The sequence below is a fragment of the Rhinolophus sinicus genome, linkage group LG05 (assembly GCF_036562045.2).
Source record: "Rhinolophus sinicus isolate RSC01 linkage group LG05, ASM3656204v1, whole genome shotgun sequence".
Classification (NCBI taxonomy): Eukaryota; Metazoa; Chordata; class Mammalia; order Chiroptera; family Rhinolophidae; genus Rhinolophus; species Rhinolophus sinicus.
Window position 1 is genome coordinate 32,747,865 of NC_133755.1, and position 71,753 is coordinate 32,819,617.

A 71,753-nucleotide genomic window follows, 5' to 3' on the forward strand; every position below is an offset into this window, starting at 1 on the left:
CTGCATGTCACTACAGTTGAATGAAACTTGGGTGATTCTTGCAAATTGAGGTGGGTCGGGTGAGGACTTGAGGGATCTGCCAATTACGTCTCATCGTTAGGGCAACGTGAAGGTAAAGGACGTGCTGGGGCGGGGGCTGTGAAGGGGAGAGAGTCTCCGTAGGATTTGCCCTGTTACGATGGTGTCAGAAAGGAAAGCTTCGCAAAAGCATCATGGGCAGAAGCAGTCACCTGGATGAAGCCGTCTTCCCCAGCTGGCAACACAGAAATGGACCCCTGCAGCAGCAACAGGGGCTGCCTGGGGCCTTATTATCACGAAATGCCTCTTATAATGGCGACACTTTGCATTTATGGAGTACTTTATACTTTTCAGAGTTCCCAGCCTCTCATTTACTTTTCATAAGACTCCTGGAAGGTGGAGGGGACCATATCATTATTCCACTGTAGAGATGGGGAAACTGAGGATCTGAGCAAGCAGAGTGACTGCCAGGTGCAGGACTTGGAGATGCAGACCTCTGAGCTTCTAAGCGGGTGCTCTTTCCACACCGCAATGTGAATGCGTTGTGTTTAGGGTGTAGGTTCAAAACCCTGGTTGCCCATTAGAATCACCTCAGCAGCTTCCTCAAAATTCCCGTGCTTGGGGCCGGCCCGGTGGCTCAGGCGGTTAGAGCTCCGTGCTCCTAACTCTGAAGGCTGCCGGTTCGATGCCCACATGGGCCAGTGGGCTCTCAACCACAAGGTTGCCAGTTCAATTCCTCGACTCCTGCAAGGGATGGTGGGCAGCGCCCCCTGCAACTAGCAATGGCAACTGGACCTGGAGCTGAGCTGCGCCCTCCACAACTAAGACTGAAAGAACAACAACTTGACTTGGAAAAAAGGCCTAGAAGCACACACTGTTCCCCATTAAAGTCCTGTTCCCCTTCCCCAATAAAATCTTAAAAAAAAAAAAAATCCCATGCTTGCCTACACTCTTCCTCAGACCATTGAAATCACAATCTCAGGGGTGGGATGGTGGGGGAGAAGGGAGGTGGAACCCAGGCATCAGTATCTTGAAGCTTCCTTTGGAGAGCCCAGTGCACAATGTTGGAAATCACAGCCATAGTTGCCACCCATCTCCCGACTCCCCCGGTGCCAGTTGCCACCGTGCCTTCTTTCTGGCCCTGGCTGTCAGACACTGGCCTTGGCCCAGTCTGGCCACGCTGCCTGGGAGGTTCATTGTACTCCTGGCTCGGAGGGATGTCACTATTGTTTTGCAGAGTAACGCCTTTGGGGAGCTGCCACCCAGGTCCAATTCTTGAAGCTGAGGTGTCCAGGGAACCCCTGGGAAGAGGTGTGAGCAGGGAGATGGGGAGGCAGGCGGCTCTGACAGACAGAAAGCAAACAGCTCAGGGGGTGGCAGGCTGCATTTTATTCATCATTGATTTAAACACCCTTCAAGCCCTCTCTTAGTGCTTCTCAGAAAAATAAATGTATTATTTAAGACACCCTGCTGGCCTGCCCCACATGCTCTACCCACCCCTCCTGAGAGAACACGTAGCATAGAAAATGATTTGTAAAGCCGGGGGAGGAAAAGAGGCTAGAAGAAAGGGGATGAGGGGCTTGGGCCAGGTTAGTGCAGAAATCTCATTGCTTCTCGATGCATAATGAGACTGGCTGGGTGAGGGGCTGCATGTGCCTGAAGGTGCCAGAGCTGCTCCAGGGCCAAGAGTCCAGGCCGTGAGTCCGTGCTGAGCCGTCCTGTGGTCTGGGATGGCTTCAGCAGCCCTTCTATGCCTTCCCACCCACAGAATGGAGCAAGCATGTTATACAACAACCATTGAAACAAAGAAGCCCTAGTGCCTCTTCTGGACTCAGAAGTGCCCTAAGCAATCTGTCTGGATGAGCTTTCCAGACAGTGTGCGTGTGGAATTGTGCTTTTTATTAAGAATGTAAAAAGTTACAGTAAGATGGAACCACCTGGCCCACAGCTCCTGCGGTCTCCACTTCTGTGGGCTGCCATCTGCCTTGGTTCCCCAGAAGCTTCTCCTTTGGCCATGAGGTCTCAGTCACCCCTCACGACAAAGCACTCAGGAAGAGGACATCTGCTAGGAGGCCTGACTGAGGGATGCAGGAGCCTGGGTAAATTTAGCAGCTATTTGCCAGGGCTTGGCTTGGGTTAGGATGCTGGCTTCTGTGTAAAACACAAATTCATGCAAAGTGTACATGAAACTCTCCCAAGGCAGAGAGGAATTTTCCAGGCTCTAGTAGATCTCCAGGGAGTTAAAAACAGGAAATCTTTCTTCTTACAGTGGCCCAGACAAGGATTTTTCCTTGGAGAAAGGGGTTGGTCGCTCTTTGTAAGGCTGGTGTGTGGTGTGTGTGTGTGTGTGTGTGAGAGAGAGAGAGATACTGTAATACATAACGCTCATGCGAAATGCCCAGGACTGTCAGGCATTTTCCACAGGCTAAGGGCCCAACACTGAGTCTTCTGACTCCTTCATCAGACGTTCAGGCTCTGGCTACAGTCAGAGGACACAGAGGCCTGACCACCTGGCCTCACTAACTAGCAAGGACACTACGAGTGGCTTCTTTACCTGCCTGCTCAGCTGAGAAGGCCTGGCTGTTCACCAAGACCCTGGCCTCTGCATGGCCACAGCCGGGTGGCAAGCGCTTCTGAAGAGCCCATGCCTTCTTTGCCCCACAGCCCCAGCGTCGGAGGGGTGAGTGTGGGCCTGAAGTTAGGAAGCGACTCCTGGAGCATGGGGGAGTGGTAGAATGCAGTGAGCAGACAGCTGTGGGTCAAACTGGAGACCCCTACATGATGGGAGAGGCCACAGCATCGAAGAGAATGGAGCCCTTAGCATGAGGTTTTGAAGAACCTGCACCAAAGAAAGGGGTCCCTATCGATGTCACTGTTTCTGAAATGATGGGAGGACCCCATCCCTGCTTGTCAAGGAGCTCTGGTTCTCAATGCCTGCTCTCAAGCAGCATGTCAAACAAGCCTTTAGAGTGGGTCTAGCCTCCATTAATCCCCCGACCTTGGGAGCCCAGCTTTTCCCAGGGAGCATCCTGGCATCTAGGGCACCGAGTCTTTGTCCTGAGGTGAAGGATGATGATGTTGTGAGATGGGGGGAGGGAACCAGGGGAACACGGGCAAAAATACACACGCGCCACTGGATCCTGAGCTACCATTGTACGTTGGAGGACTGGTGTTTCTCTGGGAGGTTGGTGAGAGGAAAGGGTCCTTCCCTGTTCCCTCAAACTATGCCTAGGATTTCTTCAAAAGCTGCCCACCATCACCTTCTTCCAAAGGCAAACCATAGGAAAAGAAGTCACAATAGCTAAGGCTGCAGCCTGAGTGATTTAGGACAGACTTTAGGAAGCACTGCTGACAGAAGACTGCCAAAGAAGGTACTGACTTTTTCTTCTCTGGAGGCAGGTCCTGTTCCCTCCTCTGGGGATGGAATTCTGTGCAGTTCTGTGTGCTGGTCAGCAGGGTCCTCTAGACACCTCTTTGGCCTGTCTAGCTCAAGGAGCCTCAATGGCTGGGTCTGAAGCCTCCTGTGCTGTTTCTGGGGTGCCCTTCCTTTAGGCTGCTGCTATTTTCCCTGCTATTAAGTCCTTACAGTCTAGATGCCTCTGTTATGGGGATCTCTACTTCCCACTCTGGATGGTTCAGATCCCTAAGTTATTTCTCGTTGTCTAGGTGACACTTCTAATTGGATGCCTTTTCATCTTTCCTTCTTTGAAAGGGATAAATCTGACACTGTGAGAGGGCCCTGCCCTAGAGAACATGTGCCTCTCTGAGCGTGCAGTCCCTTCAGTGTGACGGCAGTCTTCACTCAGGCACCGGCGGGGGTGCTCACGAGCTGGCCTGACTGACAGTCACGGTGGATCCCGGGAGCAGGGCTCATCTGGAAGCCTACCCTCAGGACGCAGCAACACTCACCTCTCTCCTGGCCGCTCTGCCTCACTAGCTTTATCCCCAGATTAGGGCCTGTGTTTAATAACCAATCCCAAGTCAAATTAGAAATCACACAAAGTAGCTGGAGAGTCACTCAGATCCCAACGCATTGTTTCCTTCCTGCCATGAACTAGAAGGGGAAAGAGGAGGTGACAATCAAGCGTGACTCTTAATGCTGTGTGTGTGTGTGTGTGTGTGTGTGTGTGTGTGTGTGTGTGTGTGTTTTCCAGGCACATATGCTTCCCTCACTACCAGGGAGGGAGATTTCCCTGCTTTCAATGCCTCTCCAGCAGACGGTATGAGGCGTCCGGTGCTTTTCTAAGACTCCCCGTCAGAAGCTGTATATACTGGTGGGTCACAGTGTGTCTGATTAGACTCTGGCATTGATCCTTAGGATAGTCATCTTCTCGGATGAGAAACTAGGCTGAAAGGGTGGGCATCTGGTCTTCCTCCAGGTCAGTGACTCCTCAGTGGCAGAGGGTAAGTCTGGGAGAAACTGTCCCTCAGCTAGAGGATCATCCAGAGCAAAACCTGAATCCTAACTGCTTCCATCCACCTGTTCTATCAGCTAGCTCCCTCCCTCCTGCCTTTCTCCACCTCTAGTACACACTGTGCGTGGAGGAAACAAATTCACTTGATTATGAGTGGGGGCCAAACAGGGTTTAGAATGAGATGTGTCCCAAAAACATCTGGAGCCAAATTCTCTGACATTTGTAGGATGGCTGCTTTGGGTTTCTGGTGCTGCAGGCCCTGGTGCTCCAAGGGTGCAGCTGGCACAGCTCTGATTCAAGGGGGCTGGGGGCTGCTCTCTGTACCCTCAGGCTCTCTAAAATGGGAAAGCATTGAACTGATAATCAGGAGTTAAGAAAGAAAAATCCACACCCACAAAGCAAAATCTTGTCTGAGAAGACTCAGATGTTCCTGGTTAATGAGGAAAAGCATTCTGGTGGATGATGCTGGTGAAAGAAAGGAGAACTAGGGGATTCAGAGATGCATCTGGAGCCTCCGAGATCGGGCAGGGGAAGCTGAGCAGAGCTCCTCCTGCCATGTTCCCCTCCCTGCAGGCCACCCTGGGCTTCCCTCATTAGAAGTGGCTGCCCTGTGTGCTGTGCTGAGGGGACTAACTCCAGGCTGAGAAAGGCCAGCTAAGCCCCTTACCAAGGCAATTTCCCAATCTCAGGGAAATGCCACAGTCCGCAAGTTGGTGCCGTTTCATCTCATTGCATAATACTACAGCATTCTGTGTGTGTAGCGGCTGTTCTATACATACACAGCAGGAGGTAACAGATGGCTCTCCCCACCCCCACCTGTCAAAACTGTGACTATATCACTTCTGACGACCAGAAGGAATCTGCTAGGCTGGGCCAGGATTCTAAATGCTGCGGAGGTAATTCAGAGCCATGAAAAGTTGCACCATATGTTTTGGGGTTGCCGGCTGCTTATGTGCATGGGGGCCGGGTTTAATGCCAGTCTGCAAAACCCAGGGCTGGCACTCTTCTCCCTGCAGTATGCACCGGGTGAGGGTCTGGGGTGCCACTTTTTCTCTCCCTGGAGATTCTGCCGGGGGTCACGGTTCTCCAAGAGGGGACCCACAAGGAAAACAGGCTCCCCCTAAACCTGTTCTTGATAACATCAGGCCTGGCCAAATAGTATTTCTTTTTAAAAAAAAAGTTATTTTTTTTGGTTTCATTTTATTGGATAAAGTTTAAGAAAGCGCCAGCGTCTGAGAGAAAGAAAGCGAGCCACGCCCGGTGGCACGCCAGCCTGGCGAGGGTCCCTGGCGCGGCGGGGCGGGCAGGTGGGCGGGTGGTCTACCTGGAGGCGCTGGTCTCGGCCAGGCGGTTGTTCATAATGCCCAGCGCGCCCACGCCGCCCGAGAAGCCGTTCTGGCGCGTGTTGATGCACACGCTGCGCGGGTAGCCATTGGCCGTCTCGGACAGCTGCTTTTGCAGCAGTGCCAGCGACACCTTGTTGGAGGCCGTGAGGTCGCGCATGGAGATGAGCTCGCCCGACAGGCGGCGGCCCTCGGCGTCGCTGTCGCCAGCTGTGGGGTCAGCGCCGAGCGTGGCCAGGCGGCGACGCAGCCGGGAGCCCGGAGTGATGGCGTTGCGCCGCGCCAGGGGCGCGCCGGGCGCGGGGCAGCAGCGCGCGCAGCAGCGGCAGCTCAGCTTGCGCAGCATCCAGTTGAGCACCTGCTTGATGAGGATGGAGATGACATTGAAGAGGGAGTAGATGCAGCACACGCCGAGCAGGATGAAGAGGAAGTTGCCCAGGCGGTAGAGCCCCTGGTTCCGGTAGGCGGCGTGCTGGCTGCTCACCAGGTCCCCAAAGCCGATGGTGCTGAAGGTGACAAAGCAGAAGTAGAGCGAGTCCACGTAGTCCCAGCCCTCCACGCTGGTGTACATGGCCGAGGCGCAGCACGAGAGCAACACGGCGAACAGGCCCAGGATCAGCAGCACGTGGTACACCGAGGGCTTCCAGCCCGCCAGGCAGTCGGCCTCGGAGAGCGCGGAGCCGCGGCGGAAGGTGGCGGGCAGCAGGCCACTGCGGCGCAGCTGGCGCTCCCGGCACGTGCGCATGATGAAAGCCAGCAGCGAGATGATGCGCTCCAGGAAGAGGTTGAAGAACAGGATGGTCCCCGCGCAGCCGAACAGCCCGTAGGCGATGAGGAAGGCCTTCCCGCCCACAGTGGCGGGGGTGGTCATTCCAAAACCTGTGGAGACAGGGCAAGGGTCAGCGAGGTCCCTTCTGGGCCGGTCGCTGTGCGTATGCAGGCGATGACACGGCTCCTATCTTGAGTGGCATCACTCAAGTGTAGGGGCAACAGTACCTAGACATTTCTCTCCCTGGTGGCATTTGACATTGTTTCTGATCTTGGCAACTGGTAAACCGATGGGGAACTCATGGCCCCTCCTGTGGGGATCTATAAATCAAAATGGGTGGGGCAAAATAGTCACTAGGAAGGATCCATCAGGGTCCACAAAACAGAAACCGCTGCAGTACCTACAAAGCAAGTGTCACCTGCTCTCCCACCCCTCAGTCAGTTCTGTAAGGTAACCATTGGCATATCTGGGCCTTGTTAGGGTAAAATTCCATAAAGTCTTCATCATATGGAATTTCTGAGGACCAGGGAGAGTATGTTCAGTCCAGGTAGCTCTATTTGATGGTCTCTGAAAAGGGGTTTATGAAACTGACAAAAGGGTTGTTTGAGAATGAGTCCACAACCTTCCGAGTGAATGTGGCTGGGCCACTGGGTGTCCCTCCTTCTTACCCAAAGACCGCCGTCACCCTTGCTCGCACTTGTGGCCCAGGGAAAGGCTTTGGCCCAGTGGGGTCCTGTGCTGCATGTGATGGGGTCGCTTTTGTCCTGGGAGGTCGGCTCTGTGCTTGGGCAGCTGCTTATTGCTTTGAATTCTTAAAAATAAGTCTTAACTTACCCAGTTGCTCAGTGCACAGTCTTTAAGGGAGATTCTTTATTAATTGACTTTTGCATAATGCTTGGCTTCCCACTAGTGTGCTCAGTCCCTCCAAACTGTGAGCTCAACCTGCTGCCGGCTTTAGTCTCTTTGTTGGACCCATGGTTGCCTGACTCTGGTTATGGGAGGGGGTTTAACATCTTGGTAGGAAGATTCCCTTCTGTTTCCAGTCGGAACTGAAAATGGATCACCTGTCTGAGCAGCTTTCAACACCTCTGCAGCGAAAGGTCAGGGGCATCCCAGTTTAATTCATAACCAATGTCAAGAAGGCTGCCTCTGGCCAGCCCTGGGAAGTGGGGGAGTAGAGTTTTGTCTCCTTTGGCTTACTATCTCCTTAAAAGGGTCAGAGAAAATATTTTTTCAGAGTAATTCCTTAAACCTGTGTGCTAATCCCGTTTCCCTGAAAATAAGACCTAGCCGGACAATCAGCTCTAATGCTTCTTTTGAAGCAAAAATTAATATAAGACCTGGTATTACATTATTATATTACATAATAGAATATAATATTACATTACATTACATTACATTACATTACATTATATTATATTATATTATATTATAGATCTGGTCTTATAGTAAAATAATACCGGGTCTTCCATTAATTTTTGCTCCAAAAGATGCGTTAGAGCTGATTGTCTGGCTAGGTCTTATTTTCGGGGAAACACGGTCATTCTCTAGATTCCCTGGAGGAAATGCCCACTTGCTTGACCAAGGTCTTGATCTTATGCCTAATGATTCAAGTTAGGAGGAAACATTATGACGACACCCATGTTGAGGAAGATGGAATATATCCCTACATTCAGAATTTGTCCACAAGAGAGTGAAAAACCAAACTAGCAGTGTAACCAGGAATTTGATAGAGGGATTTTGCTACACTTAAAGCCAAATTCAAATTCTTGAGTTTGTTTAAAAAAAAAAATCAGCTCCAAATCTATAGTATTTCTCCCTTATCTGTGGGTTCACTTTCCGCAGTTTCAGTTACCCATGGTCAACCATGATCTAAAGATATTAAATGGAAAATTCCAGAAATAAAAAAATTCGTAAGTTTTAAATTGTGTGCCGTTCTGAGTAGCGCGATGAAATCTCGTGCCTTCCCGCGTGGGCCATGAAGCATCCGTTTGTCCAGTGTATCCACACTGTATACCTGCTACCTGCTTCTTAGTCACTTAGCAGCCGTCTTGGTTATCAGGTTGATGGTCCTGGTATCGCAGTTCTTGTGTTCAAGTCACCTTATTTTATGTAACAGTGCCATATTTACATAACTTATTAAGTGTATTCTAACTGTTCCATTTTATTAGTTATCATTAATCTCTATTGTGCCTAATTTATAAATTAAACTTTATCATAGGTATGTAATAAGTATAAGAAAGAAACAGTATATATAGGGTTTGATACTATCTGCATTTCAGGCATCCACTGGGGGTCTTGGAACAAACATATGTATATGGCTCTATGGGGAGTGCGAGTGTTTGTATTTGTGTGTGTGTGTGTGTGTGTGTGTGTGTGTATGTGTGTGTGTATGTGCATTTATAAAAAGTCCTAGATCAATAACCCAAATGTCCAGCAACATAACTTACTCATGGTCTGTTCATAAAAGGGAATACTATACAGCAACGAAAAAGCATGAACCATAGCTAGTTGCAAGAACATGGATAAATCCCGTAAAAAGAATGTTAAACAAAAGAAGCTGGACACAAAAGAATACACTCTGGATCCCATTTATATAAAATTAAAAACCAGGCAAAACCAAACCATGGTAATTTTTTTAGGGATGCACACTTGGTTGGTAAAATTATTAAGAAAAATCAAGGAAGATTTTTTTAATAGAAGTCAGAATTGGGGTTTCCTCTAGGGGTGGCAGGGGGCAGTGACTGGTAAGGGATACAGGGGGCCTCTGGATGCTGGAAATGGTGTGTTGACCTGGGTGGTGGTTACATGGATGTTATTTGCATAGTAATTTGTGCAACTCTGTGTTTGATGAGGGTTTTTTGAGGGGGTAATCGCATGATAAGGAAAACTTTTTAAAATTCCTAGACTGTTCTAACTGTAAAAGAGACCTTAATTCTGATCTACCCCTCATTATATAGGTGAGGGAGCAGGGGCATAGGGGACATGACCTATAGTTTTTGGGAGACAGGTGCCATACATGTGTCCAGGCTTCTAGCCTGGTGCTTAGACCATTATGTACAGCACTGCTCTACTCACGTAGGGTAAACAGCGCCTCTGGTAGAGGGATCACTTGGCTAAATTCCCCCCAAAATGGACAATCCTGAGCCTGGAAAATTAATACTTTGCCTAACTAACAGAATGCTGACTGGGATTTTCCTATTATTTAGGATTTTCAGCTCAAAGCTAAGAGTAACATGTGGTACGCTAACCCCCATTATAATGAGAAGTTCTAGATATCTCCACATTGAATTACTAAAACAGCAAAATGGGTCTGGTAACTAGCAACCCCCACCACCCACCTCCAGGCTGTACTGAAAGGATAGAAATTATCCAGGGATAATGCGAGATGGTCATGGAGTAGGAGAGTTATTGTTGTGGGGGGTGCTGTGGCATCCTTCTCCTATACTGAGGCCAAGTGATGGAATGTGGTCAAGAGAACCTCAGGCTGCAGCAAGAGGAGAGATGACAGCTCCCCTCCCAATGGATGCTCCCTGAGCTGCAGACATTCTCAAACCCACCCAGGGGCACTGGAGTGGAGCATGGTGAGCATTCTGGGAGAGCCAGGGGTGGCTCCTGTGCTGGAGAGTTGGAGTGGGAGGCTGACTGGAGCAGCCCACAGAGGCAGGAAGAGGGCAGCAGTGGGAGCAGCTGTACTTTTAGGACTCGTTGCATCACGGACGTGTGAGAGTTACATGGGCCAAGTGGACATAGCGGAAGGCAGCCAGATCTGAAGAGATTCTGCTCCAGAGGGCTGCCTGCTGGATCCAGAGGCCCTAGCAGTGAGAGGCTGATGGGCAAAGGGCTGGGGACAGAATGCAAGATAGTCACAGGAAGTACACTGGAGAGGACGCCACCCACAAGGGAATGGTGCAGGGCAGTGGTCCTTGGGGGCGGGGGGGGGTCTTCAAAGACTCATACATGGGCCCCATGAAAGGACATGTCTATCCTAACAGTGGGCATTGCTGTACCACCAGCAAAAGCCAAGAAATGATGATAATGGCACCAGTGACATAAGGCCAAGAGCAAACAGATTACCCCTCCAGCACTGCAGGTCCCTGCAGGTCCCTCAGCCATGGGTCAGGCCAGAGCTGGCGGGAGAGGTTGAGCTTTGATTAGAAGTGAATTCAAAGATTTGATTTAGATTGAACATTTGAGAAAGAGTCTTGATTTTAAAACTGCCAGTACTTTTATAAAAACACTATTTGGAAAAGTCTAGCTTCTACCCAAGACGTTGTTAAGAGATCCAAAGCGGGAGGTTTTTAAGACAATAGATAAAGCCACTTCCTATGTTGGCCCATTTAATAAACTGGTTCCACCTAGATTCGCTCTGGCTATGGCGAAGGCCTACCTACCACCCAGCAGTGTCGGCTCCCAGGTACCATCTCACCTTTCTCCACAACAACCTGTGAGGGAAGCACACCCCCAGTCAACAGGAAACCACAGGTCAAGGGGTTACTTAGTTGTCAAGGCCCACAGCCCAGAAATGTTGGGGCTGATGTCTAACATTCACGTTCTTTCCACCACCCCAGACTGTCTTCTGACAGTACCGCAGGGCCTCCATTCCTCTGAGAAAACCAAATTGCAGTTCTTCAGGGCTGGCAGCCAGGAGAGCACTTTCATGTAGGGAGGGTAGCTGAGCCTCAGTCACAACTTCTGTCCCCAAGAGTCCTCTGTCCTCTTGTGGCTATCTTCCCAGTGATTGTTGCTGGGCAGAGGGGCCACTGCTCCTTCCTGGATGTTTCCACGAAGGGGGATGCATCACGCTAAGACAGGTGGGACTATTCAAACGAGACTTGACCCAGGGCTTGGGGACAACAGGAGGAATGCGACGCAGAGGGCACCACTGCTTTTGGCTAACAGTCAGGCTGGTTGCTCACAGGCAGGGTACTCTTCTGCCCCTTGGAGTCCCCACAGGACTGCTTCTGCCTGACCTACCCCCTCTGAGTCAAAGGTCATCTCCTCCATCTCCGGGAGCATCGTCAGATTCCTTCAAACTCCGCCATGTCTAGACTCCTGGCTTCCGCCTCAGGGAGCCCTTTGAAGTCTGGTTTCTTACTGAGGATCTGTCCTCCTGGATATCCCTGAATGACAGCACTAGACCTGAGACCTGTTTTTCCACCCACCGTTCTCCTTTCCCACAGGGCATGGCCTTATGCTAGGGCCGCTGTATGGCAGCACCACCAGATACGCAGCTGGGAGACCAACATGCACCCACTCATTCCTCAGCAAACATTAACTGAGGACCTACTTGGCAAGCCTCTCGCTAGGCTCAGGGATATGGTAGAAAACTAGGCAGATGTAGTTCCTGCCTTCATAGAGTCTCTGGACTGCCTTGGAGATTTTGTACAGACCCTCACCCCTCTTTTGTCAGCACCTCACCCCTGGGCCAGGGCACAGCTTTTCCCTGCTTCCCCCACATGGAGGCTGGGCCAGAACTTGGCCTCGGGTCTCCTCCATGACCACAGGCCCAAAATAATGCCAAATGCTTGACGGGCTGTGGCACTGTCTGCCCAGAATGAGTGGCCAGGCAGGTCACGAGGTTCTCTGACAACACAGAAGTCACCCAATGCCAGTGTCCGTCTCACTGCCCCAATTCCTGAGGTCGGACTCCTGTGCCTGCTTCACGTCCTTTTGCTTCCCTACAGACCACACTGTCAGCTCAGCTCTAGAGACTAAGTGGAGAGGGCACAGTCTACCCTCCGTCCCCATCAACAGATTCAGAGCTCTGGAGGGGGTGGGGTGCTGAGGTCCTGGGGTCAGGCTTCTTGCTGAGGGCAGTGGGGTCCCTGCCTGGGCTGCTGCCTAGCTAGATGCTCCCCAGAGTGGAGCAGCCATCCCCAAAGCTCTGGCAATCTGCAGGCGTCCAGGCTGGCTCTGGAGAGGGGCCTTGAAGCTTCAGGCAGAGAAAAGGCAAACCCAGACAGCCTGAGAATCCCCTCCTTCCCCAGTCACATCCTGCAGAGGCGTAATCTGTCCCCGGGTTCACACCAAGCCTGCTATTTTGTTTATGCCACAATTGATCTGTCATCCCAGTTTGCAAAGAGCAGACACTTGGGGGCTTTATTATGCCACTTTGACAAAAGCTGTGAAGCTCGTTCCCACAGCCTGCCTGGTGCTGCCTTCGCAAATAGGGCCCAAGTGACAGGGCCTCCGGAATTCAGTTCAAAGAGCCTGAAAGGGAGATGGGGAGCCCAGCACTGCTCTCTATCAGGTGGCTCCACTGGAGCCATATCCAGGGGACACATCCAATCCCTCCAGCCACCCTGTGAGGGAGGCCTCATCAACCCCAACAATGCAGGCCAGGACATGGGCCAAGGTAGGTACGGTACTTGCCCGAGGTTATAGTTAGTAACTGGCGAGGCAGACCCTGAAGCCCTTCCCACTGTGCTAGACGGGAAGTTTTGGCCCATCACACTGGGGGCCTTTTCCTGTTGGCTCTGCAGTGTCAGTGTCAACTCTGAGGAGGAGAAATATAACTGAGCGTCCAATCCAGGATACTTTTGTGAGTAAAAGGGCATTACTAAGAATTACCCAAGGACAGCATGTGTAACCAGAGCTGTTCCAAGCAACTGGGATGTATGAATGACGTGCAGGTTCCAAGGTAGGCCCCATTCCAGAGGTTTATTTAGTGGGCCAGGGGAGGGGCCCAGGAATCTGCATTTTAACAAATGTCCCCTGATGATTCTGATGCAAATGGGCTAAAGCCCTTCTTTTAAGAAACAATGTTATAAGTTATCCCTGATGACCTTGCTGGTTGGAATCTACCCAATTTCAAATATTTTGATTCGCATTTCTTTTTTTAAATTTCAGTTTCATTGAGGTATAGCTGACGTGAAATTGTAAGATATTTAAAGTGTACATCACGATGCTATGTTGATTTATATTTCAAGTGACCTAAAATCCTTGTGGTGGACATTGTACCTGTCTCTTTAATAACCATCACCCCCACCATTAATCTTATAGCAGCCTGTCCTCTTAGAGAATTGACTCAATTCCAAGGGCGGCTCCCATTAGTCTAGGCCTATCAGGATTATCCAGTCCCTTACCATGATTGGCTCGAGGATGGGTAGGCCTAAGCCAATCAATGCAGGGCATTTCTGTGGCTACAGAGATTGGCTCAGGAATGGGCATGTGACTCCATTCAGGCCAATCAGATGAGAGAAGAACTTCTCTGATACTTTCCGGGTTAAAAACTTCTCACTTTAAAGGAGAGCTGCCTTACGGACTGAGCAGGAGATAGCAGCAGGGGTGGTTGGCAGCCATCTGTGGTCATGAGGAGAAGCCAGCCTTAGGATGAAGCTGATACTACGTATAGGAGGCTGAAAGAAATGAGGCCTCAATGACCCTTATGAGCTGTCAAATCAAACTAGCCATGCTGCCCAACCTACCTCTGAACTTCTAGTTGCATGAACCCATAAATCCCTTTTCCTGCTTAAGCTTTCTGTGACATGCAACCAAACACACTCCAACTGGTGCCAATGGTTAATGGCCTGGTTAAGCAGCCCAGTGTCAAGGAAATAGCACAGACTTGAACTCCAAGGTTTGACTTCTACTGTGGCCTTCATCAGCCAAGTGATGGAAGCAAGCCCCTATCACTGAGTCCTCTGAGCCTTGATTTCTTCGTTTGCAAAATGTAAACCTCCCAATGTGAACCCTTTCTGTGAATTGTCATACACTCTGCCAAAGTGTGTTCCTCATGAAGAGATAATAGACTTAATGGGGAGGTGGGGAGAATTCCCATGATTTTTTTTAAAAATGGGTTAAACAAAGTGAAACAAGTTTATTTACTGCAGGACTTTTCAGGGCGTTTACTGTGTTGTGACTTATGAATCCAAGGGGGCTATGCTAACACTTACCTCATGTGACTTGAGTGTTTCCAAGAGTAATCTTTGGGAAATGTTGCACTCTACCCTCATGAAGAATTAAGGATGAGACACTTAACAACATACACGAGGATTTCCCACATTTTAGAAAAGTCACCGTGACACTGCAATGCCTAGAACAGTGCCTGGGATGTGGAATGTGCTTTGGCCAAGCTTGTTGAGTGAATGGATACTCCTAGACTCTCACTTTGCTTGTTTGGAGTAGTGATTCTCAGACTAGGATGCCTAGAACCTACCTGGGGATCTTGTTAACTTTTGGGGTGAGGCTCACGATTCTGCATTTCTAACATGGTCCCAGGCGATGCCACTGCAGCTGGTCAGTGAACTTTATTTTGAGTAGCAAGCACAGATGACTTAGTATTAATTACATGCTGGGGCCTGTCTTCACCATGATATTGGAAACCCTGTGCTAGTAAGGGCCACATCATATTGGCTGTCTTGAATTAGGCTGCCCAGGTTTGAATTTTAGCTCCACCACTCCCTAGCTGTATGTCTTTGAGCAAATTAATGAATCTGTCTATGCCTCAATTTCCTCCTCTGTAAAATGGAAATAATAATATACCTACCTCAATATTTTTTTTGTAATAAATTGAGTTAATATATGTAAAACACTTAGAACAGTACCTCACACATTCATAAGCCCTTAATAAAGGTTTATGAATCTTTCTACTCTCTACAGTGAATGAAGAAATCTTGTATAAATTAGGCACTGATGGTTATTTGCTGACTGAATGACTGGGAGTAAACATTTTAAGAACTTCTAAAGGCTGAAAGTTAAATATCAGAGAGAGTGGGAAAGCTGAGGTGTGGGGTCTGTGGGCAGGGGATGGGAAAGGACGCATTAGGGTTGCCAGATAAAAATACAGGTCACCCAGTTAAATATGAATTTCAGATAATGAATCATTTTTAGTGTATGTCTCATGTAATGTTTGCGACAAACTTATACTAAAAAATGATTGTTTGTCTGAAATTCAAATTTAACTGGGAGTGCTGTGTTTTTATTTGCTAAATCTGGCAATCCTACCCATGGGCCCACTTGTCTGCTAGGCACACTCCTCTGAGAAGCCTTTCCCAACATCCCCATATCACCTGATCCTTCGTGACTGGCTGGAGGAGGGATTAGCAGCCTCGCTTTAATACCGTGTTTCCCAGAAAATAAGACCAGGTCTTATATGGTATTTCCCCGGAAACAAGACCGGGTCTTATATTAATTTTTGTTCCATAAGATGCATTAGGGCGTATTTTCAGGGGATGTCTTATTTTTTCATGTACAACAATCTACATTTATTCAAATACAGTCATGTCATCTTCTGGAACATCGTCCTCACGTACTAAATGCGTCCGTCTGGCTGATGATCTTCACTGGGGCTTATTTTCGGGAAAACATGGTAATCAAGAAGTCTGAAGCTCACACCAGGCTGGGCCTTGCCCAAAGCCAGGCCAGCAGCCAAGCCTTCCAGTGCCCCTCCCAACAGGGCCAGAGAGAGATGTGGGGTGGGCTGTGTGGGGGAGGGTGGGGCTGCCATCAGGCTGCTCTGTGGCTAGAGCCATGACACTGATGCTCCTTGCTCCTCGCTCCTCGGGGAGAAAGAGGAAGCTCCTGGCCACACTCCATGGAGGAGGGAGGGACCTGAGAGAGCACTGGGCCAGAGAGACATCCCTGGGACATGAGCCTCAGCCCTGGAACCCCAGGGTTGCCCATTTCATCCTTATCTAAGTCACTCCCTGGGGAGGACAACCAACCAGCCTGGAGAAGCCCCAAACCTTTTGGGAGGGGTGGGTCTGAACGAATGGCTGGGCAAAGTCATTAAGGCTATCAGTGAGGAATGAAACCTCGGAGGGGGTAATAATAGCTGACATGTTGAGCCCTCACTATTTCCAGGAACTGTGCCAAGACTTCATGTATATCAATGCATTTCATCTTCACAACAACTCCATGAGGCACTGGGTTTCATTCATTTAAGTCACAGCATTTTCCTTGAATTTTAACATCCCTGAAATCAGGATGCATCTTACAATCAATGACCTGGCATAGTTTATTTGATAATATTTTGAATTCTTAATGGCATGCAATAATGGTGCATTTATAATTGACGGTGTTTTACATTTAATGAATGACAATGGGAATTATTATCATCCCCAATTGTAAGATTAATAAACAGACTGACATTGAATAAAGACACTGTAGTTAAATAACTTGCCCAGGTCCCAGAACAAGCAAGTGGCAGAGCCCAGATTTGATAGTAGAGGCAGTAGCTTGTGATATGATGAGGGAGAAAGTCAAATACACAAGAGTTCAGAAGAAGTAAGTTGTTTCTGGCTCAAGGAGCAGTTTTTCAATTTGGCTACACAATAGAATCACTTGGGAACCTTAAAACCATCCCCAAGGACCAGGCACACGCAGACCAACTTAGGTCAGAATCAGCTGAGGTCCTCCTGGCGGAGTGACTGGGAAAGACTTACAGAGGAAGAGAAATTTGTGCTCAGGCTAGAAGGGTAGGTGGGATTTTGAGAGGGAGGAAGTAGAGGCATGGTTTGAGAAAGGCGTGCCCCACTGGGAGTGCACAGGACCAGCCGTGTGAGGGGTTCACCATGGCCAGTTTCCAGGTGCAGCTCAGTGTCTGGCCCACAGACAGTATGCAGTACCTTCTGCCAACGGAGTGGGTGAACCTGTGGAAGAACAAGGCTGGGAGAACTTCCTCTCCACCTCATCCTGGGGCTGAACTTACAGGAGATTTGTGGGAGTGAGAGCATTACCTGGCACCTCTAGGAGCTTCTCCAGTACCTGAGCCTAGCAGGCTTTGCTTTCTAGAAACTGACAAGCTCTGGAAGCCTCCAGCTGCAGAAGATAAAGTCAGCAAGTCTCCATTCTTGTGGCTTGGGAAGGGCCAACATCACCTTTGTTGGAGAGCTGAGAGCAGAAGATGGGAGCAGGGGCTCTGGCATTAGACTACAGCACCTCCACTTGCTAGTGGGGCAAGGTGGAAATGTTACCTCTCCTTCTAAAAATGGCCTGATGCCTGCCTACTTGGAAGGTTGCTGGGAGGAGTAAATGAAGAGGTGGTTCCCACATGCTTCCCACAGTGCCTAGGACATGGTAAGCACTCAAAACGCAGCAAGCTTAATTAGGAAACACCACAGGCGAGGCGTGGCCCTTGCATCACAGCTGAAGTGCCATGCTGTTTCACCTGACGCGAGATATAAACAAGTGCTGACTAGGAATTTTGGCAGCAAGGAAAAGCTCTCCCCAGGACCGAACGAATTCTACCATTGACTTGCTGTGCTTCCACCTCCTTGGGCCTCAGTTTCCTCAGTTGTTCCAGGTGAGTGGCAACATCCCTTCTGGGCTTGCTTCAGGCTCAGGGCTCTGAGCTGGGTGGGGCGTCCAGCTAGAGGGAGGCACCACCTTCTCCAATCCCAAAATTGAGTGTGGCCGCAGGGTGGGGGATACTGGAAAATGGGACTGCTGTGGAAAAGTGAATACTGTGGGCTGCTCTATTTGTTGGCATTTGTGGATTTGTCTATATCGCAAACTAGATGGACAGACAGCTCCCTGAGGGCTGCGAGCTTGGTTTCCTTCACTCCATACCAGGTTTGGGGCTGGGCTCATACTGGATGCTGTTTGCTTTTGATTTGTTCTGTGGGGGCCTTTTTGGATTGATTTTCTATGTTTGATGAGAGCAGGAGAGCAGGTAGGGGTGGCTGAAAGGGCAGGGGGGCTTGGAGAAGAAGACTGAACCCCATAGGCTGCAGGCCGGTGATTTTTAACGTTAGGAAGGTTTTGGTAAATTATGAGCAATGGGTAAGTGACACCAAGAATCGGCTTTGAACTGTGGCACTGCTTTCCTCACCAGCGGGGCTGACGTGAACCTCCCCCCACTCTGGGCTTGTCTGTGGGATTAAGGTTTTCTCTCCTCACCAGAAATCATTCAGCAAAATGAGTTATTAAAAGCTGGTTAACTACTCCTGCCTCCGGGTAGCTTCTGATTAACAACCTCTCCTGGGGAGCAGCTGTCAAGCTCAGGCCCCGTGGAGCCGCTGAAAGATGACTCATTTAAATAGAGCCCATCCTGCCTCCCTCCCCATCCCCCCCAGATCTGTCCCTGTCTCTCTGATGACTAATCCTTTTCAGGGATGAGATCACCACCCCTCCTGCCCCCCACAAAAAGAGCAGAGCCCTAGCCTCAGCCCAGAATTGTAGGAGAAAATGGAATCCAAGGCCAGGGAAGGCAGGGACGCTCCCTGATGGGACAGAGGCCTGGCCAAGAGCCTGGAGTTGGGGCAGTGAGATGAGGAAAGCCCCGATGTCTGCCCTGTCCCTGTTCCTTGCTCCCCTACCGCAGGGTCCCCCCCACAAGGCTGTGGTAGGGCACATGCAGCCTCTCAGAAGGGCAGACAGACCTGGCTGTGGGGTGAAGATAGTTCCATCCACCTCTGCTTGGAAGTGTCAATACAAGGTCAAGTGAATCACATTTTACCTCAAATCATTTATCATAGAGGAGCCGAGTATTAAAAAGGAAACCTATGTATGGTGGTTCCTGTTTAGCAAAGACTCCTGCTCTCACGTGGACAGTTTCAACTCTTCTCAGTCAGTTCAGTTTTTATATACCTGGAGAAGCACCCCTCATCCCCAACCAATGGGAGGAGGGCCTCCGTGCCCAGGCTGAGGGGAGACGTGGGAAAGGGACCGAGTGCCTGAGAAGTTAAATTCCAAGCCTTCTGGACACTCAGTCAGGCCTGGGGTCCACTCCTCAGGTTCTGGATCTATCTATCCAAGGAGTTGTCCCAGCACTTGCCTCCTCCCCCCACCTCTTCTCACAGCAGGCGGCCTGGTTGGCTGCACCGGAGGAGTGATAAAGAGAAGACATGATGAAAATAAACCCACACTTTAAAGCTCTAGCCAGAAAAGTACTCTAGAGGGTCCCTGCAGAACCCTATGTCAGCCCTGCCGGCCCGCTGACATGCCCCCTCCCCTATAGGTCAGTGAACCGAAGGGTCTCTGTTAGGGCCTGGCTGGGTCAGGGGGGCCTGGACTTGTGGCCCCTACACTGAGGCTAAGGGGTGAGGGCACCCCTCCTCCACACCAGGTGGGAGTCAGTTCCCAGGGCACATTCTGCTCTCAGCTGCCTACAGGGACGGGAGGTTGATCCCTGCCTTTGGCCCTGCCCACCCGGCACTCTACTGGTGCTGTCACAGGCCTATTCCCAGAGCCACTCCTGGAGGGTGGGGGGCGGGGTCATGGTCATTATCCAGGTGAGGAAACCAACGCTCAGAGAAGCAATGAGTGAAATAACATCACCAGCATGCAGCTCCAAACCCCAACTACCTCTCTCTTTCCATTCTACTTCTTGAGGTCCGATTCAACCTCTGGTTCAGAGAATGCAACTGTGATTTTCCTCTGAAACATGGAAACAATTGTACAAAGCCAGAGAGTTGCCCAAAATACCTGCTCTGGGTCCGTGGCATGAGTGCACCAGATTCCGAGCGACAGGAGAGAGGCTGGGGCTCAGTGGTGTCAAGCACCTTGTCCAAGGTCACAGAAAATGGCACAACTGGGATCCCCACTCAGCTCTGGCCAACTCCAAGTCCCACTTCCTTTCACTCATCACTTGGCTTTAGTCCCGCCCCTATTCACACAGAGAGGCTCTGATGACCTGGGACGCAGACTCACTGGTTTCTCTTTCCTACAGTTCCGTTCTGCACATTGTCCCAGATCAGCCCTATCGAAGCACAGTTCTGCTGGGATTACTCTCCTGCTCATACCACACCGAGCTCTTCACTGACAGGAGGATCTAGCGTTTCTTAGAGCAGCATTCAAGGCCCTGACCCACTATTTTTTGCACCATCTCCTCTCTTTGGACCTTCTTCTTCAGGCCCTCGGATTCCCTCTGTGATTTATTCACACACACATATTCATTTGTCAAGTATTTACTGAAAGCCTGCTCTGTGTCAGGCACTGTGGGGATATGAGGTGAGCAAGACATGCAGAACCCCTCCTTGCACAGAACCGAGTGTCCAGCAAATGCTATCAGGGATGTTCTTTCCTCCATGTCTTTGCACCCACCGTTCCACTCCTTTCCAGGTCTGCAACCACTTGCTCCATCTCAGCCATCCACATCCCGTTCATCACCGGGCAGCCCTTCAGCTCATGGCCCCTGCACTAGTGACTGCTGTCCCAGAGCACTCGTTAACCCTCTGAGTTTTTCTGTGTTGTCTTGTCAATAAGGACACAACCCATGTCTTACATATCCTCTCACCCTCTATAATGTAAGTGCTAAATTCCTGACAGAACTGGCAGTTTGTCGAGTGGTCATAGGCTGGTACTGTAACAGAAACATGGTTTCCATCTTAGTTTTAGTTAATTCATCTAACATGTTCTTGAGGCCTGCTACGTGCCAGGCATGAGGCTGGCGAAGGCATATGCTGATATGTGTATTGTCCATGCCCTGCAGCCCAAGGCCACCAGGAACACACCCACAGTTGAACAGCATTGAGTGTACCGACTCATTGCAATAAGGGAGACTGCACCATGGGGACCTGTGGGGCATCTAAGTCAGCGGGTAGCAGAAGGAACTTATTTTGGATTTGGGCTTGGTTAAGTGATTTTGGGGAAGGCTCAAGGAAGCAAGGCTTTGCTCTGGATTGGACACTGCCAGGGATCAGGGATAATTCTAGGGTTGGGTGTCACGATAATTCTTAGCCAGAAGATGGGAATAACGGAGCAAGGCCAAAGCTGTGATTGGTGAAGAAGCAGCAGTTGCTCATATTAATCAGAGAGAGGTGTTTGGTCATTTTTGTGGTTTGGATGGTGTGCTTATTTGGTGTGTGTTCAGAGATGATTATGGGTGAATGGTCTTGTTTTCATCTCAGTCCATCGCGGTCATAAAGTGGCTGTGTCTGATGTAGCTGTCCTGTGAAATGGCTTATGTTCAACATCAGAGCACCCCAGCCTAGCTGTAAGCACCAGGCTGGTTAGCTCCCTGCTCTCAGGGGCTGCTTTTGTCTTCTCAAAATGGTTCTTCACTCAGCATTCCATCACAGCATTTTATTGGATGCCATTCATTGTTTGTTTTGTAAAGAAATTCCTTCCAAGTCTTCCAGTTTATTTGGTTATATCTGTGCATGTGTGTGCACACACATGTATTTAATTCCATAGATGGAGCACACCTCTAGGATGTGGAAATAGGGGTGATTTTTATTTTAATTTTCTTCTATATGCTTTTATAAATATTTCACATTTCCTGTGGTACAAACAGGGTAGTTACTACTTTTGAAACCATAACTTGTCCTCCAACAAGCATTGTTATTTTTTTTAAATTTATAAATAAAAATGAATAAGATAAGGTCCTTGTTCTCAAAAGAATGACCGTGATACCCTATGAAAATAAGAGCATGTGTGATGTGGGATGCCAGGAAACAAGGGAAGAGGCCTGGAAAGGCTTCCCAAAGGAGTTGCTGCTGGCTGAGTCATAAAGATGCTTAGCCAAGCAGGTGGAGGTGGTGGGGAAGGGCTTAGGAGGTCTGGGTTGGGATGAGGATTCAGGGGTCATATGGATAAGACTGCTCAGGGAACATGTACAATATGAGAACAAGGGCCTCTGGGGAATTCCAGCATTTAAACAGCAGAGAGGAGCCTGTGAGGATGCTTTAATTCCCTCAATAAATATTTATTGAGGACCTACTATATGCCAGGCACTGTGCTAAGCCCTTGAGATACATCAGTGATTCAAACAGATAGAGTTCCCTGCCTCATGAGGCTGGCATTTCAGCATGGGAGATGGGTAACAAACTACAAACATAATACACAAGTAAATTATGTGGTGTGGGGCCAGCCTGGTGGCTCAGGTGGTTAGAGCTCCGTGCTCCTAACTCCGAAGGCTGCCAGTTCGATTCCCACATAGGCCAGTGGGCTCTCAACCACAAGGTTGCCAGTTCAATTCCTCGAGTCCTGCAAGGGATGGTGGGCTCTGCCCCCTGCAACTAAGATTGAACACAGCACCTTGAGCTGAGCTGCCGCTGAGCTCCCGGATGGCTCAGTTGGTTGGAGCGCATCCTCTCAACCACAAGGTTGCCGGTTCACCCCCTGCAACTAGCAACGGCAACTGGACCTGGAGTTGAGCTGCGCCCTCCACAACTAAGACTGAAAGGACAACAACTTGAAGCTGAACTAAGATTGAAAGGACAACAACTTGACTTGGAAAAAAAAAGTCCTGGAAGGACACACTGTTCCCCAATAAAGTCCTGTTCTTCTTCCCCAATAAAATCTTTAAAAAAAAAATAAAATAATGATGTGGTATGTTCGAAAGTGGTAAGTGCTGTGAAAAGAAGAAAAAGCCAGAGTTGGCTGCATGGCTGGGGTCTGCAGTGGGATGCAAGGGAGCAGGTTGTGGTATTAAGTGGGGCACGTCAGGACAGGCCTCCTAAGCAAGTACCATTTGATGAAGGACTGGAAGGAGGTGACATCTGGGATAAGAGTGTTTCAGGCCAGGCGACAGCCAGAGCAAAGGCCCTGAGGCAGAGCAGCTGGAGAACAAGAGAAGAGGGAAAAAGAAATAACATTCTGGACAAAGACTAGTCAGCAGCTCTCTCATGGACACTCTCAGGGCAAAGTTTGTTAGAGAAACGCCCAGAATATGAGAAAAACTTATCGCTCTCATTTTTTATTTTTTTTTTAGAATTAGAGATAAACAGATAAACCAGTGGTTTTATAAAAAGAGGAAGAAATATAATAAATGATTCAAGTAGATTTCAAGTGACAATGGAGCTATTGAATATAACCGATAACTGTCTTGTTTTCTCTATCAGCAGAATTTCATGCCATTCTAGAAGGAATTAAGATTATAAGAACAACGATTAACATTTTAAATAGCTCTGGACAGCGTATAGGGCAAATTTTTAGATCGTATCACATTTGCTCATCACTATAACTCAGGAAAGAGAATGTCCTCATTGTCCCCATTCTATAGATGATCAAATTGAATCCATGGGAAGTAATGTGACTTTGAGTCTGCGCCAAAATTTGTTGCCTCCTATCTCTCAATCTCATCTCTCAAGCCTGACATCTTTCAGTTGTAACAAAGGAAATACTTGAGAGCATATCAGTTTGTGTTTTGTATACAGGGTGTATATGATCTCAGTCAATGTTTATCTATTAAAATTTTACAGGACAGTGATAATAATAATTTTTTTAAAAAGCCAGTCTCTCCGGCTGCCCTGTTGAGGACAGCCTGCAGGGTCAGGATCAAGCAGTCCAGTTGGGAGGCGGTGGCATCAGGCAGGTGGGGGTGGCCCACAGCAGGCTGGTAGCAGAAAGGGACTAACGAAGGGAAGCCAAAGGTAGGACACAAAAGCAGGAGAGAACAAAGTCACCAAAGCCAGAGGAGGCAAGTGGTTTGAGAAGCAGGAATGAGGGGGCAAGGAAACTTCTAGAAGGATCTAGTAAGATAGAAACCTAACAGTTCCCCTGGGCTTTGGCCACTAGGAGGGAGCTGGCTCTAAGCACGAAGGGAGGGGGCACAGCCTCACGGATGCCAGATTGCAGGGGGCTGTAGAAGATGCTGAGAGGGGAAGAAATGGACAAGCTAGTGGAGACTGCCTTTGGAGCAGCTTCCTGGGGAAGGCTAAGCTTACACCCACACCTGGCAAGGCTCAGGGTCAAGACAGGTGTTTCACTTAACCTCAGGGAGTGTCACGGGCTGTATGTTTGTGTTCCTCCAAAATTGATACGTTGGAATCCTAACCCCCAAGATGATGGCCCTAGGAGGTGGGATCTTTGAGAGGTTATTAGGCCATGAGGGTAGAGACCTTACAAAAGGGACCCGGAGAGCGCTCTCATTCTCTTTCCACCGTGTGTGGACACAGTGAGAAGGCAGCCATGTGTAACTCAGGAAGATGGCTCTCACCAGACACCGAATCTGCTGGCACCTTGATCTTGGACCTACCTTCCTCCAGAACTGTGAGGAATCAATGTTGTTTAAGCCACTCAGCCTATCGGTAGATTTTTCACAGCAGCCCGAATGGACTATGAGAGGGAGGTTGAGTAACTTGCCCAAGTATCAGAATATGGTGGTTAAAATCCCAGGTCCTGTAGTCGGAGATTCGGGTTGCATCTGGTCCCCACCACTCATTCAGAGCACTTGCCACAACTCCATGTCCTTATCTAGCCAACGGAGACAGTATTACCTCACAGAGTGCCTGTGAGGCTTAGAGGGGACGGCGCCTGTACTCAGCAAAGTGCTTGACAGCATAAATACTCAGTAAATATGCTCATTATTAAGGCTACTCACCCCACAGAGGACAGAGAAAGGAGAAGGCCTCGCTGGGCAGACCTCTGTCGTGGAGAAAATAGAAATGATGGTTCAAAATTCCCTAGCAGTATGTCAAGTGTCAGATCTTGCTTTGAAGGCATTCATTCCCTGTCTTAGTCTGTTCGGGCTGCTATAAGAGAATACCATACACGGTGGCTTGTACACAACAGAAATTATTTCTCACTGTTCTGGAGACTATGAAATCTAAGGTGAAGTCACCTGCAGATTTGGAGTCTGGGGAGAGCTCGCTTCCTGGTTCACAGACAACGTCTTTTCTCTGTAACCTCACATGGTGGACGGGGTGAAGGATCTCTCTGGGACCTCTTTATAAGGGCTCTAAACCCACCCATGAGGGCTCTGCTCTCATGACCTAATCACCTCCCAAGGGCCCCACCTCCTAGTACCACCACCTTCGGGGTTGGGTCTCAACATATAAATTTTGGCACAGGGGACACAAACATTCAGATCATAGCCCCTCACTCACATCTACACTCACCTGGTCACTCACTTTTATAACATCATGAAGTACCTACTAGGTGCCAGCCATGAGGTATGTTCACTGTACTGAGAGGCTTATTGTCTGGCCTGGAAAATGGGGAGCACAGGGTCCCCCCACTGGGGACTGGAAACCCTGGAGACCCTGGGAAATCCCCTCTTATAGGGACTCTAAATGTCATCTCTACATTAAGTCAGGTCACCAAAAAACAGCAACGATCGACCATGTTATCCTTGCTCTGCATGGAAATGCTTTCACTATGGTTTAATGTTTCACTTCCAGCCTTTAGGGAGGGATGGTGGAATCACCTTTTTGAAAAGGTGTCTTCTTTGTCTTCTGCAAAACCAAAGAAAAAATATCATTGCCATGTCCCTTATTTAAAGATGCATGAAATTCATTTCTCCTTGAATTCAGGATCTGAAGTGTTGGTTTCCCAGGGGCACTTGGGCCCCTGCTCTCTTTTCTGGAATGCTGAGTGCCTAGTTTGCCTGCACAATGGAAGTTCCGAGCCAATGTAGTGATTAATTGTTTAGGACCGTGTCCCAGCAATTGGTATACTTCTCACCCACTTTCAATTATTTTTCAGCTTCTGCCATCCCTCCGTCTCCCTTCCCTCGTCTTCTTTCTCTTGTCCACAACATTTGTTAAACACCTGCTATGTGCAAGCACTGTGCTAGGACTCAGCCCTGCCCTCTCAGAGCTTACAGTTCAAGTTTTATCACTTAAATTTGTTCTAATCCTTTGTGGAAATAAGCTGGGTTTTAGTCATATATAATAAGCAAGAGCAATTTCCAGAATTCTTCAAGTCACAGTAGTCCCATCAAATACATGGCATCTCTATCTCTAAGGTGGTCTTTAAAATGCATACCGACTCTCCTTGACCCAGGGAGGTTCTGACGTGTTTCAGTTTGAAGGCAGGGGATGGTCTCATGACCCCTTGTTCCCACAAATTCATATGCTGAAGCCCTAACCTTCCAGTACCTCTGAATATGACTGTATTTGTTTATAGGGTCTTTAAAAAGGTAATTAATGTAAAATGAGGTCATACAAGTAGTCCCTAAATGTGAGTGGTGTTCTTAAAAGAAGAGATTAGGACATAGACAGACACACACAGAGAAGTCCATGTAAAGACACAAGAGAGAACAGCCACCTACATGTCAAGGAGAGAGGCCTCAAAACACACCAACCCTGCCGACACCTTGATCTTGGACTTCCGGCCTCCAGAACGGTGAGAAAAGCCGCCACCCAGACTGTGGCACTTCGTTATGGCGGCCTGAGCTGTCTAATGCAGCCCGTTTGCTCGGCTGCAGAAGCCCTGCATTGCTGCACCTTGCTCATTCTGTTTTACTGCAGCCGTGGCAGCAGGGAGCTCAGATGCAAAGCTTAGTTTCTGAGCCCTGATCAGGAGGCTGTGTTTATATTTATCCTGCTAACTGCAGGGGACTGTTTATACCCAGAGTAATAACCTCCCAGGCGAGATGGGGGTAGCCAAGGAACCAGCTGCTTCTGTCAGGCCTGCTGGGTTCCTCCCGCCTCATGCCCATGCTCAGGCCCTGTGGTTCTCATGTGCCACCTCCCTTCAGCCTCTTTCTGATGCCAGCTCTCCTCACCCCCACATGGGGCTTGGACTCCAGGGGTGGAGTCCGGTCTTCCTGGAGCACAGGGGGATTGCACAGAGAATAACTGCTTCTCACAAGCTCTCCGGAATGTGCACAGCCCAAGGACTGGTGCCTTTGCAAATGAGTCACAGTTCTAGTCTCACTCAGATCTAACACAATACCGGGTATTTAGTAGGTGCCCAAGAAACAGAATAAGAAAGGAGTTTTGGTTTTTAAAAATTACAGTAGTCCACCCACATTCACGACTTAACTTTCAGTTGTTTCAGTTATCTGCAATCAACCTCCATCTGAAAAAACAGTGGGTGCCAAAAAAATGTATACACATTTTAAGAAAGGAAAAAACTGTTTTAAAATTGTAATACTCAATATATACCGATAACAAAAGATGAATACGAGTCATATGTGTACATTTTTTTGGCACCCCTGGTATTAAATGGAAAATTCCAGAGATAAACTATTAGTAAGTTTTAAATTGCACACCGTTCTGAGTAGCATGATGAGATCTACACCGTCCGTCTCCACCCTGCCCGAGACATGAATGACCCCTTTGTCCAGCATATCCAGGCTGTATACGCTACCCGTCCATTAATCGCTTAGCAGCCATCTCCAGTATCAGATTGACTGTCGTGGTAGCACAGTGCTTGCATTTTAATAATGGCCCCAAAGTGCAAGAGTAGTGATGCTGTCAATTCAGATATGCCAAGGAGTAGCCATAAAGTGCTTTCTTTAAGTGAAAAGGCATTAGGTACAGGAAAAAACACAGCATATAGGGTTTGGGACTATCTGCCATTTCAGGCGTCCACGGATAAGGGGGGACTACAGTAATCTAGAGTCACACCTTCATAAACTGTAAAGTGTCTCTGCCCCCCATCCTCCCCTCCTGCTCCCCTTCCTGGGAGCTCTCAGTGGGAGGGTCTCCTGGCAGTGGGTGCCAGCCACCCTGGGCTTGTTCTGGGGTCTTATAGCTGGGTTGAGCTTTCTGGGGCCTAAGAGAGGTTTTAGCTGGAGCCTGGCCACACTGCACAGATTCTTGTTTTATCAGAGAAACCAATAGTGGACAGGTCCTCAGCAGGGATAGCGTGTGAGATGAGAGTACCAAAGCCAGGTGAAGGTGGCCCTGCTTCTGCTGCCTGCAAAGAATTCAAGTGTGAGGCAAGCCAGTGCATGCCACAGTGACCAGCCAGAAAAGACAGAAAAGTTTACAGGTTTTCAGTGCGGGCTAGTAAGAACACTTGATATTCCTGGGTGGGTAAATACATGGGTCAGTCTACACACGGACATGTGGATATGATCTTTTTAAAGGAATTATTTGATGTGGGGACTTTAATTTACTTGAGCATGTATATCAATATAACTGAAAAAGAGCACTGCCTGAGCATTACCCTGTTTCCCCGAAAATAAGACCTAGCTGGACAGTCAGCTCTAATGCATCTTTTGGAGCAAAAATTAATATAAGACCCAGTATTTTATTATATTATATTAATATGATATTATATTAATATATTATATTATATTAATATATTATATTATATAGACATAGTCTTATACTATAGTAAAATAAGACCGGGTCTTATATTAATTTTTGCTCCAAAGGATGCATTAGAGCTGATTGCCTGGCTAGGTCTTATTTTTGGGGACACACGGCTAGGTCTTATTTTTGGGGACACATGGTAGTACATTGCAGACCCTGTCACAACCACCATTACCACCACCGCCACTGCAACAAAGAGCAACAACCCTACCACAATAAGCACAGATTTTTTTTCTTTTTTTTTTTTTAAATCTCTGATCACTACACTGTGTCACTTTCCTTACTTGCCTCACAGTGGCCCACGTGGGGATCGAACCAGCAACTTTGGTGTTATTAGCACCATACTCTAACCAACTGAGCTATCTAGTCACCCCCGGGGGTTTATGGTTTTAAAGGTCATTTTCATACACAGTTTACCTTTCCTCCCAACCATCTATGCAGTGAGTGCTATTATCCTGTTTTCAGATGCACAATCTGAGGTTCTCAAAGGCATGTAGAAGGCAAGAAAGTGGGGGAGGTGGTATCGGAACTGGGGTCAGTGACCACCAAGTGGCTGACCCGCCCCTTGCAGGTCTCTGATCTTGGACAACACGGTGTCTGGGACTTTCACAGCAGAAACCCATTGGAAACTCAGCTGGGCCCCTAGGTGCGCCTCCCTGTGGCCAGCCAGGCTCCCCAGAAAGCAATGGGCTGTATTCTGCCAGGCATGTGCTCTATGGGCTCTTTGGGAAAAAGAACAGAGAGAGGATGAGGATGGTCACGAGGCAGTGGAGCTGCCCATGGACTGGTCCTGGGTGCTGGGCCAGCAAGCTAGGGCTGGGGGATGGGTCAGGGCCTCCTGCTCTTCCCTACTGCTGTGATTCTGGAGGTCTGTAACAGGATGTGTAAGTCTCTGTTTCCCATCTCTCTGCCTACGAGTGAAATATCGTCTACCCAGCTTCAGTTCTCATAGCTACGTCTGCTACTGATGGTAGGAGGGCAGGGGTTCTTGCCACCAATGAGCTAGGACAATGCCCCATCACTGCTCCTGGAATCAGGGGCCCCCCAGATGTGGTGCCAAGTCCCCAGGGCCTGTCGTCCCTCAGCTCTTGGTGGCAGTCAAAAGCCAAGCAACATTCTAGAAACACCACCACAAATTTCACCTCTCCTTTTGGACTGACTCCACTGTCTCAGAAGAAAGCAAAGACTGACCTCTACCCTGACGACAGACACACAGACACTCCAGCACTCCCCTTGCACTGCCCTGTCCTCCCACACCCTCCCGTGGACACACACAGCATGTCGCAGGGGTCACGCGAGGCCAAAGGAATTCTCATTGTCTCAGTTCTCGGTGAAGTCGCAGCCTGTCCTTCCAGGAAGCCTTGTAGCCCAGGGAAGCCCTGGCACCTCTGTGAGGGGCCCCCACTGCGTCCGCTCTACATGACAGGGATTGCTTACTTGCTGAGAACAGCAGCTGGGGGTGCCTTTCTCTTTCAAACCCGTAGAGATGGCTAGCACCTTTATTCCCAGTGTTCTCAGTAAAATACATCAGTCCTGTTACTTTCCTATCTGAGTAAGTCATAGATTGCAAAAGCTGAAATTGCATGCGATTTGTTTTAAATGCACTTTGTTGGCAGACGTGGGCTCAGCATGAGCGCTCTGTAGTTTTCCAGCCTCTTAAATGGCCCCCTGTAGCTAACACATACCATGCACCAAACATAACCCAGCCCCTTTCCACCCCCCATATGACCCAATTACTCACATGGTCTTCACCAGGGCCCTTCTGGGGGGCTCTGCAGGCTAGGTCCTGTGGGGGATGCAATTGTGCTTCTGACAAACTATGGCACATCTTCTCCAAGGAATACTGTGCTTCCAACAACAGGGATGATTTAAAAAGTTTATTTCTATGTTACGTATCAATACATGAAAAGGCTGCGCCCCCTGCAACTAGAAAACAGCAACTGGACCTGGAGCTAAGCTGCACTCTCCACAGCTAAGCCTGAAAGGACAACTTGAAGCTGAACAGCACCCTCCACAACTAAGATTGAAAGGACAACAACTTGACTTGGAAAAACGTCCTGGAAGTACACACTGTTCCCCAATAAAGTCCTGTTCCCCTTCCCCAATTAAAAAAAAAAAATCTTAAAAAAAAAAATTGTACCGACTTTGACAGGATCGTGGTGAGGAGTAAATGAGATAAAGTGTGTGAAGCGTTTTGCACAGGGATTGGAAGTGTTGGCCATTTGCACTGTTCGAGAACAAGGAACAGAATTTCTAAAGATAGGGAATAAGGAAGAATGGGGAAGAGGAAGGTGGTAGAATAAAAATCCCAGACTGAATTTCACTAAGCTTTTTTTTTTTTTTTTGCTTTGGATAAATAATTTGCTCAGGAGGCCAGCTGGCATTATCTACGTGCTTTCTTGCGGAGGAACCCAGCCCACATTAATCTCCCAGAGAAAGAGACCACTGTGGACAGGGAAAAGCTGTAAATGACTCAAGACATAAGTACCCCAGGAACAGCCCCCCGCTTCCCCCATCCAAAACACTTTCAAGGGCTTTCCAGGGCCCAGGGATGTGGAACCCATTTATCTGGCTTGGATTCCTCCAACTCTGCAATTACCGCAAGGGTGTCTGAATCTATTTGTTCACTGGGTATTGTTCTCAGACATAATAACGTTCTCCTACATGCTCATGCCATTAGTTTCCAAATATATGTAAAAGTAAAACCATTAATGCATTTAAAAGTGGTATTGAATTAATTCAAAGGACTTTATATCAAAATGTATTTTCCCTACTAATGGATTTTGAAAGTATATGTAACTACTATCACATAGGTTCTATAAAAAATATTTCTAGCATTCAAAGTGGTCCTCAGATTTTAAAAGGATGGTGGACTTCTGGTTGAAGATGATCATCTAATCACCTGAATTTATCTGCGCTCCCTGTAAGACCCTATTAAAATGATGGTAAAGGAATATAAAGGTGTAAACCAGCAACACCACTGAGAATGGGGAGGGAGCTTTCCAGTGGATGAGGAATTTCAACATGCTTCTGGAAGGCGGACAGCAGGTGAAAGAGTGGTAATAATGGGGGTGGGTACAGCTCAGAGAGGGCAACAGCTGAGGAGGGGAAGGACATGAAGTGCCTCAAAGAACCCTGGGAAACACCACTTGGACAATGGCAGGCTGCTCACGCACTGACCTACAGAGAAGCTTCAGTCTACAAGTCCTACCTACGCACATTGTTTCCAGTCAGATTTTCTATTTTAAATTCTTACATGTGAATGGACAGCCACAGCTCAGACATCTGAGGAAAGCCTGCGACCTCTCTTTCTCTCTCTGTTCTCCTCCTAACTTAGCCACTCCTTCATCTTTTAGACACTAAGGTTCAGTCTTCAGATCTCTTCTGGGTCCCATGATCACTCCCCGGGACTCAGTGGTTCCAACCTCAGCTGCAGAGTTTGACAAAATACTAATTCCTAGGCCCCACTCACAGACAGTATGATGCAATTGGATGGGGGAGGGGAGCCAACCTGGGAATTAAGACTTCTTTCCCCTCTTCCTTCCTCCCCGCCCCCTACTCTGGTTCAAGCCGTTGTTTCTCAGTCTAGTTGTGTAGGACACAGCTCCCTGACCCATGCTGGTATTATGAGCCTTGCGCTCCCCCCGGCTGAGGGGCAGTTGGTTTGGCTGCAGCAGCACTCAGCAGCCCATGGCAGCCTCCGGCTGCTCTTTGCAGCCCAGTTCCAGGGAGAGCTGTTGCTCACAATATTAGCTGTAGAGGGCACAGCTCACTGGCCTATGTGGTAATCAAACCAATGACCTTGGCATTATGGGCATGGAGCTCCAACTACCTGAGCCACTTGGTGGGCCTGGAAATTAAGACTTTTTAAAGCTCTCCAGGTAATTTTAACACGTAGATGCAGCCAGGGTCATAACCACTGCCCTAGTTGATCTTGGGCAGGGCTTTAAATAACACTTATGAGTGGTTCTCATCCCTGCCTGCACATTAGAATTATCTGGAGAACTTTTAAAAATATCAATTCCTAAGTGTGCTTCCCCAGAGATTTTGACTGAATTGGTTTAGAGTCAAGTCTGAAAACTGATTTTTTTTCTAAGTTTTTAAAGTGATTTTAATACTACTGTAGCCAAGGTTAAGAACCAGTGGTCTACAGATCCCAAATCCCAAATTTATATCAGCCCTGACCTCTCCCTTGAGTTCTAGACTTAAATATCCAACTGCATAACTGACATCCAACTTGAAGTCTAAGGGATATCTCAAAATTAATATTTTCAAAACTAATTTCTTGATTCTCATCTTCCTTCCAACCACTCTCCCCTCTCCCCCCTGCACCTTGATTCTACTATAGCCTTCCTCATCCCAATAAATGGCAAGGTCAGTTGCTAAAGTCAAAAGTCTTAGAGTCCTTTCAGATGCTTTTCTTTCTCTTATACCCTAAATCTACCTTCAAAACATATCCAGAATCTAACCACTGACTTTTGCTTCAGGACATTAGGGAGTAGCTGGATCCAGACTTTTCTCCCACCACCAACAATTAGGAAACTGGAAAATAATCTACAAAACAATTATATTTCGATACTGGAAAACAGTATAGGATTATCATCCCTGAGAGAAGGGAAGCAAACAACGTAAGACCTTGGTCTCACCCTGGTTTTCTGCTAGAGGCAATTTTTAGACTGCAGTAGAGTGAGACAGGAATCCAAATAGAGCCCAGAAGTCTTGCTGAATTGAGGAGACAGAGAGTTAAGTTCAAGGAGGGTGAGGAAGCTAAAACAAAGGTAGTACTTGCAGGGTAGTGTACTGGAGAGGAAGAAACTAGCAAGAGGAAGAGCTCCAGAAATTTGCATAGGGGTTCTGTTGAATCTTTGGCTGAATAACAATCTGTGCAAGTATAGGGTGAAACTCATGACCAAGAAAATAACAACTTCTAGGAAAGAACAATTGCCAGAGCTATAAGCCAAACAATTCCCAGATCTCTCACAGATCCAGAAATCACTCTTCCAGGGTTCCACTGTTTTACTAAATACACAAGGCATTCAGTAGAGACCCCATAAAGGTTATGCCTTAACAGTGTGGTTAAACTAGTCTCAGATAAAAGGCTCCTTTATATCTGCCTTTAAAAAACTTAAAAGCAAACCTGGAAAAAATCAAATACATCTATAAATAACTTAACTGTCTGCCACAACACACTCCAACCCTTTTTAATGGACTACAACATAAGCATCAAGAATAAAATTCACAATGTCTCTAATAAAAAATTATCAGACATGTAAAGAAGCAGGAAGATGTAATCCATAAACAAAAGAAAAAAATCAATCAATAGAAATAGACCCAGAAATGCTAGAGACTGGGAAATAAACAACAAAGACATTTAAACAGCTATTATAAATATGTTAAATATACTCAAGGACATAAAAGAAAAGATGAACATAATGAGGAGAGAAATGGACAGAATAAAAAATAACTAAATGGAACTTCTAGCGATAAAAAAAATAATGTCTGAAATGAAAATTTCACTAGATAGGATTAACAGTAGATTAGACACTGCAGGAAATAAAGACTGAACTTGAAGACACATGAATAGCAACTATCCAAAATAAAGAGGAATAGTAAAGAAGACTGAAAAACAGAAAAAGCAAAGCTAAGAGCCTCATTTACCTGTGCGATAATATCAGGTGGTCTAGCATATGTGTAATTGAAGTCCAAAAAGAGATTTTGGGGATAACAGTATTTGAAGAAAATGGTCAGAAATGTTCCAAAATTGACAAAATTTATAAATACACAGACTAAAGAAGTTCAATAAGCCCAAAGTAGGATAAACACAAAGAAAACTAGACCAAAGCACATCAAAACTAAACTGCTGAAAAGCAGGAATGAAGAGAAAATTTTAAAAGCATCCAGAGGGAAAAGGCACATTACTTACATATAAACAAAGATAAAAATCATAGAATTCTTGTCAGAAACCATGCAAGCTGGGAGAAAATCTTTAAAATGCTGAAAGAAAAAACAAAAACAAAACAACTATACTTCAATCTAGGTTTCTATACCCAGTGAATATGTCTTTTCTGAAAGATCTAATCACTTCTCCCTGGCTCTGCCAATCATATCCTGGTCCAAGTCACCATCATCTCACGTGGAATATTTCAAAACTTGTTTCCATGCTTCTACCTTTCCTCCCGTACAGCTTTTTCTTGAATAATAGCTGGAGTATTCTTAAAATATGTCAGATCCTCTCATTCCTCTTCTCATAACCCTCCAGTGGCTCCCCATTTCACTCAGAGTAAAACACAAATGACTTGCCATGGACCCTACATGATCTAGTCCTTGGCTATTGTCTGACTTCACATTCTAACCCTCTCCCACTTGACCCTTCTCCAAACACTATTCCAGGCACACTGGTGTCCTAGCTGCTCCTCTGACAAACCACGAAAGCTCCTGCTTAAGGACTTGGCACTTGCTGGAATAATCTTCCTCCAGGTAGCCACATGGCTCACTCCCTTGTTTCACTCCACATCTTTGCTCAAGGGGCATGTCATCAGAAACCCTTTTAGATCACCCTGTTAAAAATAGCACCCCATTTCTACCACTCCCCATTCTCTAATCTTCCTTTTTTCTTTTTATGTAGCATTTATCAACAGAAGACATTTGTTTATTTGTTTGTTTGTTGACTGACCATCTCTCCCAACTAGAATGTTAGCTCCATACAGAGGAGAAATTATCTATTTGTTCACTGCTGTATATAGTATGTGAAATTAGAAACACACACACACACACACACACACACACACACGCACGGCATCCATACCTCAAATTTTTATGGAGCTTTCCAGTTCTGGACTCCTTGATGCATAAAAACATTTTGGTTCCCTGTGCTTTGCTCAAATGGGGCAAAGAGGAGTTCTAAATGACATGTGTTTTCCTACAGTGGCACCATACTGGGGTTGGAAACACTGGAAACATTACAAGGGAGAAGAGCTAGGGCCTTGCAGATGCTGGCTCATTGATCATATTACATCGAGAAGCTGGGCCTCCCCTGCAGGGTCTGAATCACCTCCTTCCCCTCTCCACCCTGGGGAGGGGGGTAGGGTAAGGAACTGGGATAGAATTAATCAGTACTTAGCTCCAAGTCTGCAGCTAGGGTGCCCTTCTGTCATAAACAGCTATACATTAAAAAAAAAAAAGTTTTATGTAAAAACATTTAAAAAGAAATAAAGCAGAGATGTAGTTGAAGGTGAAGGTAATTTTAGGGACAAAGATGCAATGAATTAAGGTCACTGCTAAATACCTACCTCTGTTGCATTCTTGCTACTCTCCCCCAGTGCATTTCTCACCTGCAGGACACAGGAGGCTGCCCTAAGGAACCTCTGAGCAGGGAGGGGAGGGCTGCCAGCTGAGCCCAGCTCTGGGGAAGGGGATCTCTCCTCCAGCCTCAGCCTGACTTCACTCCTCACCTCATGTGTGGCTGCAGCCTCCTCAAGAGACTTCATCCCAAATCTCTGGATACACTGTAGAGATCCCCAGGCCCACAGCCCCGTTCCCTGGATCTTCCTATGTGGCCTTGATGTCAAGAAATGGAGCAGGAACAGTAGAGCAAGAAGACCCAAGATTAGTGCAGGTCATGTTGAGTCCTATTGAGTGCCAATCACTACATCCTGTCATTTGGCTCCTGAATGCATTTCTCACAGCTTCTCTCCTGCTCCTTTCCAAAGGCCACAGGATCCCTGGCCCCTATCCCTATCCCCAATTCACTCTGCATACATTCAGCATCCTGGGTTACCACATAAACAAATGAGCAAACATTTACTGACCCTCGACCTACTATGTAAGCATCCTCCCCACAACCCTGTGAGGCAGACATCTCTGGGAGAAAGATTTATATACATAGCTGCTAAGTCTAACATGCCAAATTCTGCTACCTCTTTGTTCGAAGTGTGTCCACCAGTAGCTATAAAATAAAATTATAACTCAAAAACCATGAGACACTTAGAGCTCATGAAGAAACAATACATATTGGCAATCCTTTTGAATGAATTTGGAATCACACTGCAGTTCAGAGCTGAATATACAAACTAAGTACACACTTCTCAAGGATTCACCACCCATAGAGACATGTAAGCTCCCCGTAAAGCGGAGGGGACAGCTGGTAGTGGGCTGATTTAAATGTTTGAGGTGAACAGCCAAAACAAGGGATTTCACAATGATCTGGTTGTTTCCAGGCAGTCTAGAGACCAACAGTTTAGACTAACTAGACACCGGACTTAATGGTGTAACTATATAGTGATTATCAGCCAGAATAAAACTGTTCTAAAACACTCATCATCACATTACACTCCTGCTCAAGAACATCTAACGGCTAAGCCTTATTACTCCTAATGGCCAAGTTGAAACATTTCTGTCTGGCTTTCAAGGCCCTCCAATATGACCTAGAGCTACTAAAGCAGTTTTACCTGTTATTGTTCCCTAACATGCCTACGGAGGCTGGTCCTGACCTTGCTCACACTGTTCCCCCAACCTACCTACCCTGCAACCCAAGAAGTGGCATCAAACACTGGAATAAGCAACGGATCTGGGGTCAGAGGCCTCAGCTCAGGGTCCAGCTTTGCCACTCACTGTGGGACCTCAACCCAAAAACACTAGCTTACATGAGAGTGCTTATTGAACACCAGGGCCAGGCTAAGCACCTACATTCATTGTCTCATGTAATTCTCCCAGCAAACATGTGAGACAAGCATTATTGTTATTACCACTTTATAGATGTTAAAACTGAAGCTTTGAAAGTTCATTCATTTGTTCAACAAACTCCAGGTACTGTGCCAACCAATGGGAATGAAGCTATGGATGAAACAAGAACCCTGCTCTCATGGAGCAGGGAGTGGCCAATTAGGCAACACACAAATACATGAGCCAGATGGTTTAGGAAAGTGGTACATGCTCTAATAAGACAGGGAAGTGCGATGGACTGTGGCTGGAGGTGAGTGGGGGACACTACTATAGTCAGGGTGGTGAGGGAAAGCTCCTCAAGGGTGACATTTTTAGCTTTAGACATCGAGGCTTGAATGCAGTTGAGAAATCAGCCATGCTAAGAGTCATAGAACAGTGCTCCAAGAAGCATGAACAGCAAATGCAAATGCCCTGAGGCCTAATAAGTCCAGTTTGACTGTTGTGATTTGAGCAAAAAGCAGTACCAGTAAGGGGGGCGCGGGGCAGGGGCAGATCATATCATGCAGGACCTTGCAGATCATGGGAGGAGTCAGGTTTCCTGTAATGGGAAGTCATTGAAGGGTTTCAAGTACAGGGAGGACTTGACCTGATTTACACCTTGAAAGATCTCTTTGCTGTGTGGAGATGAGGTTGTCAAGACGTAGGGAGGAAGCTGGGGGTTGGTTAAGAGATGATTTTGTTGCCCCAGCAGTGGACGATGGTGGTGGTTGGAGTACACCGGTAGAGATGGGCATGGAGATGAGGGCATGACATCGGAATGTATTTTGCTGATTGAACTGACGGGATTTGATGATGGACAAGATATGGAAGGTGAGGGAGGAAGAGGAATCAGGACAGTTCCTCATGTGGGTGCCATTTATTGAGATGAGGAAGGCTGGGATAGGACAAGAGTCAAGAGTTCTATTCTGGTCTTTTTGAGGTTTGCCACGTATTATACATACACATGGAGATGTCGTGTAGGCAGTTGGACCTGTGGTCTTGAAGCTTAGTGTGGAAGACTGGGGTTATTCACCTGAAAGCCATCAGCAGATAGATGGGATATAAAGCCATGGGTGTGACGGGATCAGAGTTTGCCAACCTAACATATGCAGCTTTGGCATAAGGGTTGTTTTGAGCGGAAGCCAATGGAGAAACAGCAGACACGAGAAAAGCGTTTACCCTTCTCCTATCTGCCTAAATGTAGGACATAAATTTCCCTTTGTGAAGATGTTCCCCCTCCCTTCAACTGTACCAGAAAGAGGAGAACAACTCTTAAATCACCAGAGACACTCCGACCACCCTGAGACTGCATGAGGCCACTGGGGACCTTCCAGGAGCAGACTCAGAAACGTGGCGTGGACTCTTGATTGACGCGGACCCAGGAGAGAAGGGAAAGGAGAAGGGGATGTGGACTGCTCTTTTGAGAAGTTTTCCTGTAATGGGGAGCAGAGAAATGGGAGGTAGCTGGAGGGTGATGCAGGGGTCACGGGAGGGGTCTATTAAGAGGGAAGAAAATACAGCCTGTTTATATACTAATGGAGGACAAATGCACATCGCAAGGGGGCTGGGTAATGACAAGAACAGAGTCCTTGGGAAAGTCAGAGGGCACGGGACCCAGTGAAGCAGGCATTTGAAAGTGGACAATTCGTTTGCTGTCTTGAGAAAGCAGCTCCACATTGAGTGGATTTGGGGGTGAAGCTAAGAGAGTTCCTGCCTGATACTTTTATTTTTTCAATGACGTATGAGCAGAGTGAGGGGTAAGGGAGGCTAGAGGTGGGAAGAGAGGGACACAGTAGGAAGGTAACAGGAGAGTCTGCCAGTTGGAGCATCCAGCTGGTACCCAGAGCCTCCGATTTAAAGTTGGACCAGTCAGCATCTTTGCTTGGTTTTCTCAGCCACATTCAGCTACTTAGGTGGAGGTAAGGAATAGGTGGAAAGCTGGCATTTTGATGGTGGCAGAGTGGGGACAAGGGTATATATAGCACGGGAGAGAAGGACAAGGACGTTAAGAGTCCTTGCTGAAAGAGTACAGTAACTCTAAGGTGGATTAGAAAAGAAGTGAGGCCCCAAAGATGATGGAAACGTAAGAGTAGGAGATTGCAGGTCTCGTGGTCCAAGGATTGTTCTATTAGGGTAACAGAGGAGACGAGCTGGAGGAATGGAGGTGGTGGTCAGGAGAGATGTTTACAGTCAAAAACTGTGAAGGTAGTGTAGTTACCAGTCATGGCAAGACCATGGGTAGAACAAAGTACCTCCTGGAGCAGGGCAGAAGAAAACATTGTTATAGATGAGATGGTCAAAAAAACGTGAGCTCCAAGTCTTGGATGGGTCATGCATGGGAGACTGGAGAGGGGTGGGGGGAAGGCAGTGAGTCTGACTTCTTTAGTGAATGGACGGGAGACCTGCCCCTGGCCCTCAGCACCTCTCCCCAACTGCTGTATCACACTGCAGTTGTCTCTTGGTGATGCAGATTTCTTCACTCTCAAAACGGAGACTTGAGGAATGTCCGCCTGCCTGGCGGAACAATCCACCTGCCCCGTGTAACAGTGCGTATCAAAGAGCTGTGTAAGGCCCTTTCCGTACATTAGGCACACAATCCAGTCTTCAGCTGGCCTGACCAACTCAGTCAGTAGGGCAGCACTCGACCTACTTAAGCTCTCGTCATACACGCTTCTGAATTGCCCACTGGGTCACATATTGCTTACACGTTTGACCACAACCCCTTGACATTAGGGGCTGTGCTGTTCTAGGGGTCTGAAGCTTGTATGAAGGTGGCAATGCCAGTCAAGAGGACTTTGTGCCACTGCTGGGTTCCTGACTCACTGGTTGTATGTTGCATCTCACCTTAAATGCACCTGGGCGCTTGATTACTTACAGGAAAACCCTGGAATGAATTCCTTCACAAACTGAAGTTTTCTTTTACAAGATGAACCATCCTCTGATTTGTAAATGGGGATTTTCATATTTCACTTTTTCTTAAACGGGTGCCGAGGGAGAGTAGAGAATCTTAGAAACAGCCATTCATTCCACAGATATTCCTGGAGCCCCTCGCATGTGCCAACCCCTGTGCCAAGCACTGGGAGACACAGTAGAGAACAGAAGAGCCAGGCTCCTGGGTGCTCAGAGGGTCAGGCCCTGCAGTTCCACGTCAGCCCTGCTAAAGGCAGGGTCCTCTTTCCTGCCTGCTGCCTGAAGCTTCCAAACCTCCCTCAGAACTAGCTCACCTGCCATCTCAGCTTTCCTTCCTTGCCCTCCATTTAAAAATAGAATCCAATAATCAAAAACTGCCTGGTCTTCAAAATGCACCCTGCCCCCACAGGAAATGCCAACAAATTCAACATGGGCAGAGTTTTGTGTTTTCCTTTCCCTCTCAGCCTGGGCTGTCCCTGCAGCATTTCTGGCAGATACTGGTGTTAGTAGTTCAGAATTCAGAGCAGTTGGCCGCCAGGAATGAGATCGTGGCCATTTGGAAAGGTTTAGGGAGAAGTCACACAGAGTGGAATTTGGAGTTCGTGTTTATCTCAACTGTAACTTTCCAGAAAGCTGGGATACCCGATTCCAATAAAAGCCTCCTCAAATATTTTTGGAGGCATTGTGATGGTGCTGGGTTGTATGGATGGAGGTGTTTTTTTCCTGGTTTGAGGAATTGTGTTTAGTTACTAGTAAAAATTGTGTGCCATTTGTGAGCCCATATCTGGTTTCTAAGGGGTGAGCCACGGGCAGGTGAGAGACACAGTGGAACGACTGGGTTACGAGGTAGAACTCAGCAGGGCCTCCGTAGGGCAGGGAAGCCTGGCCTCCTCGTTCAGGACTGAACTTTTCCTACGACACCTGGGGCCATAGGGGCTGAAGCTCAGAATCTTCCGGTTTCGTTTCACTCCAAGGTTCTGCCGGGCCCTCGGCAGGGTAGAAGGGGACCAAGCTGACTCAGAGAGCCATGGAGACAGCGCTGTCAGCCAGGGGAGCCCCAGCCAGAGTGAGCTGCCTGCCTGCTGCACACCTGCCAGCGGCTGAGAGATCGTTAACCCAATGGTCCAGCAGAGGGGCCAGTGCACAGCCCAAACCTCTGGCTCCAGGGCCTGGGACAGGGAGCAAGGCACTGGGAAGTTCCTGGAGACCAACCTGAGCCCAGCCTTTTCTATTCTTTTTAAGAATTATTTCTATCAGTCCAATGTTTTCAGTTACTCACATTCATTTATTCCATTCAACATATATTGATTAATCACCCACTTTGTGCCAACGATTATGCTCCATGATTTACAGAAACTACCACTTTGCTTTAATTATCTCCATCTCCAAACACAGTGCCCATTTCATAGTAGTCATTCAGGGCCTAGCTGGTGCCATGATGGCTATTCTTTGTTATTAATGTGGCAGTGACAAGCACAGCTGAGACCTAGCTCCTGACCTGGAAGAGGAGGAAAGGAAAGGAATTTCTGACACCTACTATGTACTGGGTCCCGTGCCAGCTTCTGACATAACTTACTTCACTGAACAGAGGCCTGCATTCTTGCCAGGAAAACTGGCATAGAAACAAGTAATTATCACAGCTCTGGGGGCAGTAAGAGGGGCTTCAGAAAAGGCCTCACTCTAGAGGCCCCATTTGAGCTGGGCCTTAAAGACCAAGTTTACTCAGTAGAAAATTAAGAGCAAGGGAAGGGCGTTCCAGGTGGAGAAAACAGCACAGCAATGGCCCAGAAGCTTAAAATGCCTGAGTTTCATGGTTGGGTCTGTGGAGGGGAGTGTGAGGGGTGGAGTGTGGCAGGGGGTGAAGGGGCATGGCCAGAAGCTAAGAGTGGCTACCCTGTTTCCCCAAAAATAAGACCTAGCCGGACAATCAGCTCTAATGCATCTTTTGGAGCAAAAATTAATATAAGACCTGGTCATATCATATCATCATATCATACCTGGTCTTATATTATAGTAAAATAAGACTGGGTCTTACATTAGTTTTTGCTCCAAAAGACGCATTAGAGCTGCTTGTCCGGCTAGGTCTTATTTTGGGGGAAACAGAGTAAAGAGGGTGGTGCATTGGCAGCTTCTTGGTTTCATCATTTCCCTAACATCCGGGCCGGTTTGCCTCCAGGACGTGACCTTGGGCAGAGTCTCTCACAAACCAGCTGGCCCTCGGAAAAGCCAGTCCTGAGCTGGATGTGTCCTCAGACTTTTCTGGCTGGTGTGCTCCAGTGCAGACCTTCTGGTTGTTTGGTTTTCTGTTCTCCTCTCCATGTCCACTGCTGCTATTCCAAGTGCACGGCTGAGGGCCCTCAGGGCTGGGTTCCCTCTCTGGGCAGGCGCTTGGTGCAGGGGAGCTTCAAAGCGCCCTTTAACACAGGCTCCAGAGCTCTAGTGAGCTCTGCACAAAGCACCATGCTCATCTACCCTCTTCCGTCTGCCTGGCAGCCTCCCTTGCAGAGAGGTGCAGGGATGTGAAGGACGGAAAGCAGGCAGCCCTCGGTTCAGAGTAGCCATTGCAGCTGCAAGGAGCACAACACAGCCAAATCCAAGTCCCTAAACTGTGCTTGAGCGCTTGTCTCACATCCTCATCTTCTCCTCCTCCACCCCTACCCCCAATAGACCCGACTGGGCTGTGATTCTGCCCCCGCTGAGGTAACGCTCAGGGGCAGCAGAGAGGATGCTGGGCAGTCAGGAGCCCTGAATCCTCTATCCTGCCATTGACTCACTTGTTGTGGGACCCCAGGCAGGTTGCTTAACCTCTCTGAGACTCTCTCTCCATCTGTGAAATAGGGCAATAGCATCCTCATTGCTGTTCCAGGGTTTGGGGGAGGTGCGGAGGACCATGGGTGAAACAGGAAACTGGCAAGCAGGACATGTGTGTGGGGAGGCAGTGCCACCAGTGATGCTTTAATCATCCCCCTGCTCCCCAGACAAAGGCCCTGCCACAAGCATGGTGGGGTCTGGTAAGAGGAGGTGTGGGCAGGGCCTGCCGTCCCCGCCCTGCTCCAGGAGGCCTCTGATGGACAAGGCTTTCTCCACTCATCAGGGGTGCTGTGGCAGCCCCCCAGGTGAAAGGTGAGGGGTGAAGTCTGGGCCTGGGGTCTGGAGCAGCACCCGGGCTCCCACCACAATGGGACTGTTTGCCCGAATGCCACCCCTCGAGACCTGCACTGCAGTCCTCACGTCGGATCCACCTGAGGTGCTGGGGGCCTGGCCTCTGCCACCTCTGGCCTCGCTGCTGGGCTCAGCTCCACCACCTCTCCCTAAGTCCAAACACGGCCAAGGGGCCCCAGCCCACCTGGAAGCCAAGATGGTGGGCAGGCGGTGGCTTCCCAGGGCCCTGGTCTGGGTGTGGGGAGCAGAGAAGCGCACTGGTTTAACCCTCCACTTAATCACTTGTTCAGTTATTTGCCAAATATGTTCTTTAAAAAGATGACAGGGCACACATACGTATGTGAGGAATTATTAAGACATTATAGTTGAGGAACCAAAGAAAACGCATTTTAAAAAGCACCCTCCCAGGCCAGTTATGTAACAGTGTCGGACAGCAAAACACCCCAGAGACAGTGGCCACTGAGAGTGCGACAGGTGCCACACTGCAGGGGTGGGAGCGACCCAGAGGGTTGTGCACAGAGTGGTGTGGCTGGGTGAACTGCAGGGGATGAGCAGTGCCTCGGTTTCCCTCCTGTGCAGCGAGCAGCGCAGCGTTCCCCAACGGGGCTCACCCAGCTTTGGGCAGCTAACGCTTACGGAAGGCTTGCCAGGCCCTGTACACAGATTAGCTCACTCAGTCCTCAAAGTTACCCCATGAGGCAGGAACCATCATTATCCTCACTTTACAGAGCAAACCTGGGTAAGGAGAGGTACGTCCACATGCCCAGAGCACACGGCTTTTAAGTGGCAGAGTTGGGACTGGAACTCAAGCTCAGAGAGGAGGCGACACTCACAGACAGGGTCCAGAGCAGCCTCCACCAAAGCCACCTGCGGCTGGCAGAGGAGGCCTAGATTCTCCTGAGGAAGAGCTAGACCTGGCGATTGGCTAGGGGAAGGCACGTTTTAGAACAGAACTTCTGGGGCCAGCGCGTGACAGCAATGGTGGCAGCCAAGAGCTGGCTTGGGGTGAGGGTCAACAGTCTGGTTCTTTCCCCACTCTCTTCCAGCATCTCCCATGTAGTGTGAAAAGGCTTTTCTCCATCCCATGGAAGGTCCTATGACCTCATATCCTCAAGACCCTCTGCCTCCCCAACCTTCCCTGCATAAAAATCCTGCCATTCTCTCAGGTGAGGTCAGAGGCCAAGACTGTCCAGCGGGCCCCTCTCAGCCTCACACATTCTGGTTGTCTGGCTGGCAGCCCCTGTCCCAGCCCTGGATCCTGGGAAAGTCAGTGGAGCTGGGCAGAGCAAAGGGAGGACGAAAAGACGGAGGGAGACCCAGGGCGGGGGGTGACCACAGGAACACAATGGCCTTTTGCTCTCTCCCAGCCCCTGAGTCTGAGGCAGCCAAGCAAGGGCAGGGAGAGTTCCACTGCATTTGGTGGGGGCTCTGGACTCCACCTTCCAACACAGACCTAAGGCCCTGCCACCACCTTCACATAGAGCAGGAGCTTTTCCCTGGAGGACACCTCCAAGGCACTGGACTGACCTGTGCCGCTCCTCAGAAGCTCCTCTCTACAAGCTCTTCCCTTTCTCCTGGATGTACCGCTTAACGCTCCCCTGCTGGGAAGCCTGGGACCTGCTCAGAAGAACCATGGTTGGAGGATCTGGGTCTATACTTGTCCCATCATTTGCGGGGGCGGGGGGGGGGGGAGAGAGAGAGAGAGAGAGAGAGAGAGAGACACCTTGGCAGTATTCAGGAAACTCTTCCAGGGCAGGGCAAGAGCTCAAGCCTTGAGGTCATGGACCTCAGAGTCCATACGGATGAGCTCCAGATCTCAGCAAACGCCCCTCTGACTTGCTGTGTAACTTTGGGCAATGTCTCCCCCTCTCTGAACCTTGTGCAAAATGAGGAACAAGGCTAAGTTAGCTTCTTCAAGTTGGTCTTGGAGGATATCTAGGGCTCCTCAGAGAAGGCTTTGGGGAGTATACAGCATCCCAGGGGAGGCCCAATGGGCAAGGCTCTGGCCCCCACCCCTAGTTAGAGCAGCTCTGCTCCTGTCTGTTTTCTAACTGGACTGTGTGTTGGCTTTTGTTGACAAAATGGTCTAAATACTTGGGAACAGTTCTGGAGGATTTCTATGGTGCTATCCAGCTGCAATACTCTAGGGGTAGATATTTGCTCCATGTGGCACGATTCTGGGCTATTCCAGGCTGAGGCCCCTGGGCACAGTCAGGACAGAAAGGAAAACTGCTCTCCCTCAGCTGGCGTGGCCCAGGAGTAGGGGCAGACTGTCCCTAGAGCACAGGGGACAGCTGGGAAAAGGGTCCAGGTACACTTCTCTCGCAGTCTGGAAGCTGCTCCAGCCTGTTGATCCTTCCTGCCCTTCTCCACTCACCCAAAACTTCCCAAAGGAAGTGGCTTTTTCTTTAAAGCAAGGGAGACTAAAGACCCTGAAGCCACAGCCTTGGTGGGGGTGGGGTGTGGGAAGGGGCAGCTCAGCCCCTGGGACTGAGTACAACCTGGAGAGAACCAAGTGGATCTGTGGCCTGTTTCCAAGGAACAATTAGCTGAATAACTGTCCAATCTCTGCTAGGCTTTGTAGAGGTGTGGGTTCAGCTTGGGAGAGACCAGGCAGCCCCTCGCTCCAAAGACGTTGGCCACGGAGGCAGGAAGACAGCCGTAGCCATTCACTCAGCAATTTCACTGCTAGGAATTCAACCCAAGAAGCTATTACAGAAAGAAAAGGCTACCTGCATAAAGATGAGCACTGTGGCATTACTCAAAGCAGCCCCCAACGGGGAATCACCCAGCTACTCAGCAATAGGGGCAGTAATTATAGAACATCCACCAAATGGGATGCGTATTGTGCACCCACTAAAATTAGCACGTGAAGGCTATGTGTAAACATGGACACATTGATGATATCATTTTAACAAAAGGGAAGCAGTTTGGCACAGACCAATTTATTTCCTTCCTTTTCCCTACAAAAGGGATGACAAAGAACTGCAGGGGAACCTGCACAAAGGAAGAGTTAGGTTAGCGCAGTTGGACCATGAATGACTTGTTGTCTTAGTCATTGAATAAATAGTTATCGAGTGTTTACTATGTGCTGGGTCCGGTGCTGGGGGCTGAGGATGGAGCAGTGAATGAGAACACATTTCCTGCTTTCCATGTAAAGTTTCCAATCGAATGCTATATTCTTTTTCCCTACATGTCCTTCAAAGTTCTCATAGCATCATCTTTCAATACAAAATAGCTGGTGAGGGAAATAAGTGAGGAAAGGTGCTCTTCTCCTGGGTAATGTATTTCACTCCTGGTATTAGAACCACTTCCAGCTGGATTACACACATGTTAGAAGAAAGTCCCAATGTAAATGTGGTAGTGACATTTTGGTCTTATAATGTTTCCTTTGAAGCAAAAAAAAAAAAAAAAAATTAAATCCACGTTCAAAAAGAGGAAAAAAGTTAGGACTTGTTACTAATCTCGCAGCTGAATAATTAAGTGTGCCTAAATCTGAAAGTAGCAAGCTAAATTATGCAGTGCCAAAAGTGACAACGCTTATACCTACACCCTCCCATCTATAGCGGCATGGTTTTAGCTGTATAGCTGAAATATGCTGCCAGAAAACCTAATAAAAGGAAGCAAAAATATTTCTGTTTATATCAAGCTGCCATTTGAGAAAGACTTTCAAATATGTTCTTCCCTATGTGTAAGTCTGACAGCAGTTGCATAATTAAAACCCCAAGTGGAGAGTTTCCTTTTAATCTTTTCAAAGTAAACCAGTAAAACATCCTTTAGGATGTCAAATGATAGATTAATACTCTTTGGATTGCTTAAATATTTTTGAGCTAGAGCACTGCCTCCGAGAATATTGCTTAGTACTAAATGAACACAAGCTGCAATCTTTCTCTCTAGGAGTTCACAGGGGATGTAGATAACGACACGCCAAAGGCCACACGTGCATATATAATGAGTTATGCTTGTCTTGCATTTTGTTCAATAGAGGGACAAGTAAAAGGACACAATGACATGAAAACAAACTTGATTTCAACCCCTTGGGGATAGGTCACATAGCATAAGTGGGAGAAATAATAATTACCCAGGATTTTAGTTCAGTGGAAGCAATCAATTGAATAATTTAGACCACAAGGTGGATTTTTATTTTGCTTGAGCTATTCAGGTTGACTTTCTATACAGGCTTAGCTACTGCTGAACAATCACTGGCAATTTTCTCACTGGTTCTGTGCCATGTAGACACAGAAGTGGCCTAGCTCTGGATGTGGGGCTCTGCTCAAGCCAAATGTCAGGACAAATATTGCGTCTCCTCATGGTGTTCCATCTAACCCTCAGGACTCACAGCCACACCTGAACTTTTCCTCTACGCCTCCCTCTCGCTGAAGGCCCATTCCTGTTCTTTCTCCCCATCCCCTACACACACATGCAAAAGGAGGCTGAAGGAGAGCAAGTGGCTTCTGTCCTTGGACCAGCATTTACCAGACGGTCTCCCACTTGTTAGCCTTCCAGCCTCTGACCTTCTTGGTTAGATCTTGTCTTCCCAGATATCTAAGACCTGCCAGATGCTCTTGGTCAGTATAACCTCTAAGATAAGTCTGTTCCTTTGAGTTTTCTCTGGACTTAATCAGTTGTTGGCCTGATAACAGATCAGTCTTTCTGCCCAGCCCTCTTTTCGCCTCTTCTCCTCTCCCCTACTCTCCCCTCCCCTCCCCTCTCCTCCCCTCCCCTCTTCTCCTCTCTCTCTCTCTCTCTCTCTCTCTCTCTCTCTCTCTCTCTCTCACACACACACACACACACATTAGTAAATACTTCAGTCTCAAACAAGAATGTGACTACCAATTATACGCATGAAATCTGTAGAACAAACATTGCCTAACTTGCATTCTAAACCCAGCTAAACACATAATTAACTGTGAGTTGAGACAAGTCTCCTAACACTGCATCACATGGGATTGGATGAGAGGCTCCCTCCTTGTTCTAATCATCTTTAGTAAGGATAGCCAAGGTATGCCACCAACGGCCCATACTGGAATGTGCTTTAACCTTTGCCTTGTAGAATAAACTTTAACTTTTCAAAATATAGCCCCGGATCTGACATGCACAATACATCATATTTATGGAATGAATGAAGGAAGGGTTTCTATACTAAACTCTAAATGAGTCATTTAGCTGGGTCTACACAATACACACACACACACACACACACACACACACACACACACACACAGAAAAATGTCCACACTGTTGCATGGACCATTCACGCGCTGACATTCACTGATCAAATAAAGCTGAGTGCCTGCTAATTTTCCTCTTCACTGGAAGAGGATCCTGACGGTCCATTTTGGACTCTTTGGCTCCCTGAGTTGCTGAATCCATAAAAGCTGAATCCAGTAATAATGATAATTGTCTCAGGGCATTTAAGGGGAAGGAACTATATAAGCAGAAGAAAAACTGACATAAGTAAGTCTTTATTTAAATGTCATCCAAGTGCATTTTGCAAGAGAAGGCTGAAATGACAATCGTGCTATTTTGGAATTCAGCAGAACTTATCTGACCAATTTGAACCACTACCCCAGACCATGACAGCGGGTAGATAACAGACAGAGACGCTGCTACGTGTGCTACTATCTTGGTACCCCTGCAAAAGGCTAGTTCAATGCTGAGCTGTCCACAAGCTAGTTCTGGTCTTAGTGTAGCTCCCTCAGAGATGAATGTTTTCCTGTAGCAGATTTTGGAAACAATGTGCTGGGTCATTCGTAACACAGCCACATGCTTCAGCCCTCCTACACTGCTTGCCTACATCCAAAAACACAAATCAAGAAAGAGAACATAGTTCCTTTTCCACTTGACTAAAGAACAGCCATTCCTGCCAGGAGATTAAAGGCTGGGGCTTGGAACAATTTGCCAATACACTGCCTTGATTTTGTGCAAAGAGCTGAGGGAAACTTTAGAAGCTGTGGCTGGGCAGTGAATGAAGAAATTGATAGGAGTTCATCAGAGAGACAAAGAGACCATAGGTCACTGGAATGGGGCTCCATCTGGATAAACTCACAGCCCATAGGGGAAGAGGGCACTGCTTTCGCTTTGCCTTTGGGTTTTGTCACTGGGAGAGAAATGCTGTGGCTGCCCAATATGTGCACAGGTGTGCCTCTAGGTGGAAGAGAGCAAAAGGGTGTTTACAAGAGGAAGAGTGCAAATCAATAATGAGCTATGAACACATGATGTCATCCTCCAAGACTAAGCATCCGTAGTACTTTTAAAGCACTTAAAAAAACTCTAGTTGCTATAGCAACTTGATGCAGCGCTTAAAAGGGGATTTTTTTCTGATGGGGTCATTTTATATCTTCAATCACCATAACAACATGATATAGCTTTTAAAGCCTATTTTTATCCAATTTGTGTGTGTTTTGGAATTGGGCCATATTTGCCTTTTTTATTTAAAGTAATCATATAAAGCATGACACATGAAAAATCCCTGAAGGAAAGGAAGCCGTTTAGTAGACTATACATACACAGTCAGAGAGACCTTTCTGTCTGCTCTATCCTGCACATGGCTGCCGTCTTCCTGCCTCCCAGCAGCCATCCCATCTGACGATGGCTTATGCTGGTCAGTTAGTCCATGTCTCTGTCTCTAAGCAGCGTATCAAGCCAGCTCAGAAGCCACCCAAGGGAAGGTGTGTCTATGAAATACCTCACTTCTCAGCCATCCAGCCTCTTCCTCCAAAACCACCACCAGGACACAGTGCCTTGGGGTGACTAGCGGTCCCACCAGTCAAATGCCTTCTCCTATCCTCCAAGCAGGAGTGGATGGGACACACATAAAATCTTGCCCAAGTGAAAATCTTGTATAAGTTATGCACTCTGTACAGTAACTGGGAAGGAGGTCTGTTTCACGTGACACCCAGGGCCCAGGGAGAGAGGAGGGGATTGGGAAAGTAGGTGAGAGGACAAGAAGAGATGGTAGATGTGGAATGTGGAGCAGTGGTGGCTCCAGGATCCCTACAGGAGATGCTCAGAGGAGGGATGAAAGTGGGAGAAGGGGGGAGCTTCAAGGAGTATTTACAAAGCATTTTTTGCAAGATTGTGAAACCATGAACTGTTTATGCCAAAAAACAGGGAGAAGGGATGATGGATAGTATAGAGAAACTACCATTCCCCCCACCCCAGCTACCCCTTGGTGCAACTATTGGTTGGAAAGAATGATAAGGTAACAAAGAGAGGTGAAGAAATTGAAGGAGACGATGGTGGCGGGGAGGCGAGGAGACGGGTAGAAAGCCAAGGGGGGGGGGGCAAAACAAGAGTGGCTGAAGTCCTGGCCTCCAAGTCTCACGGGCTTTTCTTTGAGGAGGGGGCGGTGTAGACTGTAGGGGAAGCGTGTGGGAAGGCGATCTCGCAAAAAGATTTGGGAGAAAGTGGTCGCCTTTCCTTGGGCAAAAGGGCTAGAGGTTGTTGAGGGGAGAACGCATGGAAAAAGGGGGGGGGGAAGAGAGAGGGAGAGGGAGGAAGGGAGGTGGAAAGGGGAAAGGGAGAGAGAAAGGGGAGATAAAAAAGCTGTGAGTGGCGGTGAAGAGAGAAGGTGCTTTCCAAATCATTTGTAAAAGGAAACTGAGACCCAGGGGGTGTGAGAACTAGGAGGGCAGCCGCAGGCCTTTGGCACATGTGCTCACAGGAGGAGAAAACTGAGGCGCACAGAGGTTCGGAGCTGGCAAGTGCTGGAGCGCGGGCGACCCCCGGGTCTGCCCAGTGCCTGCGTGAGAGTTCTCCCCATTTGGCCGCACTGCCAGGCGAGTCACCGCTGGGTGAGCGCCAGGATGGCCCTTTCACGCCACCTTCCGCGTCGAAATCCAGTTAAGAGAGAAGGGCAGGAGGAGGGGGACGGGAGGACAGGAGAGGATGAGACTAAAGTAGGCAATGGGATATTAGAAGAGAAGGGGGAGCGGAGAGACGCGGCCCCAGCCGCCGAACAGCAGAAAGGGCGGCAGGTGAAAGGCGCGGAGAGGAAACGCGCGCGGGGCGCGCCGCTCACCTATGGTTGATACCACTGTGCCCACGAAGTAGAAGGCTCCGGGGAAGTCCCAGCGCGGGCGTAGCGCATCGGCCCGGACGCCGGCTGCCAGCGCGGCCTCGTAGTGCCGGAGGAAGGCGCGCAGCTCCGGCTCGGCTACGCCGTGCGCCGCGCTGAAGTTGCGCAGCGTGGCGCCCCAGCGCGCCCGCGCCTCCGCTTCGCCCGGGCTCTCCAGCGCCGAGAAGACTGTGGCGCCTGCCACCAGGTAGAGGCCGATGAGCGCTGCCAGCAGCACGAAGCGGCCCGTGTCCTCGTTGAGGTGCGAGCGGCGACAGCAGCAGCAGCAGCAGGAGGGGCGCGGCAGGCGGCGGCGGCAGCGGCGGGGCGGGGGCCGAGGGCTGCGGGAGGACATGGTCCGGAGCTCAGCCCCAGGGCCGGGGCGGCGCTCGTGGCCCGGGCCGCGACATCCCCCCCACGGGAGCAGAAGCGTGAGGATGGTGGCCAGTGGTCGGGGGGCGCCGCGGAGCCCCTCGCCGCCTTCCCAGAGCCCGGACGGCTGGATGCCTCCGCCTCCTCCTCGGCGCTCAGGCCGCACACGGGTCCCGCGGCCCTTCCAGCGCCCGGGCTGGGGCGCTCCTCTCCCCGCCCCGACGCCTCGCGGGCTCCCGCGTCTCCTCACCCGCCGCCCTCGGGCGCGGGGGTCTGATGCTAGGCCCCTGCCTTCTGGTGGCTGGCGTCCGCGGGGCCGCGGGCCTCATACTCCTCTCCAGACAGGCCGCGGGCTGCGGGAGGGGCGGCTGTAGAGCCCGGGCGCCTAGGACTGGGACGCGGCAGCAGAGCACAAAGAGAGGCCCCGGGGGCGTCCCATGAGGCGCTCCCGGCTCTGCGGCTCCCAGGCTCCGGATGCACAAGCAGTCCAGCTCCCGCCCCCGGGCCTGAGTTAGCGGCGTCGGCTTCGGAGCCTCAGAACCGAGCCGAGTCAGGGGAAGCGCTCCCTTTCCATCTCTAGCCGGAGAGCCGCCCGGCACAGAGAGGCGGAGTCACTGGCGCCCGGGGCGGGGTGTTGGGGTTGGGGGGAGTAAGGAAGGGAGGAAAGGGGTGGGGAGTTGGGCTGCTGCGACTCCTCCGGGTCGTTCTGGCGGCACAAATGCGGGGCACGGAAGCAGGTGTCCGGACTGCAGTGCTGGCTACCACCCCACCGGGGAACCCCGTTCGGCCCCTCCCTGCACTTCGGTTCCAGAATCCCTCCCTTATCTCGAACCTGCCGCCAAACTTTGCTCAACTTGATGGTGCCCTGCGGTCTCAGGGGCTGGGGCCTGCACAATACGACTCCACCGACACGGGGTTTCTCTGGCTCCAGTCTGAAGTTTAAGTTCCCTCTTACTCGCTTCTTTCTGGATCCATCCGCAGCGCCAGGTCTCAGATGGTTCTTTTGGGGAAATGATCCCGCTTGGAAAGGAGTGGGGGTGGGGTCACTCGGCTCCGGCGACCCAGGTATGAGGGCGTCTCCCCCGCCTCTCGACTGAGCGGGCGGCCAGCGTCAGCACCGCGGACAGCGCATCTGTGCCGCAGCCGCGGGGCAGGAGGCTCTAGGGCTGCGGGGCCCGCGGCGCCCCGCGAGGCCGGTCACCCTGCAGGACTGTGCTCCCCAAACGCACTGTTTCCCTTTCTACGTGCTGCGTGTCTCCCCAGTCGGAGGCAGGTGGGATCGCTGAAGCAGCGTGCTGACAGGGCGGGGATGCTGCAGAATGGAGACAGGAGGAGTCTAGAGCAAGTAGGGAACCAACGTGCCACCAGAGGAGGAAGCGTTTAGGCCCACGGTCTGCTTGGATCTCCTCTGGCCGGTTTAGCTCCCTGGCACCTCCAGCCCAGCGTTGGGGAGTCTGGATGAGAACCTGGCTGCGACAGGGTGGGTAGAGGAAATGTAAGGGGAGCTAGCTGGCTGGCTCCCCTCCATCCAGGCTGGAGGAGGGGAGGATGGGGTGCTCTTGAGCGCCGGGGGAAATCGTCACCCTTTCTGCCCTTCCACGACCAGGAAACACCAAGGATGCTCTTCGCTGTCGCGGAAGCTTCTCTGCCAGTGGGTCTCAGGCCGTCTTAGACTGGGCCACAAAGTTCTGTGGTGAGGACGCCCTTGGTACAGAAAGAAAACCATCCTCTTTGGACAGCTAGCCCATTCCCCTTCTACAAGAGGGGGGACCCTGATGATGATGAGATGACATAGATGACAGAAAATAAAAGATAATGTGACTGTGCTTACGTACCCTAGCTGGGTGAACTGTGGCAAAATGCAGACCTGGCCCTCCACCCTAAATACCTGGCTTCCACCATAGAAAGCACTCAAACTAAGGTTGACCCAAAGTGATGGCAGCGGCATCAGTCCCCTAAGGGTCAGGGTGCTCAAAGTGGGCCCTGAATGAGCCTCCACCACTCATGGAGCATTTTGTGGACTGGAAACCAGGGGCCTCTGACCACATGCCCCAAGTGGAGACTGGGTGTGGGGGAGGGAGCACAGAAAGCTATGGGAAAGCTGAAAGGCATCTGACTTGGGATGTTGATTTTCCCAAACCAACATACACTAGAGTCTTGAATCATCGTGGAAATGCTTCTCCAGTTTGTAGATGGAGCCAACTGGAGATGGGAGGGGACCGATGGGGAAAGACTCCACCACCAAAGTCAGAAGTTAGCTTCCTGGCACTGGGTAGCATGTGGTGAGTTTTGCAGTGATCTCCTTAGAAAGAGGCAGGGGAATCTTGGTGTGTGTGGAAGAACATCTCATCCAGGAGAAAGGGGAGCCCTCTCCTCCTTTGTTTCCAGAGCTTGGTGGGAACCTTATACAGACACAAATTATTGCCAATGCAGACTATTGTTAGTATTGGCAAAATACACTTCAACTGCTTTCTCTCTCCAAGTCTTTGCCTATCCTGGGCCCTACCCTGGTGTCAGCCAAGCCTGTTCCCCATTCCTACAATACCCCCATCTCTACAAGCTTCTGTAGGCAGGGGAGATTGTCCAGCCATGGATCTCTGGGTCTGGATTCCACTTCACTGGTCAGAAGCACTGACAGAAGCCCTGAGAAGTGTCATTCCAGGAGTTGGCTCTGGAGTTTCCAGATGCATTGACAGACCTCTCAGTGGCTTTCTTTGCTCAGACTCCCAGGGCAGGGACAGAGTGCTTCACTGCAGTGTTCCATGCCTCTAGACCAACTCCTTGCCCAGTTGGCGGAAGGCCTGCCTTGTCTTCCAGCTTGTTATTCTAGCTTGATTAGCAGTGAACCCCTGGCATCAATCTCCACTCTGAATGACCTAATCAATTTATGTAATAGCAAAATGATGAGTTCCCTGCACATAGGTACAGGTTCTTTGGGGAACCAGACCCATGATGAATGCCAATTTTGCCCACTGAATCAACATTTAAGTCACTGACTTCCAGCTAGCTGTCCTCGAAGCCTTTACCCCAGCCTGGAATTGCTCCTACAGGTTCCCAAGGATGGGGGCTTGCTAGCTCAGTGCATCCTCCCTTAGGTCCAGCTTGCCTGCACCTGCCAGACATGGTTGTAATCATGCCCATTTGATCTGATTATGTGACTGATGTCCCTAGACCACAGTCTCCAATGGCTCCCCCAAAGCTGTAAAACTTTAGTGCCATCTTTCTCCTCCTCTCTAGCTTTTCAAATATATAGCTCAGGTTAGACCTTTTATTTGTAAACTTTTCCTTTATAGGATATTTTGACTCAATCACTTTGATGCCATCATTTCAACTTGTAGATCATTTGATTCTGCTATGCTCTTGGGAACTTCAGAGAAGACACCTAAGCAGGGATGGCCTCTGTCTTTCTCTTTCTGTCTCTCTTTCTTGTTCTTTCTGTCTTTTATAAAAGAAGACACAATGGCAGGAGTGTTAACTAGGAAAATGAGGTAAGGTCAAATGCAATCAACTGGCAACTCCACTCCTAGGTATATACTCAACATAATTTAAAATATACATCATACAAAAACGTGTACATAGATGTTCACAGTGTTCACAGCAGCATTATCCGTAATAACTATTAATAAAGAGTGGAAACAGCCATATGTCCATCAACTTGTGAATGAATAACTACTATGTGATATAACCATACAATTAAATATTAAGCAAAAGAGAATGAAGGACTTATATATGCTAAAACATGAGTGAATCTTGAAAGCATTTTACTAAGTGAAAGAAGCAAGTCACAGAAGATGACATACGATTTCATCTGTATGAGATGTCCAGAGGAAGCAAATCCATAAAGACAGAAGTAACTTAGTGGTGGCTAAGGGCTGGCATATTAAAGAGGAATGGGAGTGACTGCTAACAGGTATGAGGTTTCTTTTGAAGGTGATAAAAATGTTCTACAATTGATTGTGGTGATGATGCGCATAGTTCTGACTATGCTAAAAAGCATCACATTTTATGTGCTAAATGGGTGAATTGTATGGTAGGTGAATTATATCTCAACAAACCTGTTAAAAAACAAATACAAATGCAACTAATTGAACCAATATTTTTTGGAGAAAAAAAAGAACAGAAAAGAATTTATCCCAGAGAAAAATAAAAAATAGAAACAATTTAGCTTTGCTAAAGAGAAAATTGATTATGAAATTAAAGGTGCTTGCGCCAAAAATACTTTCTCTTAAAAATTAAATGGTGTAGGTAAAATTTTGATGAAAAAATTATGCCTTCCAAGTAGCAGATTAAAAATGTCCAGGGTGCTTCTAAATGTCTTTGATCTTCCTGATGTCAGAACTCTGCTAATATTCATTGTCTGCATTACTCATTGAAAGTTAGTTGTGTAGCAGGATACCACAATGCTATGAACTGTGTGTGTGTGTGTGTGTGTGTGTGTGTGTGTGTGTGTGTGATGAGCTCTATATGCTCTGTCTTCCCACAGGAGCTTGAGGTCTGGTTGAGGAGACAAGGTATACATATATGAAGCAGTCAGGACTATGCCATAGCAGATAGGAGCTGATCACGGGAGGTCAGAGAAAGACGCGTGTGGTGAGGGCTGTAGGAGTGGGAAGAAGCTGTGGGTAGAAGGCAGGTGCAGACTGGTCCTGAAGGCCAGGTAGGGTTCATGTGGACTGGAAGAGAGGGAATTGACCTGGGTACAAATGTGGAAGCATGTTGTGTTCAAGTCACTGTGGCAAGCAGTGAGTGGATGTGGGTGAGAGGAGAGGGAAGAGTCTTTGTGTTTTATAATCCACGACCTCGTTGGCTGGCCTCTCAGCCTCTCAGTACGACTTCAGTGCATGCAATAATTGACCCCGGGAAACCCAAAGGGGAGTGCTTTTCTTCCAGAGTGAGAGTCAGACATCTAACATAGGTAGACTCAGGCCTACTGAAGCCAACTTCATGGCAAACTTCTGTCTCCCCACAGACAGCGCCACAGCGAGGGGTATCTGCCGAGGAACAGAGGGATCCGCAAGGAACATATTGGATGTAGAGTCAGGGGCTCTAGTAGTAAAACTTGCCTGGGTTCATTTCCATATCTGTCTTTCAAAAGAATGCACCATGTTATCTTTATGTCACTATGAAGCTTGAGGATTAATAAAGCCACTGATGCTTGTCTGTTGACAAGGAACTAGGACATGAAGCCCAGAATCCTATGGTGAGGAGTGGCCACGAGACCACTGGGGATCACTCCGTGCCTCCGCGCTCTCTTGCCCAGAAAGCTGTGGGTTCCTTGTCTGAACGCCTCCATGAGCCCTCTATTCCAGTCCCAATCACTCTTTATTAAGAAGTGATTTTTTTCTAATAGCGATGTACGGTGTCAGATGGGTAGCAGACTTGTGGGGTTATCACTTCGTGAGGGGGATACATATCTAATCAACATGTTGTTTTGTACCTATGAAACTAATAAAAAAAGAAGTAATTTTTAAATGTCTATTTCAACTCTTTCTAATTTTAAAATCTGATCTATATATTTTGTTCTACAAGTAAGGCCATACAAGTATCCAGTTTGTCCCAAATGGAATTTTGATATAACTTTTTAAAGACTATATAAGTAAGATATAATTAACTTAGAATAATTGGAAAATTCAAAAAAGCAAAAAAAGAAGAAAACACAAATTACCCCAAATTCCATCCCATTATCCAGAATTACTGTCATCAGTCATTTTAATGAGTTTCTTGCCTCATTGGCTGGCTCTATCTGTCAATCTATCATCTATCTATCTATCCTATCTATCTCTGTACACATAGTTAATGTTATTAAAATCATGGAATACTGTACCTACTACTTTAAACTTTTTTATTTAATATAGGTTGTTCAAAAATATTTCAAATATTTCAATGCAAACATGTTTTTGAGCATATACTATGTGCCCAAAACTGTTCCAGGTAGCTGGCATTGATTAGTAAACCTGGAGCTTACATTACTTTCATATATAGAGAGAGGGCATTATTTGCTGGCATAGCGTCTTCCCAAATGAAGTTTCACATTGTAGGTGTCCCTGGAATTTTTAAGGTTCCTCCCTCTTTTCCCCACCCTGTATTTTTTCATAACTCTTTCCATCGCCATTAAAATATCAGTAAGTGTTTGGGTTTGGCTTCTCAATGAGATGGCTAGTTCCCACCCAAATTCATTTTCTCCCTCTATTTCAGCAACAGAACACCCGTTTTATTGGGGGTGTCAATGTGCCCAGTTAAAACACTATATTTTCCAGCCTTCCTTGTAGTTAGGTGGGACTGTATTTTTAAGTTCTAGTAAAATCGTAGGTAGTATTTTCAGGAAGGCTGTGTAAAGGAGGCTAATTCCACAGAAAGGGTGCCCTTTTGCCCTTCTACCGTTTCTCCGTCCTTAGTCATGCTTACTAGAATGTGGATGTGATGGCTGGGGCTCCAGCTGCCATTTTGAATTATGAGGTGACTGAGGATGGAAGCCACATTGTGGAGGAGAAAGATGATGAAATGAGCTTGCATAACAGAGGAAAGCACATCTCTTGTCTTCTTTATGGGACAGAATTAACCTTTATGTTTTAACCCACTGTTTCCCATTATCTTTCACTAATATTCCTAATATTCAGAAGTCCCAGCTTGAAATCAGCCTGAGGTAAGAATTTAGACCTTCCAATGCTGTGAGACAATTAACAGGCCTGACTCCTTCATCGGTTTCAATTTTTCCTTTTCATCCCTCAATCTCCCCTCTTCTCTCAGGTACCTTGTGCCCTGTGGTCTCAATGTGGTTGACTTTCCTGTAAGGTCATTTTCCCCACCCTCCCCTTGATTCTTCCATGTTTTTGCAGTTGGGAGAGCTGAAATGTCACCAAATTTTCTAATTCAAAAACACTAGTTTACCAGAAGCAAAAGCAAAAACAAAGCAGAGGAGGAGGGCACAAGGACAGAATGGTGTGGGGTTGCCATAGCTGATATCTCATTGTTCCAATGAGTCAGAGGTTTGAGAATATTGAACCAATCTTTAAGATTAGAACCTTTGTTTTAGCTAGGCATCTCTAAGAAAGAGGGTTGAACCCAAGAGAAGAGAGGAGCGAAAGGTGGCATTGGAGACCAGGCAGTTTTGGGAAGCAATTGTTCTTATAACCAAACCATTCTTCGTATTATTAACTTGGCTTGCGGGTTACGGAGCACGTACAAAGACAAGAGATTTGTTCATTAGACATCACTGAAAACCCCCATGCTGAAGATGGATCACAGTTAACTGCTTCCCTTGCTAAGAGCCCAGAAATGAGCCTTGGTGGGTAGGGAGATTGGAGGAGGGGTGTGGGACTGGGGGTAATGTTCGGGGGGTAGGATTAATGGAGGTAGGTGTGGGGATGGGGTGGGGAGAAAAGTCTTGGGGATCCCTTTCCAGGTAGGGCTTTTGGGGGAAGCGGTGTTCCTTGTGGAGAGAAAGTCTTCTCTATAAATGAACGTGTGTGTGTGTGTGTGGTGAGCCTACCCTTATTCCTCCCTCCTTCCTTCCTCTTTTCCTTTTTTCCTTCCTTCTTTCCTTCTCCCCTCCCTCCCTTCCTTCCACCTATGCAACAAATATTTTCAAACCTCTACTCTGTGCCAGACAATATGCTGTTAAGGATTCTGACTCATTACAAATTGCCTTTATTTTAGGTCGGGGCAGGAAGGAGGGTGGGAGTGCATTGAGGACAGTTGAAATCACAGATAAAGAAGCTTAGATCCCAGAGAGGCATCAGAGCTACTCACATCCCCAGTGCACTTGCAATCTTCGCCAACCCAAACGTCCATTGGACTAGCTGGGCTTGAAGTGGACTGTATTCTCTCTCTGTGTGGTCTTGGGGCCTCCTGCATCCAAGTTTCCTGGGGCTCTCACTGAATATGCAGTGTCGAAGGCTCCAGCTGAGAACTGCAGAATCCCAATATCTGGGCATTGGACCTGGGAATTTGCAGGCTCAGCAGACTTCCCAGGTGAATCTCTTGCACCCTGGCATTTGTGGAAGTTGGGCTTGGGCCCTTGGATCAATTTAAATGGGCCTTACAGAGTAAGAGTCTGAAAAATACTTGGCCATAATTCCTGTGTTGTGAGGAAAGGCAAAAGAAATGCAAAGTGAGGTCTAGGGCCAGTGTTCCCACTCGCCACATGGCCTTGGCTATTTGCCCTCAGCCCTCCCTTTTTTCATGCCACCTATGGGTTATTGTTTGAGCCAATCTACCAATAAGCATCCTCTTCCTTGCTGCAGAATAGTAGTTGTATCTAAGTATCCTGGATGCTCAGCTCAGGGGCAAAGAGGTGATATCATTAAAAACCTTTTTATGAGTGACTCATACAAAATACCTCTTCAGAGTTTGAAGAAAATTCCATTTCTATCCCAGACTCCCTGCCCTGCTATCAGGGAGGTTCCTGGAGGCCTAGGAACCTGGATTTTGGCTCTCCCAGGAGCACAGCCATGAATACATGTCTGTATTATCTCCAGGGCCCCTGAGGATATGGGCCTGAAGCCCCAGGGAAGGAGCGTGTCCTCCCAGTGGTGGTAAGCAGACCCTCTGTTCAGCATTTAGCGACTCACACTGTGTAGTAGAACAATTGAGATTTGTCAGGCAGAGAGATGAGAATGAAAAGGAAGAAGAAAGAGACCAGCTCTGGAAAGGTTTTCCAGAAAGTTCCAGTCTCTTCCCGGCTTGTTGACGGAGGAAGGTGCTGAATAAATGCACTTTTACAGGTTGATTACAATCTGGAAAGTATTTTTACATTATGTGAGTCCTCATTATGTTATACGTAACAAAGTATAATATACTATAACCTGAGAGTAATAAGCCAGCGAAGCACTGGCTGGATTCACCTTGGGAACTGTGGCTGCCTTGGGTATTTCTCATAAGCAGATTTTATCAGGAGAAAAGCCCAGGCAGGGGTGGGGAAGACCCCCATGAAAATGCCAAGATTCCCAAGACTCTTTCCTCTTCCCACTGCCCTGAATGGAAACTATGTCTCAAAGGGACCCAGGTTCAGGAAAAGAGCCCTGTAGTTGCTCATTTCTTTTTCCAAGTATTATGGGGCAACCACTACATACCAAGTATGTTGCGAGGTGCTGGCTACAAGAGCTAAAATTGACTTTGTTCCTGCCTCCACAGAGCTTTTGGCTACTGGAGAATCAAAAATCATACCAGTAAATGAAAAACAAACGTGACAATAGCTGAGGGAGAACTGCATGGGTCTGTGAAAATGTATATGAAGAGAGTTGATCGAGGCGGGGCATGTGACCCATGCCATGTGCAGGCATGGACCAGCAGGAGGGTATGTGAGTGCCAGAGAGCAGCCATGCAAAGGGAACAGCATGTGCAAAGGCCTCTCAGCAGGAGGGCAGAACTGCAGAAGGCCACTGTGGAGGCATATGAGGCCAGGCAGAGGGCTGACCCTTCAGGGCTTTAGACCCCTATGACAACGAATGCCTAAGAAAAAGGGGAAGCCACTGTCATATTCTAAGCAGAAGGTGCTGGATTCATAGGCTGCCTCTGATTCTCCCAAAGTCTCATTGTGGGTCAGAAGGGACTTGGTCCAGAGTCCTGATTCCTCCCTCTCACCTGCTGCATCTGGGCAGACACCCAACTCCTGTCTATTCCACCTTAGAAATTACTCTCAAGTGGAGCTTCCTTCGCCCTGAGCCCACCGCCACTACCACAGTGGGCGTCCCAGCCTTCCCTCCCCTGGGTGATTGCAGTCCTCCTGGGCTCTTCACTTGAGAGTCTTCCCTCTGCAATCCACCCTCCATGGTGGCTTCCTTCCTAAAACACACACCTGGCCTCTCCCTGGCTTGTGCACGGCTGGTAGCTCCCCAGAGCCTAGGGGAACAATCCTAGTCCCTTTAGAGCAGCCCTCAAGGCTCTGCTTTCTCTGACCTAACCTGTCTTGCCTCGTCTCCTTACTCCCCCACCCCCCACCTCCCTCTGCATCAGGTGCTGTAGCCCTAAGGAACTTCTCAGCCTTCCCCAAACACACACTCTACATCACTTTGCTGTTCTCCCTTCCTGGGATGCCTTCCCTTCACCGGAAACTTCCTTTCCTTTGTCAACATAGCAACGGATACTCACTTCCTTGGCCAGAAACCATCACACACACACCCCTCCCCCCCCCAAGGAAAATTCTGCTGCTATAGCTCCTTTACCCTCAAGAGAGGGGGGAAACACCTATGATGGATGCTCAACAAATAGAAGTCCACATATTGTATGATTCCATTTATATGAATTGTCCAGAATAGGTAAATCCACAGGAGACAGAAAATAGGTTAGTGGTTGCCAGGAGTTGGGGGAAGGAGGGAATTGGGAGAGATGAGGTTTCTTTTGGGGGTAATAGACATGTTCTGGAACTAGATGGTGATGGTGGTTGCACAACATTGTCAATATACTAAAAAACACCGAGTTGTGCACTTTAAAGTGGTTAAAATGCTGAATTTTATGTTATATTAATTACAAAAACTTTATTAAAAATGATGAAAAGATAGATAAATAAACAACTTCTTCTTATTTTCTAATTTCTTTTTATCTCAAATCTTTCCCCCATTCCTCATCTACTTCCCCATTGGCAACCATTTTAATTTAAAGGGCAGAATTTATCCGATCACAGACCACAGATGAATTATAATAAAATACGAATTGGTAGGGTTGCATCATTGGGGTTTGAATTTTTGTAATTTGTCTTTCTCCTGCTCATGTAGCAGCTCTGAAGGGGGGGAGAAGCTACCCAGCCCTAGTGTGTGTCATCTTCAATACATCCATTGTCTGCCTTGCAAAACACCCAACTTGGATTGATATCAGTGAGAAACGTCATCATTAGAATTGCTTGTAGTTAGACTATGACTGAAATAACTTTTCAAAGCCCTTCATACACATGGGCTCATTGGTTCATGAAAACCTTCTGGGAGAGGCATCCTTTTGATGGACAGAGAATGCGTGTACCCTGCCCAGCCAGTGGGTGTCCGGGGAGGGCTGAGCTGAGCTCTGTTGACTTGTTGGTCATTTCAACTGCTGGCGGGAGGGAGGATGCCAAACATTGTTCTGCTTGTGGGTTGTACTTGTTACTCTTCTGCTTGTTCTTGGCTTGTACTTGTTATTCTTGAGTAGAGCACAGCGTTGCTGGAAACCTCAGAAAACACTAGAAGGCACAGGCATTGAAGACTCACTGTGGCCACGATTGACTCAAATTCTCATCTTCAGCCCCAAGAGACCTATGAGACATACCATTAAGTGGAAATTACAGCAACCGCCTTCACCCCAAGACGTGGGGAACTGTGACAAACATCCTTGCGATCAGAGAATTCTCAGCTGAGAAACTTAGGATGTGATTTGCAAAAATGGATTGGGGAACCAGCTAATCTGTGAACACTCATAAATATTTTTCCATGAATTAATAAGGAAATCCCCACTTATATTTCAAAAGAGAATTTCAACCAGATTGTAGACACATTATGTAATTTGTTATAGGCTAACATTTTCTTGGCACATACTATGTTATAAATACTTAGTAGATTAATGCATTTAGTCCTCACAGCAACCCTAGAAGGTAGGTATTACTATTGCCCCCATTTTATAAATGAGGAAATTGATGCACAGAGAGGTTTAGTAATTTGCCCACGGCTACACAGCTAGCAAATGGCAGAGCTGAAGTTTGAACCCTGGCAGGCTGACTACAGAGTCCATCCAACAAATGGGGCCCACAGGGCTGTGGTTAGTGGGACAGGCAATCAATGCCAACGTGAGATTTTTGGCTGAAACATTTGAGCTGGAGGATACAGCACACAGAAGGAAATCTATATTTAACAGGATCTCACAGGGGGTTAATTTGTGATTGTAAAAGGCTTTCTGTTGTGCAGTTTGCTTTTTTTTTCCCCAGAGAGGGAGAAGTTTGCATGGACTATTTTGATATGTTTGTGAACGGGCCAGGTGGGCCAGGTTAAGGGTTGGGAGCTGGTGGGGAACCAGTGAAGCTTAGTGGGCTGGGCCGAGGGAAGGAGGTGGGCTTGGCCTCGTTATTCATATCCTACCCCCTTCCTACAGAGCACTTTCCAAGACTATACTCTTCATCTGCTCCCTGTCCTTTTCTCCAGCACACTAGAATCCTCCTACATTTCAGAAAGATTGCAAATCACCTCCCTTGTCCTCTGGAGAGAAGTGCCCTGATTCTTAGGCGAAGAGCTAGACAGAGATGGTTAATTAAATTCTCACGTAAGTAGGCAGTGGCTTCCCTGGTTCCCTGACATGGGGGTCAGCAGTAATTCTTTCAGAGGAGCATTGTAGAGACTCAGCAGACTGACTCTGAGTTGGATGGTTGCCTGACAGGCTGGCACAAGGGCCTGGTACCCACACTTTTCTCTGCCTCAGCCCAACTCCCACCTCCTTACTTTCTGAGAAGCTCAGCTACTGCAGATGGGCACTGGAGCTCCTGCCCTCTACATGCTGTGGATGTCGGGGAGGGGATGTAAAGTGGGGTGGGGGCAGGGGGACACCTAACTGACCCTTAGGCAGTTCCCCACCCTGAAGTCCCAGGCTCTGTGAGAAAAGCTCTTTAGGGCTGCAGTCCCTGAGGATTTTGTGCCACGTGGCTTCCTCCAGCCCTGGGAGAAACTCTTGAACTCTCATCTCTGAAACCATCTGCATCTCCCCTACAGATGTACTCTTCCCCACAGCAGGTGACCCAGGGTCTACACTACCAAAAGGACTCACCCTGATTGATTCAGCAGGGTCAGGAGTGGGTATGTACGCAGGCAACCCCTGCCCCCAGCATTACCCTATCCTTCTGGCCCCCAGACACTCTGCCAGGCACAGAGCAGGACAGAGGTACGGAGAAGCGGAAATTCTGTGTGTGTGTTGGGGGTGGGGTGGGGTGGGCATGTCCATCCATCAATCCAGTCAAACCAGTGCAGGCTCCTCTCTGGCCCCTCCCTGCTCTCTGTCCCTCAGGCCGGGGACGTAGAGTGGCCAGGGTCACTCAGATCTGTACTAAGGGGAAAGATCGCAGAGCCCATCAGAACCTTCCTTCTCATTCTCCGGGGAGACAGGAGTCTCTGTCCACTGGAGAACCCTTGGACCATGCTGACCAGGAACCTGTGTTGCCCTTTATGCCAAGGCAAAATGGGTAGCTGCCTATGCGGCATGAATTAGAAAAGGCTCAGTGCCACCCTCAGTAGATTTCTCTTTTCTGCCTGATGTCCCGTTATTAGCAGTTCTCACCTTTGAGTATTAATCATTTCAATGTTTATGGAAAGGGGAAAGTGTTACACTTGAAGTCCCTCTTAGGGTATGAAAGAAGGGCTCTGAGGGGGCACAAATTTCCCCTCCCCCCATGTCTGGAGCAGGGTGGGGGTGGAGTCACTCAATCAGCGCAGCTGCGTGGAAGACCAGTGGGCTTGCCTTCTCTATTTTGCTGTGAGTGTCACAGCAGTGCATGAAGGAGTGGACAGGCAGGGAAAAGTGATAGGCTGGTTGTGAGTGGCTGCTGTGAATTTGAAGTCAATTCAGTCTGGCTGGCTTACTGAATCGATGTTGGGAAAACACAGCCCTCTCCTGGGAGGAGAGGTGCTTGGTATAAATAGGAGGTATTATCACTGTGAGGCAATTGAGGGATGTCATATTGCTCAGTAGAGCTCACGGCAGTAGTGAGAACCCCAGCCAGTGGGCTGCAGGGCTGTGAGCGACTTAGCGTCCTTTGCTTGTCCCAAGAGAAAGAGCCCTTTCTGCATTCAGAGCTCACGGTCAGGGTGACCTGACCAAACCCAGTGCCCGCTCTGGGCCCTTAGCCCTTCTCTGCTGGGCACATTGAGCCACCTCCATGCTCAGGGGGCACTACATAGGATCCTAACCCTGCTGGTGAACTGACAGCAACAAGAGATTGCCCATTCTCCACTCAAACTCTGAGTAAGAGCTGTGCCTTTTCCTGATGTACCACCAGGTTCTTTATTTTAAATAGCTTTATTGAAATATAATCTACACACCATACAACTCACCCATTTAAGTGTATGTTTCAATGTTTTTTAGTATATTTGCAGATACATACAACCATCATCACAGTTTCAAAACATTTCATCACCCCCCCAAAAGAGTACTGTACACGTTAGCTTACACACACACACACACACACACACACACACACACACACACACACCATCTCCCTGTCAACACCTCAGCCCTAAGCAATAACTCTGTGTTCTGTCTATGGAGTTACCTAATCTGGACATTTTATATAAATGGAATTGTATAACATATGACCTTTTTTGTCTGGCTTCCTTCACTTGGCATAGTGTTTTCAAGGTTCATCCATGTTGTGGAATATATCAGTTCTTCGTTCCTTTTTATGGCCAAATAATGTTCCATTAAAGCACATACCACCTTTTGTTTATTCATTCATTGATGGACATTTGGGTTGTTCCTGCCTTTTGGTTATTATGAAAAAATTTTTGTGTGGACATGTGTTTTCATTTCTCTTGGAAACACACCTAGGAGTGGAATTGCTGGGTCTATGTTTAAGGAACCCCATCTTATTCTTAACAACAGTTTTCAAACAATACAGTTAACTGGAGGCCTGCTGGACAGTCATTCAACAAACACTCATTTAGCGTCTTCTGTGTTCCAAGCACTGTTCTGGAAGCTGGGGAAACAGCTCTATGAGGAGAGATCAGTCAGCCATGGAGCTTTGCTCCTGTAAGCACTTTTTCTCTGAATGGAATGCAGAGAACTCGGAGGTTTGTTTTTCCCCCAAAAGATTTATGGAAGTATAATTTACAAATAATAAACTGCACACATACTCGTACAGAGGGTGCCAAAAACTGTGTACACATTTTAAGAGATGTTATCTATGTAGCAATAGTTCACCGTAATCAGAAGTGTCTGGATGCTGGTGGTAACCACTTTGAGCATTGCAGGAGTCAAAACATGACTATATATTGAGTATTACAATTTTAATACAGTTTTTTCCTTTCTTAAAATGTGTGTACATTTTTTGGCACCCTCTGTATAAAGTATACAACTTCATGAGTCACAAAGTGTATACGTCCAGGACACTATCACCACAAGATAATGAACATCATCCCTAAATTTTTCTTGTGCGCCTTTGTAGTTCCTCCCTCCTGCCCTTCCCTCCCCACCTACCCCAGGCAACCCCTGACCAAACTACAAATTAGCCGCATTTTCTAGAATGAAAGAGTGTGCTCTCTTTAGTGTGGCTTCTTTCACTTGGCATAATTATTTTGACATTTCTCTGTATTCTTGATGGTACTAATAGTTTTACCTTTTTTATTGCTGATGTTGTATGGCTTGTCATTGTAGGGGTGTGTGACACTTTGTTTCTCCATCTCCCCATTGATAGACATTTAGGGTATTTTCAGTTTGGAGCTGTTATAATAAAGCTGCTATGAATATTTGTGCACAAGTCTTTGAATGGACATATACTTTGATTTCTCTGGAGTAAATACCTAGGAGTGAAACGGCTGGATCATATGGTAACTGTATGTTTAACTTACAAGAAACTAACAAACTGTTTTCTAAAGTGATTGTACCATTTATACTCACACCAGCAGTGGATGAGAATTCCAGTCACTCCACATCCTTTCCAACACTTGGTATGGTCAGTCTCTTTAATTTCACCCCTTCTAATAAGTCTATAATGTATCTCATTGTGAGTTTTAACTTGTGTTTCTCAATGACAGTGGTGTTGAGTGTCTTTTCCTGTGTTTATTTGCCATCTGTATCTTCTTTAGAGAAGTATTGATTCAAATCTTTCACTACTTTTTTTTTTTAAAATGGGTTGCTTGTTTTCTGACTATTGAGTTTTGAGAGTTCATTATATATATGCTGGATATGAGGTCTTTATCAGATATATGATTTGTAAATATTTTCTCCCAATCTGTGGCTTATCTTTTCATTCTTTTAAGTGTCTTTCACACAGAAGACATTTTTAATTTTGATGAACTCCAAATCATCAGTTTCTTTTTTGGGTCATGCAAAAGCATGACCAAAAGGTGTCATATCTAAGAAAACTTTGCCTAACCCAAGGCACAAAGGTTTTCTCCTGTTTTCTTCTACAGGTTTTACAGTTTTAGACTTTACATTTAAGACTGTGACTCATTTTGAGCTAGTTTTTGTATTATATATGGTGAGAGGTATGCATTGAAGTTCATTTTTTTGTGCCATTTGTTGCAAAGACTATTCTTTCTCCTCTGCATTCTTTTTACCTTTAAACCTTTGTTGAACAATCATATGTCCATTTGGGTCTTTCTGGACTTTCTGTTCTGTGCCTTTGATCTAGTTATCTATCTTGATGCCAATACCACCCTGTCTTGATCAACTTTTTAATAAACTTGAAGTCAGACAGTGTTCCTCCAGCTTTGTTCTTTCTCAAAGTTGTTTTGGTTATTCCACGTAGGTTTTAGAATCAGCTTGTTGATTTCTACAAAACAGCCTCCTAGGATTTTGACTGAGATTTCACTAACTCTATGGAACAATTTAGGGAGAATTAACATCTTAACAGTATTGAGTCTTCTGAGCCACGAACACAGTATATCCCTCCATTTGTTTAGATCTTTGCTTGCTGTCAGCAGTGTTTTGTAGTTTTCAATGTCCAGGTCTCTGCAGGGTATTTGTGCTCTCACGTATCTTAACATGGAATGGTCACCTCCTAGGTGAACTCCAGGTCTGCAGCAATAGTTATTCTGTTGACTGATAGAAGAAGGTGCCTCCTGGGGCCACTTGCTGGGAATACGGAGGTGGTTATAAACATGTGGTATCAACAACGGCCCACTTTCCCTGCTAGAGAGTGCCTTGTGGTTGCCCCTTGGGGATTGATGAGCCTTGGCTGTCATCCTGCAGACCTTCAAGATGAGCTCAAGCTCCTTGGAGCTTCATGCCCAACACAAGCCTGGCACCCAGATCCACAGAAGCGGGTTGAGCCTGTCTGCAGAAAGCCAGCTCTCCCTCACACCCAGCTTGTGCACAGCCTTCCTGACATACACTCCTCATCTCAGGTCCGTGTATGTCCATTGAATCATTTTCTTGGACACTACTCTCCGTTTTTCCAGGAAAATGCCCACAGATGAGAAATAGCCACATCAGTGCTGTTGATGCCAAAAGCCAAGAAGTAGTGGTGGCAAGGTGAGTGTTAGTTCCCCTCTCCCAGGCCCTGCCAGCTTATTCTGGGTTAGAGCCATAGGTGCCAGGCTGGCCTCCTTGCCTCTAGACTCTCAACTGCAAATTATTTCTGCATGGGGTGGGCTGGATTTATCCTTAAACATCACTATAGCATCAAATTGATCTCCTATTCAAGAACCTTCTGTGACTCCCCAGGGCCCTCAGGATAAGGTCCAAACTCCTTGGCCTGGTATTCAAGGAAGCCCAACATCTAGTCCTTCCCCATGTGCCCCAAACACTCTGCTCCGGCCAGATGCGTCTCCACTGGCCCCAGCATGCGCCCAGCTCTAAGGCATTGCACACCCAGCCCTGTCCTGCTCATCCCCACACTCACCTGCCCAAATCTCACCTTTCCTTAAAGACCAGCAGACAAGGCTCGGGGCTGCCTCCACGCCACAGCCTCTGCTCAGCCTTCTGCAGGTGACGCCATCAGCATTTGAGCACAAGTACCTTCCCACATGCCCGGTCTGCGGGGTTTGGGCTCACGCCTCTCCGAGGCTGTGCCGTCCTGGACTGGCGTTTTCCCCAAGCGTGCAGCTGGAAGAAGCACTCCTCAGCTGTTTGGATTTTCCTCCTACTCTCTTTTGATTCCTCGACTTCCAAGCAAAGTGTCACCCATGGATCCGAAGACTGATTAATTCTAAGTCTGGGGCTGGGGCTGATACAGACACAGTGGCTAGATACCGAATTAAATGACTATTGAGGTCCTTTACCAACTCAGCACGACTCAGCGTGTGGAGGAGCAGGTGACAAGCCCTTGGGCCTTCTGGAGATCAGTGCCTATTCAGGTGTGAGCTTCTCTTTCAGCTTTCCTACCTGGAAAGCAATTGCTGGCCATTCTTGCCAACCTATTTGCTCACTAAGCCAGAGAATATATTTTGCTGCGAGGGATTTAAGCACAATTTTCTGTTCTCAAGGGACTTCCCACATCGAGTCGAATTTCCTGTCCCTACCTCTGGCGCCTGAACCCCCACCATTAGAGGGGTCTTTTTGGTGGAGTAAGGCACTGCTCCCTTTATGCTCCTGGTCTCTAAATGCCAATGGGTGGCTGCGAGAGTGGTGAGTTGTGATCTCTATTTACAAATAAAAACTCTGACACAGCTTCCACCCAAGTCCTCCAGCTTCCTCTTCAGCCAGATGGCCCTCCCTACGCCCTTCCTACGGAGACATCCCAGAGCCCCCTCCGACTCTCCATCTGAATGAGTTTATCCGGCCTTTCTCTGAGTGGGAGACAGATTGCAGGCCTGTTCTAGTTGCTGGGTTTCTGCGTCTCAAGCTCTGGGCACAGATACGAGGTAAGTTCTGTGCCTGTGTCCCGTGCCTCTGTGTACTGGTGAGCAGGTGTGCAACAAACGGTCACAGGCTCTCCCCGCCCACTGCTGTGCGCCGGGCCAGATATTGCTGTGGGCAGCTGTTAAGACTTCGCTTCCCGCGGTCAGCACTGGCTCAAGACCTGTGAGATGCCAAGTGCTGCATCTCCCTTGAGCTCTCCCAGGCCTGGATAAGCTACTGACGTGTTTCCTCCCTTGCTGACTTACCCTGAGTGTGAGCTAACTGAGCCTCAACAGTTTCTTTACTGGGCATTTCATTTGTTTCCAATTCTTAGGCTGTTATAAATGATGCATCAAGGATCATCTCTGTGCGTTCTGTCTGTCATTGAAATGGCCTCAATGGGAGGCAGACAAAGACAGGAGGGATGCGTAGAATCCAATTGGATTGTAAATATATTCCAGAGATGTGGCCCTGCCAGTGTAGAAGAGCATGAGAAGAATTCAGAACAGCATTAAGCCGCCAATAGAGGCGTTCCAGTGGAGGGAGGAGAGTGGGGGAGGGGAGGGGAGGTTGCAAACTCAAACCAAACTTGATCCTTAGGGAAGGTGTAATCTAGAGCACAGCATGAGGCCACCTCATTTGGAGGGTGTGAACTGGGAAATCTCAAAATTTTAAGCGGAGCTACTGTAGTTGGGCTCAAATTATCCCTGTTTTTCATAAGAAAAAAGCTCAGATCTAGACATATCCCAGCCAAAAATGTGGTCTGTGGGAGCCTCAGCCTAGCAAGAAAGTCACCCTAATTTGCTTAGACTGGTAACCTCAATTTTCTTAGAATGGTAAAATTGTTGTTGCCTTAATGAATTAGTGTTTTTAACCCAAGGAAGACTTAGAATTAAGTATGAACATGAAAAAGCAAATAAAAATCATGATATCGCTAAATTTTTCTAATTATTAAGTTTAGACATAATCTATGTATATTTGGTTTTTAAAGTGTTTATTTAGAGTGACTGACAGATTAGCTCGATGAGTCCACCTTTCCCTGCCCCGCCTCTGCAGTGGCTTTAAAACAATGACTATCTTCATTTTGCCCTCATTCATCAGGCAAAATGGGGGCCTGCCCAATTTCAAGGGGGAGGAGAAACAAAGCTCCACTTCTTCATGGGGAATGGCATGGTTCTGGAAGACCATGTGGAACTGAATATGTTGCTGTGGACCCCCAGGGCCAGCCAGCTTGCCCTGACAGGCCCTTTGAAGCTGTTTAGGTTTTCATTAGCCATTTCTTCAACGCCCTTCCAGCCTCTATCCACATCCAGTGCCAAAGCTGCATTTTTAAGGCTTTATTATAGTAGCAGCCTACTTCCAAGTATCTCAGTCTGTATCAGGCATCTATTGCTGCACAGTGAACCATCCCCAAACATAGTAGCTCAAAGCAATAACAACACTCATTTTTCTCATGAGTCTTTAATTTAGGCAGGACTTGGTGGGGACAGCTCATCTCTTCACCACTCTGTATCATCTGAAGCAGCTGGAAGGCTGGGCCTGGAGTTCGCTGGAGGCTTAGTCACCAATACATCTGGCAATTCATCCAGCTGCAGTTAGGCTAAAACCAACAAATTCATCCACACCTTCCCCATGTGGCCTGGGCTTCCTCACAGCGTGGTGGCTGAGTTCCAAGGCGAAGTG

At 48.0% G+C, this 71,753-nt stretch overlaps 1 protein-coding gene across 1 annotated transcript; it reads right to left on the reverse strand.

Moving 5' to 3' along the window:
- Positions 1-5,609: 5,609 nt before the first annotated feature.
- On the reverse strand, positions 5,610-53,061 carry KCNK12 (potassium two pore domain channel subfamily K member 12). The gene is made up of 2 exons (XM_019748652.2): positions 51,219-53,061; positions 5,610-6,655 (listed from the first exon to the last, which is right to left on the reverse strand). The coding sequence occupies exons 1-2, from the start codon at positions 51,607-51,609 to the stop codon at positions 5,754-5,756; spliced, it is 1,293 nt and encodes a 430-aa protein (XP_019604211.1). The 5' UTR covers positions 51,610-53,061; the 3' UTR covers positions 5,610-5,753.
- Positions 53,062-71,753: the final 18,692 nt, after the last annotated feature.

Coding starts and splice junctions, on each gene's coding strand:
- KCNK12 (XM_019748652.2), bottom strand. CDS start 51,609: ATGTCCTCCCGCAGCCCTCGGCCCCCGCCCCGCCGCTGCCGCCGCCGC. Junction 6,656..51,218: donor CACAGTGGTATCAACCATAG/GTGAGCGGCGCG, acceptor CTGTCTCCACAG/GTTTTGGAATGACCACCCCC.